This window comes from Pelodiscus sinensis, chromosome 25 (assembly GCF_049634645.1).
Source record: "Pelodiscus sinensis isolate JC-2024 chromosome 25, ASM4963464v1, whole genome shotgun sequence".
NCBI lineage: Eukaryota > Metazoa > Chordata > Testudines > Trionychidae > Pelodiscus > Pelodiscus sinensis.
Window position 1 is genome coordinate 18,314,235 of NC_134735.1, and position 64,107 is coordinate 18,378,341.

The window sequence follows — 64,107 nt, forward strand, 5'->3', positions numbered from 1 at the left end:
CATGCCTCCCCTGGGAAGCGTGGCCGCGCGAACTGAGCCCCAGTCGCAGCTCCTGAGGTTTCCTGTGCAGCCTTGGACTTGCATGGCTGCCATGGTTTCTCTTTGGAAGGGACTCGGTCCCGCTTGGACAGGCGACTCGCCCGTGTGACTCCAAACGCCATCTTGTGGCTGTCTTTTTCCCCCACAGCCAGAACACCAGGATTCGCCTCCCACGGCAGAAGATGCAAAAGGCCCTGGAAGGAAAGCCCTCCTGCTTTTTTACCTCGGGAGGATGTGGGCTACCAACCGAAGCTCTGAGCCAAGGACTGAAGGACCCGTCCAAGCCGTGGCCGTACTCCCGAGACTTGACCGAAGCCAGCTCTCTCTTCCATGACTGCTGCAAGCCTCAACCGAGAACGTGGCGAGTGCTCCCACAATTCCCTCTCCCCCTTTCCATTGAGGATTCTGAAGGACCGTCAGCTGGTGATTTTTGGCTCTGACTGTAAGGGATGAATTGAGCCGGGAACGTAGCTGGTCCTCTTGGGCTGGGCAGAAGCTTTTGATGGGATGAGATGGGTTTTGGTCACCCGGCGTGTGCCTATGTAAGCTATTTATGTGGTTGTATAACGTCTGTGTGTGTAGTTAGGAATCTGTTGTCTGTGTGGATCCTGAATATTTCTCTGCATGTGGTTGAGCATTGGGCAGAGCCCGGCCTGTGGACATGCTAATTAGCGAGGCCCTGTGGGACAATGGCACTGAATGGGCCAAGGACACACCTAAAGCATGAGGGCGGACACCTAAGAGCGGCCAGCAGAGAGAGGCTGAGGACCAGGTGATCTCCTGCAGCCAAGAAGAGGCCAGGAAGGAGGGATAAATAGGCCATGTGGTCGATGCCATCTTGGTTCTCAGCTCAGCACTTCATCCCAGAGGCAGCATTGCAGGGATCGAAGAGCCCGAGAGACCTGTGAACCCATCCTGACCCTAGGATGTGCAACAAGAACTCTTAAACCAGCAGCTGTAACATCTCTGCTAGAGGCTGCATCGAGAACTGGGAGATTCGGTGCATGTAACATACTATTCCTTTAACAACCTTACTCTCATGCTTTTCTTTATTGTAATAATAAACCTTTAGGTGTTAGATGCTAAAGGATTGGCTCAGCATGATTTGTGGGTAAGATCCAGAGGGTAAATTGACCAGGGATCTGTGGCTGGTTTCTTGGGACCAGACAGAACTTGTTCGGGGTAGGTGGGATTGGGTGCTAGGACCCCCACCGGTGTATGAGGCCCGGGGCCATCGGGGGCATGGATATTGCTGGGGTGCCGGAGGGGTTTTGCTCGTGAGGCTTCAGGCAGGCAGCTGAAGCGCTCTGTGGGACTGGTTTGTGGCCTGTGTGGAGAGGTCACCAGTCTGGGGGCTGTAAGGAGCCCCGAAGTTGAGCAATTCGCCCTGAGCAGACGCCCTCAGCTGTGCCCAGACACGGCCCGGTCCGTCACACTGCCCCTCAGCCTGCAGGCCTCTCCTCGCTCTCAGCCAGGCCAACGGCTGAGCCCTGCTGTGGCCTGCCCCAGCCAGCCAGCCAGCCCAGCTCCTCCTCCTGCACAAACAGTCCTGCCTGCTCCTTTAGCAAAGCAGAGCGGGCTGGTTGTGGAACTTCTGGGAGACTGAGGTTCAAGTCCCAGGTCTGCTGCAGAACCCTTGTCCCTGCCACTCCCCTGAGTGGGCCTCAGCTCCCGTCTGTGAAACGGGGACACTGATTCTAACTCATCTAAGGGGAGAATTTTCAAAGCCCTAAGGGAGTTGGGAGCACAAGTGTGTGACTGTGCTTTGTGCCCACTGCTTGGTGCTCCTAAATCCCCCAGGTGCTTAGCTTGGGAGCTTTTCCGGGCAGGGGCTGCGGCTAGGGTTGCCAGGTGTCCCGTTTGAACCGGACAGTCCAGTATTTGAGCTTTCTGTCCAGGAGATAAATTGAGAAAATATCTCAGTTTTCTAAATAAGATGTACTCTAGGTTGTGATGCAATGGCAAGTATGTCTGGTATTTTTATTGACCATCTGGCAACCCTGGCTGCGGCTGCCTCTCACTACTCTGGTGTGGACAAAGCACTGCAGTCATCCCGGGACAACGCCCCCAGAGACGCTCTCCCTCTGGGGCAGGGTCCTTTAATGCTTTTCACACTGACATAGGCTACGGGACAGCCCCTTGGACACGGGCATGAGTGTCCCCGCGGGGCGGTATCCCCCGGACGCTGCGCAATGCAGAGAAGAGGGGTGAGTCCTGGGGGATTGGTGGGACAAGAGACGTTCCGTTATTTTAACCCCACCCGCTATAAAGCAGCAAAACCCTGGGTCCAGGTACTCAAAAGTGCAGGGCTCTGCTTCTGCGGGATTAGCCGCCCCTTCTCGGCTGGGAACACGCAGGCGAAGCATCAAAGGGCTCCCACCCCACTGAGATGGTGACTGCATGTCTCGGGAAGGGAAGAATCCAGCCATGGGGGGGGGGGGGGAGGGATCCCCTCTGGCACTGACAGAGACATGCAGAAGGAAAGTTCGGGAGGGAGGGGGCAGAGATACCAGGTAGGGAGGAGGACGGAGGTGCAGCTAACTCTGGTACTCGTGACACCCAGACCCCATCTCTCCCCACCTCCTTGGACCCAGGCAGCACCTGCTCCTTTTTGTCTCCTCTCCCATTGACTGCCGCCCTCCTCACCACCAGGTCTCCCAAAGGTTCCTCTCCCCAAATGTTTCCCACTCCCCTCCCACTGTTCCTCGCTCCCAAATCCCTGGGGTCCTGTCAAACAAACGTCTCTTCCTCCCTCCTGTGGCTGGCACCTCCATGTCCTGTAGCCTGGCCCCCCTCCCTTTACTCCATCCTTCACCAACCCTTCCAGCTCCTTGAGTTCCATTTCTTCCAGCCTCCACCCCAACTCCCTCCATGTGCATCTCCACCCCAGCCCTGCCTCCCAGCCCCGCCTCTTAGCCCCCGGCCCCAAACCTTCCCTTCCCTGGTTCTTCCCTCCCCAAACTGCCTGTTCTGCTTATTTCTAGGCCAGGGGTGAAGCAGGAGCCATTCTGCTGGGCACTCTGCAAACACAGAACAAGGACAGTCCCAGCCCCACGCGTCTGGCCCTTGAAGAACAAACCCAGAGGCAGAGGGACCTGGACAGACGGGATGGTGAGGGGCAATTTCCCTCAGCAGCTTGGGCCGTCCTGGCAGAATGGTGTCTCAGTCTCCTAGGAGATCACGGTAGTGGGAACCAACTGTCCATGTTGTGCTAGACAAGGGCGATAGGAAGCCGCTCTGGGGTGCCCCACTAAGCCTGGCGGGCTGGGGGCGGGGCTTTGGGTGCTGTCAGCACGCTGGGCTGCACAGCCCCAGTGTACTCCAGGGATCTGGTGGCCAAGTAGTGTAGTGGCTGCACTCCCAGTCCCCTGCCCTGAGCCTCCAAACACCCCCCACCACCTACCCCTGACTCCTGCACCACAATCCCTGCACTGCGCCCCCCCTCACTCCTGGACTCCCTGCCCTGAGCTCCCCACACCCATACACTCCCCAGCCCCCTGTCCTGAGCTCCACCATACCCCTTCCCTGAGCTCCCCATCCTCCCACACTCCCCACCCCCTGCCCTGAGCTCCCCCACATCCTCACACTCCTCATCCCCCGCCCTGAGCTCCCCATACTCCCACATTCCCCATCCCACTGTTCACCAGGTCCTGATGAAATGCATCCCAGGATACTCAAGGAGCTGATAGAGGAGCTATCTGAGCCTTTAGCTATGATTTTTGAAAAATCATGGCAGACAGGGGAGATTCCAGAAGACTGGAAAAGGGCAAATATTGTGCCCATCTATAAAAAGGGGAATAAGAACAACCCAGGAAACTACAGACCGGTCAGTTTAACGTCTGTCCCAGGGAAGATAATGGAGCAGGTAATTAAGGAAATCATATGCAAACACTTGGAAGGTAATAAAGTGATAGGGAATAGCCAGCATGGGTTTGTGAAGAACAAGTCATGCCAAACTAATCTGATAGCTTTCTTTGATAGGATAACGAGCCTTGTGGATAAGGGAGAAGCGGTGGATGTCATATACCTAGACTTTAGTAAGGCATTTGATACGGTCTCGCATGATATTCTTATTGATAAACTAGGCAACTATAACTTAGATAGGGCCACGATAAGGTGGGTGCATAATTGGTTGGATAACCGTAGTCAGAGAGTTGTTGTTAACGGTCCTAAATCCTGCTGGAAAGGGATAACAAGTGGAGTTCCTCAAGGGTCTGTTTTGGGACCCGTACTGTTCAATATCTTCATCAATGATGTAGATATTGGGATAGAGAGTACGCTTATTAAGTTTGCAGATGATACCAAACTGGGTGGGGTTGCAACTTCTTTGGAGGAGAGGGACATAATTCAAAATGACCTTAGCAAGTTAGGGAAATGGTCAGAGGTAAACAGGATGAGGTTTAATAAAGAGAAATGCAAAGTGCTCCACTTAGGAAGGAACAATCAGTTCCATACATACAAGATGGGATGCGACTGTCTAGGAAGGAGCATGGTGGAAAGAGATCTAGGGGTCATAGTGGACCACAAGTTGAATATGAGTCAACAGTGTGATGCTGTTGCAAAAAAAGCAAATATGATTCTAGGTTGTATCAACAGGTGTGTTGTAAGCAAAACTCGTGAAGTCATTCTGTCGCTCTACTCTGCATTAGTTAGGCCTCAGCTGGAGTACTGTGTCCAGTTCTGGGCGCCACATTTCAAGAAAGAGGTGGAGAAATTGGAAAGGGTACAGAGAAGAGCGACAAGAATGATTAAAGGTTTAGAGAACATGACCTATGAAGCCAGGCTTCATGAACTGGGCTTGTTTAGTTTGGAAAAAAGAAGATTAAGGGGGGACATGAGAGCGGTTTTCAAATATCTAAAAGGGTGTCACAAGGAGGAAGGAGAAAATTTGTTCCTCTTGGTTTCTGAGGACAGGACAAGGAGTAATGGGCTTAAAGTGCAGCAGGGGAGGTTTAGATTGGACATTAGGAAAAAATTCCTAACCGTCAGGGTGGTCAAATATTGCAATAAATTGCCAAGGGAGGTGGTGGAATCTCCCTCTCTGGAGTTATTTAAGAACAGGTTAGATAGACATCTGTCAGGGATGGTGTAGATGGAGCTTGGTCCTGCCTTGAGGGCGGGAGGCTGGACTCGATGACCTCTTGAGGTCCCTTCCAGTCCTATTATTCTATGATTCTGTGATTCAAGCTCTTGCCTTGACCTCCACAAAGGGAGGTGTGGTACCACAGTACCTGTAAGAATTTTAAGTTGCTTTCACTCCTGACGCTAGACACAGAAAGTGAGGGGGGATTTTTAGGAAACAATGTGGGGGAGAGGAAAGCAACTTTTCCTCCCTGCCCCCAGTCATGTTACTGGATGTTGAGGGGAGCAGCCAGATCACTGCTGCACCCATGTGGGGGTGTTGGCCCCAAAAGTGGCACAAAGGGGGGCCACGTGAGGTGTCCAGTAGAAGCCTACTTTCTTCTGATTCCATATATGCTATTCATGTGATTGTATAATGTTGGTATGTGAAGTTATAAGCATGTATTTTGTGTGGATACCAAATGTTTCTCTGTATGTGGTTGAACTATGGGCAAAGCAGCTCAGCCTATGGATATGCTAACGAGTAAAGCTCTGGAACAATAGCCCTCTTTAGGCCAAGGACACACCTCAAGAGTGGTGACTCATACCTAGTGGCTACCAGCAGGGAACACAGGGATAAGCCATGGGCCAGGTGACCTGCTGTAGCCAAGAAGAGACCAGGAAGGAGGGATAAATAGGCCATGTGGTCGACTCCATCTTGGTACTCAGCTCAGCACTTCATCCCAGAGGCAGCAGTGCAGGGATCGAAGAGCCAGGAAGAACTGTGTGCCCATCCTGACCCTAGGATGCGCAACAAGGACTTGTAAGCCAGCAGCTGTAACATCTCTGCTAGAGGCTGCATCGAGAACCGGGAAATTTGATGCATGTAATGTACTATCCTTTAACAACCTTACTCTCATGCTTTTCTTTATTGTAGTAATAAACCTTTAGATGTTAGATGCTAAAGGATTGGCTCAGCATGATTTGTGGGTAAGGTCCAGAGGGTAAATTGACCAAGGATCTGTGGCTGGTTTCTTGGAACCGGACAGAACTTGTTCGGGGTAGGTGGGATTGGGTGCTAAGACCCCCCCACCGGTGTATGAGGCCCGGGGCCATCTGGGGCACGGATATTGCTGGGGTTTCGGAGGGGTTTTGCTCGTGAGGCTTCAGGCAGGCAGCTGAAGCACTCTGTGAGACTGGTTTGTGGCCTGTTTGGAGAGGTAACCAGTCTGGGGACTGTAAGGAGCCCCGAAGTTGAGCAATTCGCCCTGAGCGGAAGCCCTCAGCTGTGCCCAGACACAGTCCGGTCTGTCCCAGCCCCAGCCAAGCCGTTTGCTGCGCCCTGAGGAGAACCGCCCTGTGCTGGGCACCTGAGCAGTGAAGAGAAGTTCAGCGCCCAGACTGCCTGGGAGGGCAGCACAAGGAGTCATCGTCTCCAGGAGAGGCAGTGGTCTCATCACCCCATCAGCCCCAGGGTTCTCCTGGCTTTGCAGGCGTCATGGAGACGGGGAGTGCTACGGAGGGAAGGGATGATGAGGCAGCTCAATGGATGTTTTCGGGGAGTTCGTTCAGAGCAGCGAGGCAGAAAGCACAGAGCCCTGGAGGGGCAGGGCGTCAAGAAACCCCCTGAAATCTTCAAGTCTGAGCTGTGAGGGGAGCACGTCACCCTGGACCATTCCTCACAGGTGTCTGCCCAGCCTCTTTTTAAACGCCTCCAGCGACAGCGATTCCACAGCCTCCTTTGGGAGCCTCTTCCAGAGCTTAACTGCCCTTAGGGACAGAAAGTTCCCCTAAATCTCCCTCGGTGCAGGTAAAGTCCCTCACACATTGTCCAACTTCAGTGGACATGGAGACAAGTGATCATCAGCCCCTTTAGAAGAGCCCGTAACACACGTGAAGGCCTGTTATCGGCCCTCCCTACCTTTTCTTTTCTCAAGACTGTCTATGGCGTTCTCATGGGTCAGGTATTTTACACCTTTTATCATTTTTGTGACTCTCCCCTGGACTCGCTCCACCTGGCCCACATCTTCCCTACAGTGTGGCAGCCAGAACCCAACAGAGTCCGTCAGCTGAGACTGGTGGAGGAGGACAGGCACCGCCCAGATCTGACAAGCCAGAGCCCTGTTTAGACAAACCCTTTTTTGCAGCTGTATTCCCTTGTTGACTCATATGCCCATTTGTGATCTTGGATAACCCCCAGATCGTGTTCAGCAGCACTGTCCCCAGCCCATGGGCCATCCTCAGCTGGAGCAATTGCACAATCTGGCCTGGGACTTCCTGTCCATTACTGCCCCATGCCCTGCTCTTTCCCACCATCACCCCGCCCTCTCCCTGCGTGGCATCTTGTACCCTAGGATGCAGCTTTGGGGATCACTGGGGGGCTGGCACCACATGGAGGCAGCAGTCATGCCCCCTCTATTCTCTGTGTGGCAGGAGCCATGGCGGAGTCAGACAGCACTGGACAAATGCACTTGCTCTGTTGTGCTCTGCTTCCCCATGGCTCCTACTGATGTGGGGAGTGTGTGTGGGGCCCGACTGCTGCCTCTGCACAGCACCAGGCCCCCCAGTGACCTCCAAAGCCACGTCCTCCCTCTTCCCAAGCAGAGAGATCCGATCCCAGACAGGAGATGCCACAGCTGAGGATGGCACAACTATGAGGAGCTGCCGGTGTGGGATGCTGGCTCCTGGGAACTTCTTCAGAGGGGTATCCCAAGCTCTGCTACCACTAGCAAGCTTGAAGAAAACCCAATAATCTCTGATAGCTGACCTCTCAGTCTTAGTCATGCACTCACCCACCTCCTATTACTTTCCAGGACACAAGAATCAGATCCTAGTCTTTAAAAGGGTGTTCTTATTAACAAAAGAAAAAGATATTCTTGATAAAGGATACTTCATTGCTAGGTGTTATAGAGCAGCTGAGAAAAGAATAGATTAAAACACAGAGAATTGCTTCCCTGGGATTCAGTTTTAGTTACAGCGTAAGGGGGGGTTAACTAAACACCAAAACAAAGAAAATTGTGTAGAACTATAAACATTCCCTATCTACTCACATGTTTGTACTTCCAAAGTCTAGTCCATTTCTAGGCATGGGTATTCATCTCCCTTCCCCCCAGTTCTTGGTTTGAATGCCCAAAGGAAAAGCAGCAGGCAGATTCCCTTTCAAGCCAACTCTAACACGGTCTTCCCATTGGTCCTCCTGGCTACCTGCCAACACTTCCTGGTCACCCACTTTCCAGGGTGAACCCTTTAGTTACTGAATGCTGAACTGTTTCTTCAGACAACGAGGGTGAGAAAGGCCAATCTGTACCTCTCTCCTTCACTCTCTTACCAAAACATTGCTTCTCTTTTGAAGCTGTAATATTTTACTAGAAGACTTACTTGGCCTTGCTCGGGTCCTTCAGGGCAGGGGGCTGGCGGTGTGGGGAGTGCAGGAGTCAGAGCTAAGTGGGATGGGCCCTGCCAGCAAGGAGGAGACAGGAAGCCTGCACCTCGTACTCCTGCGAAAAGCCTGCCTGGGGGAAACTCAGCTCTGGAGGGAAGAAGGAAGCCACAGGCTGGCGCACACAGGGCTCTGTGGGCTTGTCGGAGGCTGTGGGTGTCAGGCTGTGAGCCCAGCAGCAGAGCATTTAAGGCACCCAGAGTTCCAGGGCAGACGATGACACAACACCTCACTCCCAGAACATGCACCTCAGTCTGTAGAGCGGTGCCGGTAAGGTTCAGGGAGGTGTCACAGGCCGAGGGAGCGAGCTGCAGTGGCTGGAGGCTGACCCTGGAGGTGCTCCCTGTGGCAATAAGAGGCCAGGCTGATTATGGAACCTGGTGGGAGGGAGGGCAAGGGCATGGCAGGTAGCACTGGCATGAAATGCCCAAGCCAGGCAACGCTCCTCAGCCTGGTCCATCCTGCCAGGCCGGAGCCATTCCCTCCCATAGGCTGTGTGAACCACGGCAGCCAGCCACTCCCAGCAACTCAGCCCTGGCTCCTCGTGGTCTCCTGGATGCTTTATTCCCACTGTTCAATCCCAGGGCGCATCCCAGGGGAACGCCCCCAGGAGGCCTCCCATGCGGTCCCGGTAGATCCCGTCGAAGGCCTTGCTCTGCGCCGCTGTGAAATGGTTCTTCCAGTCCCCACAGATGCCTGTGGAAGGCGAGTGGCGCTGCTCAGGATTCGCACCATGGCCATCGCGGGGACTGGGACTCGCCTCCCACCCTGCAGATCGCGGGGCGCTTGCTGCTGCAAGGGGGGTTGAGCCCACCCTGCTCCCAGTGCACAATCCTGGCTCTGCCCCCGGCTCATCCCCCACAAGGGCTCGATGGGATCTGTGAAGCTCCCCAATGATGGGGCTGCCTGACAGCAGCCTCCTCACTATAACTTTGGGCTGGGCCCTGACTGAGCTCCCAGGCAGCCTTCTTATAGTCCTAGTCCCGCCCTTTGACTTCCGGTCAGGTGAGGGGGCGGGGCTAGGCTGGGCCCAAAATGGCTCCCAGAGGGGTTCCTCCGCCTCCGGCTCAGTGGGTGGCCATTCCACCCCCTACACTCCTCCCCCCTTAAGTCCAGCTCCCAATCTCCGGGACCGGGATTCTGCTCTTCCTCCCTGCGGGACAGGGCATCGACATTGTCCCTCCCTGCTCGGTGTTTCACTGTGAATACATACGGTTGGAGGGACAGGTACCATCTCATGATGCGACTGTTGGTATCCCGCATCTGATGGAGCCATTGTAGGGGTGCATGGTCTGTAAAAAGAATAAAAGAGTCTCCAAGGAGGTAATACCGCAGCGCCTTGATGGCCCACTTTATCGCTAGGGCCTCCTTCTCAATTGCGGCGTAGCGGCTCTCTCGAGGAAATAGTTTTCGGCTGATATACAGCACTGGGTGTTCTTCTCCCTCAATTTCCTGGGACAGTACTGCCCCCAGTCCGCAGTCTGACGCGTCCGTCTGGACAATGAAGGGCCGGGAGAAATCGGGGCTGAACAGAACTGGCTCGCTGCACACAGCGGCTTTTAGGTCCTGAAAAGCTGTCTTGCATTCCGGCGACCACCTGATCCTTTGAGGACTGTCTTTCTTGAGGAGCGCCGTGAGAGGCGTGGCTCGAGTTGCAAAGTGTGGCACAAAACGGCAATAGTAGCCTGCCAACCCTAAAAACTGTCTTACTTTCTTCTTGGAGTTGGGTGCCGGGTAGTTTTGGACCGCCTCCACCTTCCCTACTAGAGGCCGGACTAGGCCCCACCCCAGCTGGTACCCGAGGTAGGTGGTTTCCTGCCAGCCAAGTTTACATTTCGTGGGATTGGTGGTCAGGCCGGCATCCCGCAATGTCCGCATTACGGCCGCTACCCGCTCCAGATGTTCCTCCCAATCTTGGCTGTAAATTACCACATCATCTAGGAACGCGGCGGCATATGCCGTATGCGTGGATAGCAAGCGGTCCATCATTCGCTGAAATGTTGCAGGGGCCCCATGGAGTCCGAATGGCATCCTTATAAAATGGAACAATCCCGGGGGAGTTGAAAAGGCAGTTTTTTCTCTCGATTCGGAGTCCAGGGGGATCTGCCAATATCCCTCTGTAAGATCTAGGGTGGTTATAAAGTCGGCTCTCCCCAAGCGTTCTAACAGTGCGTCTGTTCGCGGCATGGGGTAAGCGTCAAATTTTGAAATTTCATTTACTCGTCTGAAATCGATGCAGAAGCGGACACTGCCATCTGGCTTCGGCACCAAGACGATTGGGCTACGCCACTCGCTCTGGGAGCGCTCTATCACTCCCAGTTGCAGCATCGACTGGACTTCCTCCTCGACTACCTTCCGCATCTGGCGGGGGAGAGGCCGAGTACCTTCTCGTACCACTTGGCCTGGAGGGGTCCAAATGTTATGTGTTATTACCCCAGTATGGCCGGGTTGGGTTGTGAAGGTCTTTCGAAATGTCTCTCTGGGTATGTCTACACTACCCTCCTAGTTCGAACTAGGAGGGTAATGTAGGCATACCGCACTTGCAGATGAAGCCCGGGATTTGAATTTCCCGGGCTTCATTTGCATAAGCGGGGCGCCGCCATTTTTAAAAGCCCGCTGGTTCGAACCCCGTGCAGTGCGGCTACACGGGGCACGAACTAGGTAGTTCGAACTAGGCTTCCTAGTTCGAACTACCGTTACTCCTCATTCCACATACCCTATGAGACAATGTGCTTGTTTCACCTGGGTTGCAGAGAGGGTGTTTCCCAGCTGTGGCTCTCTTTCCTCCCCCAGATCAGGTATTTCCGGCCCTAGAGTGGGCTCCGCTGGCTAGGGGGTAATCATCAGGGCCTCCCGTTCTTGCCAGTGCTTCAGGAAATTTACATGAAATATTTGGGTTTTCTTCTTCCGATCCGGTTGATAGATCTCGTAGTTCACCGGCCCGACCTGACGAGTGACCTCACCGGTGTATGAGGCCCGGGGCCATCTGGGACACGGATATTGCTGGGGTGTCGGAGGGGTTTTGCTCGGGAGGCTTCAGGCAGGCTGCTGAAGCGCTCCGTGGGACTGGTTTGTGGCCTGTTTGGAAAGGTCACCAGTCTGGGGGCTGTAAGGAGCCCTGAATTTGAGCAATTCGCCCTGAGCGGATGCCCTCAGCTGTGCCCAGACACAGCCCGGTCCGGTCCGTAACACATGGCAATGGATGCCAAAGGAAATATGATGACACAACAGGGGGGGGCGGGCTTGTCCAATGAGATGCTTTGTCTCCATGCCCCTTTCCTGGGCTTCGCCCAGCATGACTGAGCCTGGAAATGTCTTTTCAGGGCAGGAAAGTGGCTCTTTCCGAGGGGGAATGCCAAACCCTTCTGCTGGGCGAGTTTCTTCTGGAATTCCCTGCCCCTGTCGTAACCCGGCAGCCAGTGAGTTATTGCCTCCTCTGCACTCACTGGGCGGGGGGTTGCTGTGGCAGGAGGCACCAGACGTACCATCCCACCTGGGCTTCTATTTGACATTTTCCTTTGTTTTGAGTTTTTTGCAAATGAAAGGAGACAGAACGGTCAGTTAGAAGCACAAATGGCTTGTGTGAGGTTTAGTTTCAAATAGACATTTTCCTGCCAGTTTGGATTTGGATGCCCAAATCCAAATTGTCACCGCAAAGCACAGGAAAAGATCGCCTTTCAATGCTAAATGATTGTGTGGAATGCCCAAGATCATTGCACGTGAAGTGTTTGAGGGCAAAGATTTAACTGAAATTAAACGATTTGTGCTTTAAAAATGTTGGTAAAATATTGTAGAAAAACTTCAATAAGCTTTTTTTTTCATACGCAACGTTTTCGGTGCAGTCTGTTGCCCTCTGTTGCATGGCATCAGAACTGCAAGAGTGTGTCATTAATGGGTATGTCTACACTACAGCACGAATTCGAACTAACTGAATTGGAATTAGTTAATTCGAACTAAGCTAATTTGAACTAGTGTATCTAGACCTAAAAGCTAATTTGAATTCAATCGGGGGACTGTCAGGATCCAGGAGGCCCTGCAGGAGAGCTTCCACCCAAGGAGCCTGCAGAGCCACCCTAGTCCTCCCCATCGGGGGCTCATGCCCCATTCCTCCCTCACCTTCTTCCACTTACCCCTCCCTAGCCCCCCTTCCTGATGTAAAAAAAAATAAAGGACACGTGTGTTCAAAAATACAAACTCTCTTTATTTAACAAAACTGGGGAGGGGAAATAAAACTGTGGGGAGACGGGGGAAAGGAGGCAGGAAAGGGCAGGAGAGAGTGTGGGAGAGGGGAGGGGGAAAACTGGGAGGAGGGAGCTGGAAGGGGAAAGCAAGGGGAAAGAGGGGGAGGGGAAACTCAGGGATCGGGGTGGGGGTGACGCCGGGCCAACCGCCTCCCAGCACGGCAAGGGAGGGGGCCTCGGCGTCCCCGGGGGGATGGGGTGGAGGGTGCAGAGGTTGAGGTGGGGGGTGTGGACATTGAGGAGGAGGAGGGTGTGGGGGTTGAGGAGGAAGAGGTGGGAGGGGGGCAGGAGTGGGAGGAGGGACAGTTGTTGGGGGGCAGCAGGCGCAGGATCAGCACAGGGCACCATGCTCTGCAGCAGGGCCTGCAGATTTGCATTTCTGGCTCGGTCCTCAGCCAGCTGCTCCTGGCGGAGCTGCAGGTCTTCCCACATCCAGGCCTTGACGGTGTGGTGCAGGGCTCGCAAGGACCCCAGGTGCTGGTCCCAGTACTCCTGCTCTGTGGTGGCGGACCGGAGCAGGCCATGGGTGCGGGAGCATGTCCCGGGTGGGGTGGTGCGCCCTGCACGAGCAGCTGGTACAGCTGTAGAGAAAGAGAGTGGTCACTTCTCCCTGGGGACACAGTAGATGATGCCCAGCCCCCTCCCCCCGCCCCGCAACGTGAGGGCGACCATGCCCTGCACCGTCAGAGCCGCTGTGCTTGTACAGAGGCCATGGTCAGGATGTCTGGCTCTCCCCGGGACGGGGAGCTGCCCCAAGACTGCACCCATGTCCCTGTGCCATGTATAGTGTGGCCGGGGCGGTGGGCGGGCGGGCGGGGGGGGGGGGGGGAGATGTCCCCTGCCTCCATGTAGAGGAGACGTGTGGAGGGAAAGCATCCTGCTGGGTCCCGCCCCAGGGTCAGGAGCATGTCAGGTCTCTTCAGACATGCATGTGCCTATTGGGCCACGGCCCCTGGGTGTCACGCAGCTGGAGCGTGGCATGGCATGTGCTTGCACGTGCACAGGTGTCTGTGTGATCCGTGGGAGGCATGGCCCACGTGCGCGGTCCCTGGTCTCCCTCCCGCCTCCTCCCCCGAACTACTTAATTGGAACTACTTCCCCGGTACGGTCTCCCTGGATGACCCTGCCGACTCCAGTGCTGGAACTCCTTGTGGTGGCCCCTCCGGTGTGCCCAGGTCAGGGCCCTCCAGTCCCGGCTCGCTGCCTCCCGGGCTGGCACGGACCGCCCCGCCCCCCAAGAGTCGGTCGAGGGCAGGGAAGTAGGGGCAGGTGGCAGCCCCTGCTGCGGCGCCGCCCCTGGTGGCCATGGCGTACGCCTGCCGCAGCTGTTTTACTTTCAGGTGCACCTGCTCCTGGGTGGCCTGTGTCCCTTTCGGGCCATGGCGGCCGCTATGCGCCCGTAGACGGCCACGTTCCTCCTCCTAGTACAGAGATCATGGACGCTGGGGCCCTGCCCCCAAACCTCAATGAGGTCCATGACCTCCACACTAGACCAGGAGGGTGCGCGCCATCTACGGCCCCTGGCTGGCCCCTGGGTGCTGGGGGACTGGGCGGGGGGACGGCTCGCTGGCACTGGCTGCCTGGCTCATCCTGCAGCCCCTGGTTCGGGGCAGAGACTGCTGGCAGGGCTGGCTCTGGCAAGTGCCGTCTGGCCAGAGTCTACCCCTTTAAGGGCCCCAGGGCTGGGGAGAGGAGAGGAGTTTTCCTGGTTTGGCCCAGAGCAGCCACCAGGGGAACCTGGGGAGGGCTGGCCTCCAGCTACTTCGAATTAAGTGGCTACACAGCCCTTAATTCCAACTACTGAATTCGAATTTGGCGTTACTCCTGGTAGAATGAGGTTTACCTAGTTCGAATTAAGTCCAAACTAGCGGTTTGTATGTGTAGCACCTATGAAAGTTACTTCCAACTAACGGCTGCTAGTTCGAATTAACTTTGTAGTGTAGACATACCCATAGTTCCTATACAACTAGCAGCTAATGGGTAGTCTCCAGTAGTTTAAATCTTGGGGCATTTGGAAAAGGAGGGGGAGCTACATGTGTGCGGGGTGTATTGTTGCCCTCTGCTGGATGGACTGTAAATGCTTTATGTATGTATCATATGCCCTATAGTGCTAACAGTTAATGGAGATTCTCCTCTAGCTCACACCTGGCATTTTCTAAAGTAATATATGTGTGTGTATGTGCGAGAAAGAGCAAGAGCCTGGGGGCTCCCTCATGTCTCCTCCCCATCCTGATCTGCTTGGCTTAAGTGCAGGAAAGAAGAAGTAGTGAGCTTTGTGTATTTGACATCAGGTGGAAGCAGAGGAATGGAGGACTGGTGGGAACAAGAGCACTTGGCTTCTTTTCCTGCAGACCGAGAGGGGTGGGGACTGGCTTGAGCTATATAAATCAGATGCCGCTCCATGCCTCAGTTTCCCCCTTCATACAATGCCGATGACACAGAGAATGTTTGTAAAGTGCCTTGTTGTTAGCCCATGGGGCAGAGGGGGAAACTCGGTCTCAGAAGCAGACTGGGGGGAGGTAAAAGCCTACCTAGGCAGCGCTGGTTCCACTACGTCACGCTGCCAGACCGGTCTGAGTGGGTCCCTCTCTTGGCTGCTCCTCCCCCCAGGAGGAGTGGGTTCCTCTCCATCGGCTGCAGGAACCAGCATTTCAAGGTCTTTGCCAATGGGCAGCCGTTCTGCAATTCAGCTCTGCCGCGGCTTCCAGCAGATCGATACACTGGAGATCGATGGTGCCGTGGTCGGGTCCTGTGCCCAGTTGTGAGCCCGACCGGTGCCGCTGCCCAGACGGAGATGAGTGGCACACACACGACACCCCCCTACGGCCGCCCTCGCAGACCCAATAAACCTCTCCCTTTCGCAGAACGACTCTGCTCCTGCGTGGTTCTGGGGCTACTTGTGTGTGTGTCCTAGACCCCCTTTCTGCTCAGCGCAGATAGAGACTCCTCTGCAGGTAGAGCTGAGTGCGACGCCTGCACTGGGATGGCGTATTGGGATAATGTACTGACAGCTCCTCTGCGCCACCCCTCCTCTTCCTGCCGCTGCAACATCAAATTAACCTTCCTGGTCTGCCCCCGTCCTCCCTCCGGTACCAGGAGACCCCACGCATGATGGGAGGGGCTGCAAACTGGGGAGCAGGCTACTGCAGGGCTGAGGGCAGCAAACCAGCCCCCAGAGCCCTGCAGGGCCTGGCCACGGGGAAGGGGAACTGATGTGAGCAGCATTTAGAGCTGGGGGGGGCTCTGGGGAGGAGGACAACGGAGCCACGAGCAGGACAGGGGGTGAGCCAGCACCAGTGAGTCTCAGGGGGTATGTCTACACTACCCCGCTGGTTCGAACTAGGGGGGTAATGTATGCATACCGAACTTGCTAATGAAGCCCGGGATTTGAATTTCCCGGGCTTCATTAGCATAAAGCCGGCGCCGCCATTTTTAAAAGCAGGCTAGTGCGAACCCCGTGCCGTGGAACGAGGAGTACAGATAGTTCGGAATGGCTACGTAGTTCGAACTATCTAGCCCGTGCCGCGTGTAGCCGCGCGGCACGGGGTTCGCACAAGCCGGCTTTTAAAAATGGCGGCGCCGGCTTTATGCTAATGATGCCCGGGAAATTCAAATCCCGGGCTTCATTAGCAAGTTCGGTATGCATACATTACCCCCCTAGTTCCAACTAGCGGGGTAGTGTAGAAATACATACCCAGGGGGACTAGAGCCTCCAGGCCTGGCCCCCGTTGAGAGAGAAGCTCAGAGATTGGAGCTGGGGCAGCCAGGAGCCCCCCACTGCTTTGTGGGGTGCAGAACAATGACTGCTCCCGAGGGGGGAAAGGAAGGTGCCTGCACTGCAGGGCCTCCCTGGAGAGACAGTATCGGTCCCTGGCAGACAAAGATGGAACCAGTTCCAGGGCCTGGCCAGGAAAGAGCCCAAGTCCTGGGAGAAATCAGGCTCCATGCTCAGCTGTGAGTCCGAGTCCCATAGACAAAAGCGGCCCAGGGCAGTGGTGGATTCTCCACATGTCAATGGGTCTAGTGCAGGCCAGAGGCCTTGCTGGGATGCGCTAGGGCAAAGCCCAGGGCTGGGGCCAGACGGGAGCCCGTGAGAGGCAGCGGGGCGAGTGGGAGGCTCTAACTCTTGCTCCTGGCCAGGAAGTCCAGTGCTGGGTGACACCAAGGCCACGTCTGCACTGCAGGCATTTTGCTCAAGAACAACTGTTCTTGTGCAAAAACTTGTGGCGCGTCTACACTGCACGTGAATTCTTGTGCAAGTAAATTTGCAGTAAAGCATCAGAAAAGAGGGCTTCTTGCACAGGAGTTATTCCTCTCCCCACGAGGAATAAGCCCCTTTTGTGCAAGAGCTGTTGTGCAAGAAGGCAGCGTGGACGGGCACCAGGGGCTTCTTGAGCAAGACACTTTTATGGCTAAAATGGTCATCAGAGCTTTCTTGCACGAGAAAGCGTTCACAATGCCATGGACACTCTTGTGCAAAAGCACATGGCAGGGTGGAGGTGCTCTTGCACGAGACCTTTTGCGCAAGAACTCCGGTGTGAAACAGTTCTTGTGCAAGAAGCCTGCAGTGTAGGGCAGGGAGCAGCCTATGGGGCTACTGGAGCTGCTGGCTGCAGGATGCCCAGTCAGGGAGTGGGGGGGACCCCTAGGAATGGCTCCAACTTCCCAGAGGGGTGGCCAGAGGCAGGACATTTGCCTGGCAGGGTGAGGTGGGGGGGCAGTGACCTCACAGGGGCTTTGGGCAGCCCTCAGCAGATCAGGCAAAGGGCAGGTGGGGAGGTGGTGACCTCACAGAGGAACCCACATCTCAGGCTGAGAAAAGGGGGGGGCGGGCCCAGGGGACTTTGGAGACCCCCGGTTGCTTTAGCTCTGGTGCGTCTCCTGCTCACAGTTGCTTTGTCCTCTGTGAGTTCCACATCCGGACAGCGTTTTGCAGAAGGTAAGAGCCCCCAGGGGTTTGGATCCCGCCCGGGGCCGGCTGGGTTCCAGGCAGGCCCAGCCCTCGGTCAAGGGCCAGAAGTGCCTGTGCAAGACCGAGCCGATAAGCAAGGGGCCATTTGGGGGCTGGGGGCAGTCGCTCTGGGGAGCTGGAACCCCTGGATTTCGCTCTGCAGGCTGCGCCCCAAGCTCCCCTTTGCTCCCCTCATTTGCAGCATGGCCAAACACATCAGGCTGTGGTTCCGGAAAGCCCTGAAGATGGCCCCAGGGCCGGTGGGAAGCAGCTCCTCCGTCCCCGCGGGCGGGGAAGCTGAATCCCACCAGCTCGGGGCGACTCGCCCACCGGCCAGGCCCCTCCGGACCTGGCTCCAGAGGCGGCTGGGAAGGCGGGACCCAGCCCAGCGGGGCAGCCGGGTAGGGTGGCTCTGGGGCCTCCTCTGTGGAGAGAAACACCTGCCCCAGGAGCCCAGCCCCCATTACCACCAGGGGGCATCGCCCTGCCCGGCCCCCGGGGACCTGCCAGTCTCCGGGAGCCCCCAGCCTCTCCGCACCAGCCCCTGCAGCTGTGGGTCCAGCTCAGTGAGCAGCAGCGCCTGGGCCTCCAGCTGCAGCCGGGCCACCTCCTGCAGCCGCTCAGACCCAGGTGAGGGGCCGTGAACATGCTGGGCCCAGGGGCTCACCCAGTACACGGGGGGCAGCCCCAGTGTCTGCCCCGCAGCCAGGGCAATGGATGGGGGCGGGAGCTGCTGCTTGGCTCTCTTGTTCCTGGTGGGGGCTCTGCTGAGGGCGTTGGCAGATGTGAGGGTGGAAGGGGGATGGGTCCCTGCGAGGGGCGTGTGGGGCCCAACCTGCCCTGGGTCCCTGACATGGGGGCGCGTGACCCCTGCTGGCCGCTGGAGTCACCCTGGTCCCTTCCCTCCCGCACAGAGCCCCCCTGCGCCTCGGCGGAGCTCTGCCAGGAGCGGATGGACTCCCGGGTGGAGGAAGGGGCCATCTATGATATTGAAGAGCAGCTCCACACCCGGGACACGGTAGGAACCTTCTCCACACGGGGGGGGGGGGACCCGAGATTGTCCGGCCCCTTCCCAGCACGTCCCCCCCTCCGGGAGGGGCTTGTCCCTGGGGATCCCCCTGGGGCCCCTTCTCCTGCATGACCTGGGCCCCCCAAGCTGAGGTCTCTTGTCATGCACCAGCTGGGCCCCCACAAGCCTGAGGAAGCAGTTGGGGGGGGAGTGTGGGTGCTTGGACAACCGGCAGCTCCCACCTCCACTCCTGGGAGGCCTGAGCCCTGCAGCTGTCCGTGGGGGGCAGGCAGGCCCCAGGCTCACAGACTCTCTCTGGGGTGCAGAGCCCAGCCGCCCTGCAGCGGTTCCTCCTGGCCGTCCCCCCCGCCTGCCTCGCCGCCCTCCAAAGGGGCGAGGACACCCTGGCGCCGCGCTGCTGCAAGGACACCATGATGGCCAGGATCGTGGTGAGCGAGTCGCGGCGGCCGGGAGGAGGGGAGGGGATATGTGGGGTGGACAGGGGTCTGCCTGGGCCATGGCGGCGGGTGGGGGTGCTGGAAATGGGATGGGTGGGGCCAGGAGTGCTGGAGGGGGAGGGGGAGGTGGACATGGGGAGGGTGGGTGGGGATGCTGGAGGAGGGAGGGACACAGAAATGGGGCAGGTCTGGGGTGCTGGACAGGGAGGGGGATTCGGAACAGGGAGGGGTCTCCCCGGGCCATGGGGGGGGGGGAGCTGGAAGGTTAGCAGAGCGGGCTGCTGAGGATGCGCCTGGGGAGCAGGGATGAGGAGGTTCAGAGGCTGGTCACCAGGGCAGTGAGGGGCAGGAGACGGCCTGGGGACAAGGATTGAGCTGGTCCCGGTTTGGGAGGGGGGTGCTGGGAGGGGCCCTGTGCCGGGCAGGGGGGCTACAGGCCAGCGGGAGGCAGTGGGGTTGGATCCTGCTGGGTGGGGGCGCTGGCCGTGTGAGCGTCTCTTGGGGGCCCCAGCCTCACACGCCCCTTTGTCTCCTTGGGTCTCACAGGAGATCATGGAGGACTCCCCCACCCCACTGGTCTTGGCCGACTGCCTCAACGCCGCCTGCAGCCTCAGGTACCGACCCCCCCCCCCCCCCCGCCGACTCCCCCCCAGAGCAGATCCCCTGACCAGGGAGTGGGAAAGTCTCTGTCTCCTGGGCTATGTCTAGACTGCAAGCCTCTTTCGAAAGAGAGCACCCAGTGAGTCTGGATGCTCTCTTTCGAAGAAGCCCTAGTTCCATTCAAGAACGCCTTCGTTCGAAAGAAGCACTTTCCAAAGAAGGCGTTCTTCCTCGTGAAATGAGGTTTACCGCCGTGGAAAGAAAAGCCGCGTTCTTTCGATTTAATTTCGAGAGAACGCGACTGCAGTCTAGACGCAGGTGATGTTTTTTCGGAAAAAGGCTACTTTTCCCGAAAAACCCCCTGAGTGTGGACACAGCCCTGCTGCTGAATGAACAGTCTCTGCCCCTCTCTCCTGCCAGCACCTTGCAGCCTCCCCTACAGGCCCAGCTCCTGAGCCCCCTGCTGAGGGCGGCCGTGGGACAGACTGTGTCTGGGGACTGGCAGCAGGAGCCCATCCACACACAGGTACGTCCCTCCGGGCCCTGCTCCCGGGCTGGGCTGGAGCTCCAGAGAGGAGTGGGGGTGGGGGCAGAGGGAGAGAAGAAGCTGCAGGTTTGGATCCTTCCCTCCAGGTTTCCCGTTGCTCTCCCTGGGGGCCCGTCCCTTCCATGCCCAGCCTGGGCTCCTCCCTGCTCTGCGAGGCGGCTCAGACCCTGCTCAAGGCTGCACCCCGGGGCCAGCGGGTGGCCTGGATTCCCCAACCCCCCTCTGACCCAGGGCTCCCCCTTGTCTTGCAGCAGTTCATCCGGGCCCTTCCCGTCGACCTCCAGGCCCTACTGGCAAGCCTCCTCGCCGAGTCCCCAGACACCGCCAGGCTGCAGCTGATCATGGAGGTGAGCCCCGTGGGGGGGACGGGGCCATTGGCCCTGCTTCCTCGGGGGGCCGAGAGAGGAGCTGTGTCAGTGGCTGGGGGTGGGGGGGGGGGCACAGTCTGAGAGGAGCCCCAGGCTCTGCCCAGAACCGGCGCCTCCCTACGGGTCCTGACCTGCCTCTTTCCCCCCCAGCACCTGAGCCCGTGGCTGGAGTCCCGCCTGCCCCAGGAGCGAGCCAGGGCCCTTGGCAGCACCACGGCCCTGCTGGGAGTCGCCACCACCCTCCCGGGGTTTGAGGTAAGTGACCTCGGAGCCGGGGGGTCTGGGGCTGCAGGGCGCGGGGCTGGGAGCGTCCCCGGGAGGCAGAGCTGGGAATGGGCCGGGAATGGGCCGCGTTCTCCTTTCCCCGGGGAGGGGCGACCCTGGGCCTTTCCGGGGGGCACCTGGGCCCCAGACTGGGGAGTGGCCGTCAGTGGATCCCCTTGTTCCACCCCCGGAGTGACCCTTCAGTCGGGGCCATTGCTCAGGGTTGTCTCCTCGCAAGGCCGGCCCCGCCCCGCCCCGCCCCGCCCCGGGAGGTGTCTCTGTCCGTCCCCGAGCTCAGAACCGCCTCGGCGGCCGTTAGCATGGGACGTGCAGCCCCAGGATGCTGAGGGACCCCCCCTCTTCTCTCCCCTCAGAACTCCGCCGACTGGCCGAGGATGGGTCACCACGTGGCCCAGCTGGGCCTTTTTATTTCGGACCCATCCGAAGACGTCAGCCGGCTGGCCCGGAAGGGGGTGCACAGCCTGTACCGACTCCTCCTGCACCACAGGGGTAAGGAACCCAGCCGGGACCTGGGCCCCAGGGACACCCTGAGGGTGCCGGCGGCGGGGGGAGGGGACCCAGCCCTTTTCCCCCAGACTGGCCCAAGGGGGGATGCGTCCCTCTGTGTTCCCCTTCTGCCCCCTGTGCCCCTCCATTTGCCCAGGGATGCCTGCAGGGACCCGTGGGAGGGGAAGGGCTCAGACCTGCCAGCAGAATCACCCTGGTTTGTCTCTTGCAGGCCTCAACATCCACCAGGCAGAGGACCTGTGGTGCAGGCACTACTATAAGGAGAGATGGGTCCTGGCGCACAGCAACACCGTGCGGGTGGGAGAGGTAAGGACGCGCTGCCAGGGCAGGGCAGGGCTCGGGGGTGGGGCTGGCTGGGGCCCTCGTGCGGGTAGGACGCGGGGTGGGAGCGGGGAGTCGCTGATCGAATGGTCGATGCATTTTCCCTCGACTATTCGAGCCGTGGACAGGGCGGCGCTGCCCCTTTGTGACGCTGTCCCGGCGTTTCAAAGGGGTGACGCTTCCTAGGGGCAGCGCCGCACCTTGCCCCGGATCTCCCGTAGGAGGGGAAGCAGGGCGGGACGGGGGGCAACACTTTTTGATGGAGGTCGCTCCAAGATGTTGGCCAGTGGCCTAGGGCTGCTCTGTTGTGCGGAGGGGGGTGAGGTCTGGGAGGGTCTTGGGGGCAGGAGGAAGGTGTGACCTGGGGCAGGGGTTGGGGTGCAGGGTGAGGAGAGCGTCTGGGTGCAGGGTCTGGAAGGGAGTTTGCAGAAGGAGGAAGCTGTTTTAGCCCCAGGAGTTGGGGCCGGGCTCTGGGCCGTCAGCTGAAACCTCCCGTGCTCTTGATTTCAGGTCTTTGGGCAGCTCTTCACGCCAGAGCAGGAGAACTGCTTTTTAGACAAGGCTCTGTTTGCTGCCCGCTCCCCCCTGAGGCGCCCCAGCCAGGCCGGGCTGGTCCTGGCCCACGCCCTGCATGGGCAGGCCCATCAGCTCCTGGGATACATGGTGAGCAGCCGGAGCAGATGCAGGAGAGCGGGGCAGGGCCAGGGTCTCCTTCCCATCCCCTCAGGGAGTCCCCCGCCCCTTTCCTCATGCTGCCCCCACCCCACGTCCCTGCTGGGTGGGTCAGAAGCTCACCCTGCGGGCCTGACGGGGGGTGACCAGAGAGCAGAACAAGTCTCAGCGCAGGGGGGAGGAGGGTGGAAATGCTGGGGGGGCCCAGTACCCCTGAGTCCCCAGGGATGAATGTGACGGATTCTGCTTCCCTTGCAGCAGGAAGACAGCCAGTGAGAGCACAAGGAGCTGAGGAGCCAGCAGCTGCGTCCCCCTCCCCCCAGCCCTCCCAATTGTATAGAATGTATTTAAATTCGGATTAAATAACGTTTCAAAAAACATTTGGATCAGGCTTTGTCAATAATTTTTAATGGGGGGGGGCATTTTGGCAAGTGGTCAAGGGCCACATTTCTACCGAGGAGTTTGGGGTCTGGGACGGGGCGGTTGGGTGCAGAAGAGAGCTGAGGGGAGGAGCCTGGGTGCGCACCGTCCATTGCATCATCACGCGGCGCCATTGTGCTAGTGCTGGAGCTTGGGTGACTGGTTTAATTTGAATGTTTACACAGATTAGGTGTTTTAACTTTAGGAAACTTCATTTTCAATAAGGTCAAATGTTAATTTCTGTCTACCACAAAGGGTTTCAAAGTTTTCTTTCTTAAAGGCAGGGATGAGGAACCTTTTTTGTCTCCAGGGCCACTGACCCCCAGAAAAACCAGTTGGGGACCACACACGAGAAAAGCAAAATACAAAAACCCTTCTTCCAAAACCCACAAGCCTCACTGAGGTGAGGGGAAGGGACAGGGAGGACTGAGGTTCGGGGATCCCTCATTTTTGGCCCCCCCTCAGATTGAGAGGGACCCGCAAATGCCACTCTCCCTGGAACCCAGGAGAGTTAATCTGTGCTGGGGCTGGAGTGCCAGGGGAGTGAGATGTCTCAGTCGGGGCCACATTCGTGAGGCTTGGGGGGGTTGGAGGCGCCAGGGACGCATTCAGATAGAGCAGGGGAGCCGGCAGGGACCCTGAGAGGAGAAGTGGGAGTGAGAGCCCAGCCGGGGAGACACAAGGAAACCAGAGTCAGTCTAGTATCTCTCAGGCAGCTGGGGTAGACACCCCCCACCCCAAACCCTAGCCTCCTGTTGGATCCTCCTCCCACAGTTAACTGCCTCTGAGTCTGCACCCAAACTCCCATCGCTGCCCTGAACCTGTCCCAGAGCCTGCAACCCGCAGCCTCTCCTGCGCCCCACTCCCCAGCCATCCTGCACCGTAACCCCAGCCTCAGGCCAGCGAACCTGAGTGAGGGTGGGGGAGCCCAAGCAGCAGAGGGAGGGGGGAGTGGAATGAGTGGGGGCGTGGCCTCAGAACAGGGGCAGGGGTAGGTGCGGGGAAGGGGGCGGGGCAATGGTAGTGGCCTCTAATGCCCACACCCCTCCCTTCGGCATCGCTTATGTCCCATGTCCGCCCCCTCCTGAGCCCACAGCCGGTGCCAAGGCCTCGTGCCCAGGGCGGGGTCGCCCCTGTGAGCTGCCAGCCATACTGGGGAGAGGCGAGAGGGTCTGGGCTGCTGTGTCCGTTGCTGGCTCCTGTCAGGCCTTTGCACCAAGTCCTGGTGCAGCCTGAGCAAACCTGGGTCCTTCCCTGCTCCTCCAACACCACCTGGGCAAAGGGAGGAGAGTCCCCAACAGCCTCTGTCACTTCGGCCTCCTGTCGGGGGAACATGCCCCCTGCAGCATGATCCCCTGTAGATCTAGCCCTCTGGGCACTCACCCAAGGTCTCTACACGGCAGCTGCTCTGTGCCTAGTGCTGGCACTGCAGAGCCATTTGCCACTTTGCACCCGACTGTCACCAGGTCCTTTCCATTTGCAGGGCCGGCCACATCTCCTGCCCGCTAGGCCATTGGCTGCACCCTCGTCTCGCTCCTCCTGGTGTCTGTATCCGTCATCACCTTGGTGCTGGAGAGATGGGGCCTGCCCCAGCCTGCCGGGCTGCAAGGGACTCCTGTTGGGAGCAGCTGCATGGGAAGCAGAGGCCCAAGAATGGGAGAACCCTATTGACCTGCTGTGAGCAGGAGACGGGGGTGGGGAGGGGGCTGGGGAGGTACCTGTACTCAGCTCTGAATGGGGGCTGGGGAGACACAGACACTGCTGATGATTGCTGCACTGTGGGCCCCTGGGTTACAGTCTATGCCCAGGCAGCTCCTCCAGTCACTGCCTGTCACATTACTGGATCTTGAGGGGAGCAGCCAGATCACTGCTGCACCCATAGGTGGGGGTGTTGGCCCCAGAAAATGGTAGAAAAGGGGGCCATGTGGGGTGCTGAATAGAAGCTTATTATCTGATAGTCCTATGTAAGCTATTTATGTGGTTGTATAACGTCTGTGTGTGTAGTTAGGAATCTGTAGTCTGTGTGGATCCTGAATATTTCTCTGCATGTGGTTGAGCATTGGGCAGAGCCCGGCCTGTGGACATGCTAATTAGCGAGGCCCTGTGGGACAATGGCACTGAATGGGCCAAGGACACACCTAAAGCATGAGGGCGGACACCTAAGAGCGGCCAGCAGAGAGAGGCTGAGGACCAGGTGATCTCCTGCAGCCAAGAAGAGGCCAGGAAGGAGGGATAAATAGGTCATGTGGTCGATGCCATCTTGGTTCTCAGCTCAGCACTTCATCCCAGAGGCAGCATTGCAGGGATCGAAGAGCCTGGAAGACCTGTGAACCCATCCTGACCCTAGGATGTGCAACAAGAACTCTTAAACCAGCAGCTGTAACATCTCTGCTAGAGGCTGCATTGAGAACTGGGACATTCGGTGCATGTAACATACTATTCCTTTAACAACCTTACTCTCATGCTTTTCTTTATTGTAATAATAAACCTTTAGGTGTTAGATGCTAAAGGATTGGCTCAGCATGATTTGTGGGTAAGATCCAGAGGGTAAATTGACCAGGGATCTGTGGCTGGTTTCTTGGGACCAGACAGAACTTGTTCGGGGTAGGTGGGATTGGGTGCTAGGACCCCCACCGGTGTATGAGGCCCGGGGCCATCGGGGGCATGGATATTGCTGGGGTGCCGGAGGGGTTTTGCTCGTGAGGCTTCAGGCAGGCAGCTGAAGCGCTCTGTGGGACTGGTTTGTGGCCTGTGTGGAGAGGTCACCAGTCTGGGGGCTGTAAGGAGCCCCGAAGTTGAGCAATTCGCCCTGAGCAGACGCCCTCAGCTGTGCCCAGACACGGCCCGGTCCGTCACACTGCCCCTCAGCCTGCAGGCCTCTCCTCGCTCTCAGCCAGGCCAAGGGCTGAGCCCTGCTGTGGCCTGCCCCAGCCAGCCAGCCAGCCCAGCTCCTCCTCCTGCACAAACAGTCCCGCCTGCTCCTTTAGCAAAGCAGAGCGGGCTGGTTGTGGAACTTCTGGGAGACTGAGGTTCAAGTCCCAGGTCTGCTGCAGAGCCCTTGGCCCTGCCACTCCCCTGAGTGGGCCTCAGCCCCCGTGTGTGAAACGGGGACACTGATTCTAACTCGTCTAAGGGGAGCATTTTCAAAGCCCTAAGGGAGTTGGGAGCACAAGTGTGTGACTGTGCTTTGTGCCCACTGCTTGGTGCTCCTAAATCCCCCAGGTGCTTAGCTTGGGAGCTTTTCCGGGCAGGGGCTGCGGCTAGGGTTGCCAGGTGTCCCGTTTGAACCGGACAGTCCAGTATTTGAGCTTTCTGTCCAGGAGATAAATTGAGAAAATATCTCAGTTTTCTAAATAAGATGTACTCTAGGTTGTGATGCAATGGCAAGTATGACTGGTATTTTTATTGACCATCTGGCAACCCTGGCTGCGGCCGCCTCTCACTACTCTGGTGTGGACAAAGCACTGCAGTCATCCCGGGACAACGCCCCCAGAGACGCTCTCCCTCTGGGGCAGGGTCCTTTAATGCTTTTCACACTGACATAGGCTACGGGACAGCCCCTTGGACACGGGCATGAGTGTCCCCGCGGGGCGGTATCCCCCGGACGCTGCGCAATGCAGAGAAGAGGGGTGAGTCCTGGGGGATTGGTGGGACAAGAGACGTTCCGTTATTTTAACCCCACCCGCTATAAAGCAGCAAAACCCTGGGTCCAGGTACTCAAAAGTGCAGGGCTCTGCTTCTGCGGGATTAGCCGCCCCTTCTCGGCTGGGAACACGCAGGCGAAGCATCAAAGGGCTCCCACCCCACTGAGATGGTGACTGCATGTCTCGGGAAGGGAAGAATCCAGCCATGGGGGGGGGGGGGAGGGATCCCCTCTGGCACTGACAGAGAGGCCCAGAGACATGCAGAAGGAAAGTTCGGGAGGGAGGGGGCAGAGATACCAGGTAGGGAGGAGGACGGAGGTGCAGCTAACTCTGGTACTCGTGACACCCAGACCCCATCTCTCCCCACCTCCTTGGACCCAGGCAGCACCTGCTCCTTTTTGTCTCCTCTCCCATTGACTGCCGCCCTCCTCACCACCAGGTCTCCCAAAGGTTCCTCTCCCCAAATGTTTCCCACTCCCCTCCCACTGTTCCTCGCTCCCAAATCCCTGGGGTCCTGTCAAACAAACGTCTCTTCCTCCCTCCTGTGGCTGGCACCTCCATGTCCTGTAGCCTGGCCCCCCTCCCTTTACTCCATCCTTCACCAACCCTTCCAGCTCCTTGAGTTCCATTTCTTCCAGCCTCCACCCCAACTCCCTCCATCTGCATCTCCACCCCAGCCCTGCCTCCCAGCCCCGCCTCTTAGCCCCCGGCCCCAAACCTTCCCTTCCCTGGTTCTTCCCTCCCCAAACTGCCTGTTCTGCTTATTTCTAGGCCAGGGGTGAAGCAGTAGCCATTCTGCTGGGCACTCTGCAAACACAGAACAAGGACAGTCCCAGCCCCACGCGTCTGGCCCTTGAAGAACAAACCCAGAGGCAGAGGGACCTGGACAGACGGGATGGTGGGGGGCAATTTCCCTCAGCAGCTTGGGCCGTCCTGGCAGAATGGTGTCTCAGTCTCCTAGGAGATCACGGTAGTGGGAACCAACTGTCCATGTTGTGCTAGACAAGGGCGATAGGAAGCCGCTCTGGGGTGCCCCACTAAGCCTGGCGGGCTGGGGGCGGGGCTTTGGGTGCTGTCAGCACTCTGGGCTGCACAGCCACAGTGTACTCCAGGGATCTGGTGGCCAAGTAGTGTAGTGGCTGCACTCCCAGTCCCCTGCCCTGAGCCTCCAAACACCCCCCACCACCTACCCCTGACTCCTGCACCACAATCCCTGCACTGCGCCCCCCCTCACTCCTGGACTCCCTGCCCTGAGCTCCCCACACCCATACACTCCCCAGCCCCCTGTCCTGAGCTCCACCATACCCCTTCCCTGAGCTCCCCATCCTCCCACACTCCCCACCCCCTGCCCTGAGCTCCCCCACATCCTCACACTCCTCATCCCCCGCCCTGAGCTCCCCATACTCCCACATTCCCCATCCCACTGTTCACCAGGTCCTGATGAAATGCATCCCAGGATACTCAAGGAGCTGATAGAGGAGCTATCTGAGCCTTTAGCTATGATTTTTGAAAAATCATGGCAGACAGGGGAGATTCCAGAAGACTGGAAAAGGGCAAATATTGTGCCCATCTATAAAAAGGGGAATAAGAACAACCCAGGAAACTACAGACCGGTCAGTTTAACGTCTGTCCCAGGGAAGATAATGGAGCAGGTAATTAAGGAAATCATATGCAAACACTTGGAAGGTAATAAAGTGATAGGGAATAGCCAGCATGGGTTTGTGAAGAACAAGTCATGCCAAACTAATCTGATAGCTTTCTTTGATAGGATAACGAGCCTTGTGGATAAGGGAGAAGCGGTGGATGTCATATACCTAGACTTTAGTAAGGCATTTGATACGGTCTCGCATGATATTCTTATTGATAAACTAGGCAACTATAACTTAGATAGGGCCACGATAAGGTGGGTGCATAATTGGTTGGATAACCGTAGTCAGAGAGTTGTTGTTAACGGTTCTAAATCCTGCTGGAAAGGGATAACAAGTGGAGTTCCTCAAGGGTCTGTTTTGGGACCCGTACTGTTCAATATCTTCATCAATGATGTAGATATTGGGATAGAGAGTACGCTTATTAAGTTTGCAGATGATACCAAACTGGGTGGGGTTGCAACTTCTTTGGAGGAGAGGGACATAATTCAAAATGACCTTAGCAAGTTAGGGAAATGGTCAGAGGTAAACAGGATGAGGTTTAATAAAGAGAAATACTCCACTTAGGAAGGAACAATCAGTTCCATACAAACAAGATGGGATGCGACTGTCTAGGAAGGAGCATGGTGGAAAGAGATCTAGGGGTCATAGTGGACCACAAGTTGAATATGAGTCAACAGTGTGATGCTGTTGCAAAAAAAGCAAATATGATTCTAGGTTGTATCAACAGGTGTGTTGTAAGCAAAACTCGTGAAGTCATTCTGTCGCTCTACTATGCATTAGTTAGGCCTCAGCTGGAGTACTGTGTCCAGTTCTGGGCGCCACATTTCAAGAAAGAGGTGGAGAAATTGGAAAGGGTACAGAGAAGAGCGACAAGAATGATTAAAGGTTTAGAGAACATGACCTATGAAGCCAGGCTTCATGAACTGGGCTTGTTTAGTTTGGAAAAAAGAAGATTAAGGGGGGACATGAGAGCGGTTTTCAAATATCTAAAAGGGTGTCACAAGGAGGAAGGAGAAAATTTGTTCCTCTTGGTTTCTGAGGACAGGACAAGGAGTAATGGGCTTAAAATGCAGCAGGGGAGGTTTAGATTGGACATTAGGAAAAAATTCCTAACCGTCAGGGTGGTCAAATATTGCAATAAATTGCCAAGGGAGGTGGTGGAATCTCCCTCTCTGGAGATATTTAAGAACAGGTTAGATAGACATCTGTCAGGGATGGTGTAGACTGAGCTTGGTCCTGCCTTGAGGGCGGGAGGCTGGACTCGATGACCTCTTGAGGTCCCTTCCAGTCCTATTATTCTATGATTCTGTGATTCAAGCTCTTGCCTTGACCTCCACAAAGGGAGGTGTGGTACCACAGTACCTGTAAGAATTTTAAGTTGCTTTCACTCCTGACGCTAGACACAGAAAGTGAGGGGGGATTTTTAGGAAACAATGTGGGGGAGAGGAAAGCAACTTTTCCTCCCTGCCCCCAGTCATGTTACTGGATGTTGAGGGGAGCAGCCAGATCACTGCTGCACCCATGTGGGGGTGTTGGCCCCAAAAGTGGCACAAAGGGGGGCCACGTGAGGTGTCCAGTAGAAGCCTACTTTCTTCTGATTCCATATATGCTATTCATGTGATTGTATAATGTTGGTATGTGAAGTTATAAGCATGTATTTTGTGTGGATACCAAATGTTTCTCTGTATGTGGTTGAACTATGGGCAAAGCAGCTCAGCCTATGGATATGCTAACGAGTAAAGCTCTGGAACAATAGCCCTCTTTAGGCCAAGGACACACCTCAAGAGTGGTGACTCATACCTAGTGGCTACCAGCAGGGAACACAGGGATAAGCCATGGGCCAGGTGACCTGCTGTAGCCAAGAAGAGACCAGGAAGGAGGGATAAATAGGCCATGTGGTCGACTCCATCTTGGTACTCAGCTCAGCACTTCATCCCAGAGGCAGCAGTGCAGGGATCGAAGAGCCAGGAAGAACTGTGTGCCCATCCTGACCCTAGGATGCGCAACAAGGACTTGTAAGCCAGCAGCTGTAACATCTCTGCTAGAGGCTGCATCGAGAACCGGGAAATTTGATGCATGTAATGTACTATCCTTTAACAACCTTACTCTCATGCTTTTCTTTATTGTAATAATAAACCTTTAGATGTTAGATGCTAAAGGATTGGCTCAGCATGATTTGTGGGTAAGGTCCAGAGGGTAAATTGACCAAGGATCTGTGGCTGGTTTCTTGGAACCGGACAGAACTTGTTCGGGGTAGGTGGGATTGGGTGCTAAGACCCCCCCACCGGTGTATGAGGCCCGGGGCCATCTGGGGCACGGATATTGCTGGGGTTTCGGAGGGGTTTTGCTCGTGAGGCTTCAGGCAGGCAGCTGAAGCACTCTGTGAGACTGGTTTGTGTCCTGTTTGGAGAGGTAACCAGTCTGGGGACTGTAAGGAGCCCCGAAGTTGAGCAATTCGCCCTGAGCGGAAGCCCTCAGCTGTGCCCAGACACAGTCCGGTCTGTCACAGCCCCAGCCAAGCCGTTTGCTGCGCCATGAGGAGAACCGCCCTGTGCTGGGCACCTGAGCAGTGAAGAGAAGTTCAGCGCCCAGACTGCCTGGGAGGGCAGCACAAGGAGTCATCGTCTCCAGGAGAGGCAGTGGTCTCATCACACCATCAGCCCCAGGGTTCTCCTGGCTTTGCAGGCGTCATGGAGACGGGGAGTGCTACGGAGGGAAGGGATGATGAGGCAGCTCAATGGATGTTTTCGGGGAGTTTGTTCAGAGCAGCGAGGCAGAAAGCACAGAGCCCTGGAGGGGCAGGGCGTCAAGAAACCCCCTGAAATCTTCAAGTCTGAGCTGTGAGGGGAGCACGTCACCCTGGACCATTCCTCACAGGTGTCTGCCCAGCCTCTTTTTAAACGCCTCCAGCGACAGCGATTCCACAGCCTCCTTTGGGAGCCTCTTCCAGAGCTTAACTGCCCTTAGGGACAGAAAGTTCCCCTAAATCTCCCTCGGTGCAGGTAAAGTCCCTCACACATTGTCCAACTTCAGTGGACATGGAGACAAGTGATCATCAGCCCCTTTAGAAGAGCCCGTAACACACGTGAAGGCCTGTTATCAGCCCTCCCTACCTTTTCTTTTCTCAAGACTGTCTATGGCGTTCTCATGGGTCAGGTATTTTACACCTTTTATCATTTTTGTGACTCTCCCCTGGACTCGCTCCACCTGGCCCACATCTTCCCTACAGTGTGGCAGCCAGAACCCAACAGAGTCCGTCAGCTGAGACTGGTGGAGGAGGACAGGCACCGCCCAGATCTGACAAGCCAGAGCCCTGTTTAGACAAACCCTTTTTTGCAGCTGTATTACCTTGTTGACTCATATGCCCATTTGTGATCTTGGATAACCCCCAGATCGTGTTCAGCAGCACTGTCCCCAGCCCATGGGCCATCCTCAGCTGGAGCAATTGCACAATCTGGCCTGGGACTTCCTGTCCATTACTGCCCCATGCCCTGCTCTTTCCCACCATCACCCCGCCCTCTCCCTGCGTGGCATCTTGTACCCTAGGATGCAGCTTTGGGGATCACTGGGGGGCTGGCACCACATGGAGGCAGCAGTCATGCCCCCTCTATTCTCTGTGTGGCAGGAGCCATGGCGGAGTCAGACAGCACTGGTTAAATGCACTTGCTCTGTTGTGCTCTGCTTCCCCATGGCTCCTACTGATGTGGGGAGTGTGTGTGGGGCCCGACTGCTGCCTCTGCACAGCACCAGGCCCCCCAGTGACCTCCAAAGCCACGTCCTCCCTCTTCCCAAGCAGAGAGATCCGATCCCAGACAGGAGATGCCACAGCTGAGGATGGCACAACTATGAGGAGCTGCCGGTGTGGGATGCTGGCTCCTGGGAACTTCTTCAGAGGGGTATCCCTAGCAAGCTTGAAGAAAACCCAATAATCTCTGATAGCTGACCTCTCAGTCTTAGTCATGCACTCACCCACCTCCTATTACTTTCCAGGACACAAGAATCAGATCCTAGTCTTTAAAAGGGTGTTCTTATTAACAAAACAAAAAGATATTCTTGATAAAGGATACTTCATTGCTAGGTGTTATAGAGCAGCTGAGAAAAGAATAGATTAAAACACAGAGAATTGCTTCCCTGGGATTCAGTTTTAGTTACAGCGTAAGGGGGGGGTTAACTAAACACCAAAACAAAGAAAATTGTGTAGAACTATAAACATTCCCTATCTACTCACATGTTTGTACTTCCAAAGTCTAGTCCATTTCTAGGCATGGGTATTCATCTCCCTTCCCCCCAGTTCTTGGTTTGAATGCCCAAAGGAAAAGCAGCAGGCAGATTCCCTTTCAAGCCAACTCTAACACGGTCTTCCCATTGGTTCTCCTGGCTACCTGCCAACACTTCCTGGTCACCCACTTTCCAGGGTGAACCCTTTAGTTACTGAATGCTGAACTGTTTCTTCAGACAACGAGGGTGAGAAAGGCCAATCTGTACCTCTCTCCTTCACTCTCTTACCAAAACATTGCTTCTCTTTTGAAGCTGTAATATTTTACTAGAAGACTTACTTGGCCTTGCTCGGGTCCTTCAGGGCAGGGGGCTGGCGGTGTGGGGAGTGCAGGAGTCAGAGCTAAGTGGGATGGGCCCTGCCAGCAAGGAGGAGACAGGAAGCCTGCACCTCGTACTCCTGCGAAAAGCCTGCCTGGGGGAAACTCAGCTCTGGAGGGAAGAAGGAAGCCACAGGCTGGCGCACACAGGGCTCTGTGAGCTTGTCGGAGGCTGTGGGTGTCAAGCTGTGAGCCCAGCAGCAGAGCATTTAAGACACCCAGAGTTCCAGGGCAGACGATGACACAACACCTCACTCCCAGAACATGCACCTCAGTCTGTAGAGCGGTGCCGGTAAGGTTCAGGGAGGTGTCACAGGCCGAGGGAGCGAGCTGCAGTGGCTGGAGGCTGACCCTGGAGGTGCTCCCTGTGGCAATAAGAGGCCAGGCTGATTATGGAACCTGGTGGGAGGGAGGGCAAGGGCATGGCAGGTAGCACTGGCATGAAATGCCCAAGCCAGGCAACGCTCCTCAGCCTGGTCCATCCTGCCAGGCCGGAGCCATTCCCTCCCATAGGCTGTGTGAACCACGGCAGCCAGCCACTCCCAGCAACTCAGCCCTGGCTCCTCGTGGTCTCCTGGATGCTTTATTCCCACTGTTCAATCCCAGGGCGCATCCCAGGGGAACGCCCCCAGGAGGCCTCCCATGCGGTCCCGGTAGATCCCGTCGAAGGCCTTGCTCTGCGCCGCTGTGAAATGGTTCTTCCAGTCCCCACAGATGCCTGTGGAAGGCGAGTGGCACTGCTCAGGATTCGCACCATGGCCATCGCGGGGACTGGGACTCGCCTCCCACCCTGCAGATCGCGGGGCGCTTGCTGCTGCAAGGGGGGTTGAGCCCACCCTGCTCCCAGTGCACAATCCTGGCTCTGCCCCCGGCTCATCCCCCACAAGGGCTCGATGGGATCTGTGAAGCTCCCCAATGATGGGGCTGCCTGACAGCAGCCTCCTCACTATAACTTTGGGCTGGGCCCTGACTGAGCTCCCAGGCAGCCTTCTTATAGTCCTAGTCCCGCCCTTTGACTTCCGGTCAGGTGAGGGGGCGGGGCTAGGCTGGGCCCAAAATGGCTCCCAGAGGGGTTCCTCCGCCTCCGGCTCAGTGGGTGGCCATTCCACCCCCCTACACTCCTCCCCCCTTAAGTCCAGCTCCCAATCTCCGGGACCGGGATTCTGCTCTTCCTTCCTGCGGGACAGGGCATCGACATTGTCCCTCCCTGCTCGGTGTTTCACTGTGAATACATACGGTTGGAGGGACAGGTACCATCTCATGATGCGACTGTTGGTATCCCGCATCTGATGGAGCCATTGTAGGGGTGCATGGTCTGTAAAAAGAATAAAAGAGTCTCCAAGGAGGTAATACCGCAGCGCCTCGATGGCCCACTTTATCGCTAGGGCCTCCTTCTCAATTGCGGCGTAGCGGCGCTCTCGAGGAAATAGTTTTCGGCTGATATACAGCACTGGGTGTTCTTCTCCCTCAATTTCCTGGGACAGTACTGCCCCCAGTCCGCAGTCTGACGCGTCCGTCTGGACAATGAAGGGCCGGGAGAAATCGGGGCTGAACAGAACTGGCTCGCTGCACACAGCGGCTTTTAGGTCCTGAAAAGCTGTCTTGCATTCCGGCGACCACCTGATCCTTTGAGGACTGTCTTTCTTGAGGAGCGCCGTGAGAGGCGCGGCTCGAGTTGCAAAGTGTGGCACAAAACGGCGATAGTAGCCTGCCAACCCTAAAAACTGTCTTACTTTCTTCTTGGAGTTGGGTGCCGGGTAGTTTTGGACCGCCTCCACCTTCCCTACTAGAGGTCGGACTAGGCCCCACCCCAGCTGGTACCCGAGGTAGGTGGTTTCCTGCCAGCCAAGTTTACATTTCGTGGGATTGGTGGTCAGGCCGGCATCCCGCAATGTCCGCATTACGGCCGCTACCCGCTCCAGATGTTCCTCCCAATCTTGGCTGTAAATTACCACATCATCTAGGAACGCGGCGGCATACGCCGTATGCGGGGATAGCAAGCGGTCCATCATTCGCTGAAATGTTGCAGGGGCCCCATGGAGTCCGAATGGCATCCTTATAAAATGGAACAATCCCGGGGGAGTTGAAAAGGCAGTTTTTTCTCTCGATTCGGAGTCCAGGGGGATCTGCCAATATCCCTCTGTAAGATCTAGGGTGGTTATAAAGTCGGCTCTCCCCAAGCGTTCTAACAGTGCGTCTGTTCGCGGCATGGGGTAGGCGTCAAATTTTGAAATTTCATTTACTCGTCTGAAATCGATGCAGAAGCGGACACTGCCATCTGGCTTCGGCACCAAGACGATTGGGCTACGCCACTCGCTCTGGGAGCGCTCTATCACTCCCAGTTGCAGCATCGACTGGACTTCCTCCTCGACTACCTTCCGCATCTGGCGGGGGAGAGGCCGAGTACCTTCTCGTACCACTTGGCCTGGAGGGGTCCAAATGTTATGTGTTATTACCCCAGTATGGCCGGGTTGGGTTGTGAAGGTCTTTCGAAATGTCTCTCTGGGTATGTCTACACTACCCTCCTAGTTCGAACTAGGAGGGTAATGTAGGCATACCGCACTTGCAGATGAAGCCCGGGATTTGAATTTCCCGGGCTTCATTTGCATAAGCGGGGCGCCGTCATTTTTAAAAGCCCGCTGGTTCGAACCCCGTGCAGCGCGGCTACACGGGGCACGAACTAGGTAGTTCGAACTAGGCTTCCTAGTTCGAACTACCGTTACTCCTCATTCCACATACCCTATGAGACAATGTGCTTGTTTCACCTGGGTTGCAGAGAGGGTGTTTCCCAGCTGTGGCTCTCTTTCCTCCCCCAGATCAGGTATTTCCGGCCCTAGAGTGGGCTCCGCTGGCTAGGGGGTAATCATCAGGGCCTCCCGTTCTCGCCAGTGCTTCAGGAAATTTACATGAAATATTTGGGTTTTCTTCTTCCGATCCGGTTGATAGATCTCGTAGTTCACCGGCCCGACCTGACGAGTGACCTCACCGGTGTATGAGGCCCGGGGCCATCTGGGGCACGGATATTGCTGGGGTGTCGGAGGGGTTTTGCTCGGGAGGCTTCAGGCAGGCTGCTGAAGCGCTCCGTGGGACTGGTTTGTGGCCTGTTTGGAAAGGTCACCAGTCTGGGGGCTGTAAGGAGCCCCGAATTTGAGCAATTCGCCCTGAGCGGATGCCCTCAGCTGTGCCCAGACACGGCCCGGTCCGGTCCGGTCCGTCACACATGGCAACGGATGCCAAAGGAAATATGATGACACAACAGGGGGGGGCGGGCTTGTCCAATGAGATGCTTTGTCTCCATGCCCCTTTCCTGGGCTTCGCCCAGCATGACTGAGCCTGGAAATGTCTTTTCAGGGCAGGAAAGTGGCTCTTTCCGAGGGGGAATGCCAAACCCTTCTGCTGGGCGAGTTTCTTCTGGAATTCCCTGCCCCTGTCGTAACCTGGCAGCCAGTGAGTTATTGCCTCCTCTGCACTCACTGGGCGGGGGGTTGCTGTGGCAGGAGGCACCAGACGTACCATCCCACCTGGGCTTCTATTTGACATTTTCCTTTGTTTTGAGTTTTTTGCAAATGAAAGGAGACAGAACGGTCAGTTAGAAGCACAAATGGCTTGTGTGAGGTTTAGTTTCAAATAGACATTTTCCTGCCAGTTTGGATTTGGATGCCCAAATCCAAATTGTCACCGCAAAGCACAGGAAAAGATCGCCTTTCAATGCTAAATGATTGTGTGGAATGCCCAAGATCATTGCACGTGAAGTGTTTGAGGGCAAAGATTTAACTGAAATTAAACGATTTGTGCTTTAAAAATGTTGGTAAAATATTGTAGAAAAACTTCAATCAGCTTTTTTTTCATACGCAACGTTTTCGGTGCAGTCTGTTGCCCTCTGTTGCATGGCATCAGAACTGCAAGAGTGTGTCATTAATGGGTATGTCTACACTACAGCACGAATTCGAACTAACTGAATTCGAATTAGTTAATTCGAACTAAGCTAATTTGAACTAGTGTATCTAGACCTAAAAGCTAATTTGAATTCAATCGGGGGACTGTCAGGATCCAGGAGGCCCTGCAGGAGAGCTTCCACCCAAGGAGCCTGCAGAGCCACCCTAGTCCTCCCCATCGGGGGCTCATGCCCCATTCCTCCCTCACCTTCTTCCACTTACCCCTCCCTAGCCCCCCTTCCTGATGTAAAAAAAAATAAAGGACACGTGTGTTCAAAAATACAAACTCTCTTTATTTAACAAAACTGGGGAGGGGAAATAAAACTGTGGGGAGACGGGGGAAAGGAGGCAGGAAAGGGCAGGAGAGAGTGTGGGAGAGGGGAGGGGGAAACCTGGGAGGAGGGAGCTGGAAGGGGAAAGCAAGGGGAAAGAGGGGGAGGGGAAACTCAGGGATCGGGGTGGGGGTGACGCCGGGCCAACCGCCTCCCAGCACGGCAAGGGAGGGGGCCTCGGCGTCCCCGGGGGGATGGGGTGGAGGGTGCAGAGGTTGAGGTGGGGGGTGTGGACATTGAGGAGGAGGAGGGTGTGGGGGTTGAGGAGGAAGAGGTAGGAGGGGGGCAGGAGTGGGAGGAGGGACAGTTGTTGGGGGGCAGCAGGCGCAGGATCAGCACAGGGCACCATGCTCTGCAGCAGGGCCTGCAGATTTGCATTTCTGGCTCGGTCCTCAGCCAGCTGCTCCTGGCGGAGCTGCAGGTCTTCCCACATCCAGGCCTTGACGGTGTGGTGCAGGGCTCGCAAGGACCCCAGGTGCTGGTCCCAGTACTCCTGCTCTGTGGTGGCGGACCGGAGCAGGCCATGGGTGCGGGAGCATGTCCCGGGTGGGGTGGTGCGCCCTGCACGAGCAGCTGGTACAGCTGTAGAGAAAGAGAGTGGTCACTTCTCCCTGGGGACACAGTAGATGATGCCCAGCCCCCTCCCCCCGCCCCACAACGTGAGGGCGACCATGCCCTGCACCGTCAGAGCCGCTGTGCTTGTACAGAGGCCATGGTCAGGATGTCTGGCTCTCCCCGGGACGGGGAGCTGCCCCAAGACTGCACCCATGTCCCTGTGCCATGTATAGTGTGGCCGGGGCGGTGGGCGGGCGGGGGGGGGGGGGAGATGTCCCCTGCCTCCATGTAGAGGAGACGTGTGGAGGGAAAGCATCCTGCTGGGTCCCGCCCCAGGGTCAGGAGCATGTCAGGTCTCTTCAGACATGCATGTGCCTATTGGGCCACGGCCCCTGGGTGTCACGCAGCTGGAGCGTGGCATGGCATGTGCTTGCACGTGCACAGGTGTCTGTGTGATCCGTGGGAGGCATGGCCCACGTGCGCGGTCCCTGGTCTCCCTCCCGCCTCCTCCCCCGAACTACTTAATTGGAACTACTTCCCCGGTACGGTCTCCCTGGATGACCCTGCCGACTCCAGTGCTGGAACTCCTTGTGGTGGCCCCTCCGGTGTGCCCAGGTCAGGGCCCTCCAGTCCCGGCTCGCTGCCTCCCGGGCTGGCACGGACCGCCCCGCCCCCCAAGAGTCGGTCGAGGGCAGGGAAGTAGGGGCAGGTGGCAGCCCCTGCTGCGGCGCTGCCCCTGGTGGCCATGGCGTACGCCTGCCGCAGCTGTTTTACTTTCAGGTGCTCCCACGGCAGAAGATGCAAAAGGCCCTGGAAGGAAAGCCCTCCTGCTTTTTTACCTCGGGAGGATGTGGGCTACCAACCGAAGCTCTGAGCCAAGGACTGAAGGACCCGTCCAAGCCGTGGCCGTACTCCCGAGACTTGACCGAAGCCAGCTCTCTCTTCCATGACTGCTGCAAGCCTCAACCGAGAACGTGGCGAGTGCTGCCCGTGCTCCCACAATTCCCTCTCCCCCTTTCCATTGAGGATTCTGAAGGACCGTCAGCTGGTGATTTTTGGCTCTGACTGTAAGGGATGAATTGAGCCGGGAACGTAGCTGGTCCTCTTGGGCTGGGCAGAAGCTTTTGATGGGATGAGATGGGTTTTGGTCAGCCGGCGTGTGCCTAAAGAGCGTGGGTGGTGGCGATGCGGGAGAAGCGGCGCGTCGGAGGGAATTGCTCGCGTGTCCTGTTGTTGAGCAGTATGGCGAAGGCAGAAGTTCTCTTTGTGAAGGGTTTGGCGTGCCTGGGAGTAGTAGAGCAAGGCCAGTGTTGATGCTGTGGCAGCTCTTTGTCTAGGCGTTTTGTCTAGGCCTGAATGAAGGCTCTGGGTAGCGTGGTCCAGAAGTGCTTTGTTCCACGAGCGTCTGGAGAGCCTCCCTGGCGCGCTCCCTGAGCGGGTCCCGGCGGCCCTTGTGGGTGGGAAAAGGGCAGGAGGAAGCCCTGTTGCCTGAGGACAGAAGAGGAGGCCTCCGTGCCTCCCACACAGGAAGCGGGGGGCTGCCGAGAGCTTCCCCGCAGGCGGCATCCTGGCCTGGCCTTTAGCTACTTGCAGCCTGGAGTGAAGGCGCGGAGTCAAAAGAGGCCGGCCCACACGTAGCAGAGGATGGTTTCGATCCATCGACCTCTGGGTTATGGGCCCAGCACGCTTCCGCTGCGCCACTCTGCTCCCTTTGGGCTAGACTGCCCGCAATCCACTCTAGCACCTGGGCTGCACTGGCACGGCCAGGCAGAGGAGCAGGCTGCTAGGCAGCGTTTCGGAAAGCCCTTAGAGGTCTCTGTGGCGCAATGGGTCAGCGCGTTCGGCTGTTAACCGAAAGGATGGTGGTTTGAGCCCACCCGGGGACGTGGCTACGCTCGGCCTCCTGGCGCTTGCTAGCGGGCTCCCTTTTGCCACCTCCAAGCCATCCCTCTCGGCCTCGGTGAGGTCACCTTGTGGCCGGCAAGGTTCAGGGGCCGTGCCGTGCCACAGGAGCCCGTCTCCCAGCAACCGCGCCGGGGCCTCGGCCTCAGGGCTTAAGCCCCGAGCCCAAGCGCGAAAGCTCCAGCCGGGCAGGTGTCGTTCCCCTCCCGCCTCTACGCCAGCTGAGAGGGAGAAACGCACGAGCCGCGCGGGTTCTTAGCCGCCTCCCTCCTGCGGGCCTGTTTGCTGCGCAGACCTCTGGGCCTGTCTCATGCCTCCCCTGGGAAGCGTGGCCGCGCGAACTGAGCCCCAGTCGCAGCTCCCGAGGTTTCCTGTGCAGCCTTGGACTTGCATGGCTGCCATGGTTTCTCTTTGGAAGGGACTCGGTCCCGCTTGGACAGGCGACTCGCCCGTGTGACTCCAAACGCCATCTTGTGGCTGTCTTTTTCCCCCACAGCCAGAACACCAGGATTCGCCTCCCACGGCAGAAGATGCAAAAGGCCCTGGAAGGAAAGCCCTCCTGCTTTTTTACCTCGGGAGGATGTGGGCTACCAACCGAAGCTCTGAGCCAAGGACTGAAGGACCCGTCCAAGCCGTGGCCGTATTCCCGAGACTTGACTGAAGCCAGCTCTCTCTTCCATGACTGCTGCAAGCCTCAACCGAGAACGTGGCGAGTGCTGCCCGTGCTCCCACAATTCCCTCTCCCCCTTTCCATTGAGGATTCTGAAGGACCGTCAGCTGGTGATTTTTGGCTCTGACTGTAAGGGATGAATTGAGCCGGGAACGTAGCTGGTCCTCTTGGGCTGGGCAGAAGCTTTTGATGGGATGAGATGGGTTTTGGTCAGCCGGCGTGTGCCTAAAGAGCGTGGGTGGTGGCGATGCGGGAGAAGCGGCGCGTCGGAGGGAATTGCTCGCGTGTCCTGTTGTTGAGCAGTATGGCGAAGGCAGAAGTTCTCTTTGTGAGGGGTTTGGCGTGCCTGGGAGTAGTAGAGCAAGGCCAGTGTTGATGCTGTGGCAGCTCTTTGTCTAGGCGTTTTGTCTAGGCCTGAATGAAGGCTCTGGGTAGCGTGGTCCAGAAGTGCTTTGTTCCACGAGCGTCTGGAGACCCTCCCTGGCGCGCTCCCTGAGCGGGTCCCGGCGGCCCTTGTGGGTGGGAAAAGGGCAGGAGGAAGCCCTGTTGCCTGAGGACAGAAGAGGAGGCCTCCGTGCCTCCCACACAGGAAGCGGGGGGCTGCCGAGAGCTTCCCCGCAGGCGGCATCCTGGCCTGGCCTTTAGCTACTTGCAGCCTGGAGTGAAGGCGCGGAGTCAAAAGAGGCCGGCCCACACATAGCACAGGATGGTTTCGATCCATCGACCTCTGGGTTATGGGCCCAGCACGCTTCCGCTGCGCCACTCTGCTCCCTTTGGGCTAGACTGCCCGCAATCCACTCTAGCACCTGGGCTGCACTGGCACGGCCAGGCAGAGGAGCAGGCTGCTAGGCAGCGTTTCGGAAAGCCCTTCGAGGTCTCTGTGGCGCAATGGGTCAGCGCGTTTGGCTGTTAACCGAAAGGATGGTGGTTCGAGCCCACCCGGGGACGTGGCTACGCTCGGCCTCCTGGCGCTTGCTAGCGGGCTCCCTTTTGCCACCTCCAAGCCATCCCTCTCGGCCTCGGTGAGGTCACCTTGTGGCCGGCAAGGTTCAGGGGCCGTGCCGTGCCACGGGAGCCCGTCTCCCAGCAACCGCGCCGGGGCCTCGGCCTCGGGGCTTAAGCCCCGAGCCCAAGCGCGAAAGCTCCAGCCGGGCAGGTGTCGTTCCCCTCCCGCCTCTACGCCAGCTGAGAGGGAGAAACGCACGAGCCGCGCGGGTTCTTAGCCGCCTCCCTCCTGCGGGCCTGTTTGCTGCGCAGACCTCTGGGCCTGTCTCATGCCTCCCCTGGGAAGCGTGGCCGCGCGAACTGAGCCCCAGTCGCAGCTCCTGAGGTTTCCTGTGCAGCCTTGGACTTGCATGGCTGCCATGGTTTCTCTTTGGAAGGGACTCGGTCCCGCTTGGACAGGCGACTCGCCCGTGTGATTCCAAACGCCATCTTGTGGCTGTCTTTTTCCCCCACAGCCAGAACACCAGGATTCGCCTCCCACGGCAGAAGATGCAAAAGGCCCTGGAAGGAAAGCCCTCCTGCTTTTTTACCTCGGGAGGATGTGGGCTACCAACCGAAGCTCTGAGCCAAGGACTGAAGGACCCGTCCAAGCCGTGGCCGTACTCCCGAGACTTGACCGAAGCCAGCTCTCTCTTCCATGACTGCTGCAAGCCTCAACCGAGACCGTGGCGAGTGCTCCCACAATTCCCTCTCCCCCTTTCCATTGAGGATTCTGAAGGACCGTCAGCTGGTGATTTTGGGCTCTGACTGTAAGGGATGAATTGAGCCGGGAACGTAGCTGGTCCTCTTGGGCTGGGCAGAAGCTTTTGATGGGATGAGATGGGTTTTGGTCAGCCGGCGTGTGCCTAAAGAGCGTGGGTGGTGGCGATGCGGGAGAAGCGGCGCGTCGGAGGGAATTGCTCGCGTGTCCTGTTGTTGAGCAGTATGGCGAAGGCAGAAGTTCTCTTTGTGAGGGGTTTGGCGTGCCTGGGAGTAGTAGAGCAAGGCCAGTGTTGATGCTGTGGCAGCTCTTTGTCTAGGCGTTTTGTCTAGGCCTGAATGAAGGCTCTGGGTAGCGTGGTCCAGAAGTGCTTTGTTCCACGAGCGTCTGGAGAGCCTCCCTGGCGCGCTCCCTGAGCGGGTCCCGGCGGCCCTTGTGGGTGGGAAAAGGGCAGGAGGAAGCCCTGTTGCCTGAGGACAGAAGAGGAGGCCTCCGTGCCTCCCACACAGGAAGCGGGGGGCTGCCGAGAGCTTCCCCGCAGGCGGCATCCTGGCCTGGCCTTTAGCTACTTGCAGCCTGGAGTGAAGGCGCGGAGTCAAAAGAGGCCGGCCCACACGTAGCAGAGGATGGTTTCGATCCATCGACCTCTGGGTTATGGGCCCAGCACGCTTCCGCTGCGCCACTCTGCTCCCTTCGGGCTAGACTGCCCGCAATCCACTCTAGCACCTGGGCTGCACTGGCACGGCCAGGCAGAGGAGCAGGCTGCTAGGCAGCGTTTCGGAAAGCCCTTCGAGGTCTCTGTGGCGCAATGGGTCAGCGCGTTTGGCTGTTAAGCGAAAGGATGGTGGTTCGAGCCCACCCGGGGACGTGGCTACGCTCGGCCTCCTGGCGCTTGCTAGTGGGCTCCCTTTTGCCACCTCCAAGCCATCCCTCTCGGCCTCGGTGAGGTCACCTTGTGGCCGGCAAGGTTCAGGGGCCGTGCCGTGCCACGGGAGCCCGTCTCCCAGCAACCGCGCCGGGGCCTCGGCCTCGGGGCTTAAGCCCCGAGCCCAAGCGCGAAAGCTCCAGCCGGGCAGGTGTCGTTCCCCTCCCGCCTCTACGCCAGCTGAGAGGGAGAAACGCACGAGCCGCGCGGGTTCTTAGCCGCCTCCCTCCTGCGGGCCTGTTTGCTGCGCAGACCTCTGGGCCTGTCTCATGCCTCCCCTGGGAAGCGTGGCCGCGCGAACTGAGCCCCAGTCGCAGCTCCTGAGGTTTCCTGTGCAGCCTTGGACTTGCATGGCTGCCATGGTTTCTCTTTGGAAGGGACTCGGTCCCGCTTGGACAGGCGACTCGCCCGTGTGATTCCAAACGCCATCTTGTGGCTGTCTTTTTCCCCCACAGCCAGAACACCAGGATTCGCCTCCCACGGCAGAAGATGCAAAAGGCCCTGGAAGGAAAGCCCTCCTGCTTTTTTACCTCGGGAGGATGTGGGCTACCAACCGAAGCTCTGAGCCAAGGACTGAAGGACCCGTCCAAGCCGTGGCCGTACTCCCGAGACTTGACCGAAGCCAGCTCTCTCTTCCATGACTGCTGCAAGCCTCAACCGAGACCGTGGCGAGTGCTCCCACAATTCCCTCTCCCCCTTTCCATTGAGGATTCTGAAGGACCGTCAGCTGGTGATTTTGGGCTCTGACTGTAAGGGATGAATTGAGCCGGGAACGTAGCTGGTCCTCTTGGGCTGGGCAGAAGCTTTTGATGGGATGAGATGGGTTTTGGTCAGCCGGCGTGTGCCTAAAGAGCGTGGGTGGTGGCGATGCGGGAGAAGCGGCGCGTCGGAGGGAATTGCTCGCGTGTCCTGTTGTTGAGCAGTATGGCGAAGGCAGAAGTTCTCTTTGTGAGGGGTTTGGCGTGCCTGGGAGTAGTAGAGCAAGGCCAGTGTTGATGCTGTGGCAGCTCTTTGTCTAGGCGTTTTGTCTAGGCCTGAATGAAGGCTCTGGGTAGCGTGGTCCAGAAGTGCTTTGTTCCACGAGCGTCTGGAGAGCCTCCCTGGCGCGCTCCCTGAGCGGGTCCCGGCGGCCCTTGTGGGTGGGAAAAGGGCAGGAGGAAGCCCTGTTGCCTGAGGACAGAAGAGGAGGCCTCCGTGCCTCCCACACAGGAAGCGGGGGGCTGCCGAGAGCTTCCCCGCAGGCGGCATCCTGGCCTGGCCTTTAGCTACTTGCAGCCTGGAGTGAAGGCGCGGAGTCAAAAGAGGCCGGCCCACACGTAGCAGAGGATGGTTTCGATCCATCAACCTCTGGGTTATGGGCCCAGCACGCTTCCGCTGCGCCACTCTGCTCCCTTGGGGCTAGATTGCCCGCAATCCACTCTAGCACCTGGGCTGCACTGGCACGGCCAGGCAGAGGAGCAGGCTGCTAGGCAGCGTTTCGGAAAGCCCTTCGAGGTCTCTGTGGTGCAATGGGTCAGCGCGTTCGGCTGTTAACCGAAAGGATGGTGATTCGAGCCCACCCGGGGACGTGGCTACGCTCGGCCTCCTGGCGCTTGCTAGCGGGCTCCCTTTTGCCACCTCCAAGCCATCCCTCTCGGCCTCGGTGAGGTCACCTTGTGGCCGGCAAGGTTCAGGGGCCGTGCCGTGCCACGGGAGCCCGTCTCCCAGCAACCGCGCCGGGGCCTCGGCCTCGGGGCTTAAGCCCCGAGCCCAAGCGCAAAAGCTCCAGCCGGGCAGGTGTCGTTCCCCTCCCGCCTCTACGCCAGCTGAGAGGGAGAAACGCACGAGCCGCGCGGGTTCTTAGCCGCCTCCCTCCTGCGGGCCTGTTTGCTGCGCAGACCTCTGGGCCTGTCTCATGCCTCCCCTGGGAAGCGTGGCCGCGCGAACTGAGCCCCAGTCGCAGCTCCTGAGGTTTCCTGTGCAGCCTTGGACTTGCATGGCTGCCATGGTTTCTCTTTGGAAGGGACTCGGTCCCGCTTGGACAGGCGACTCGCCCGTGTGACTCCAAACGCCATCTTGTGGCTGTCTTTTTCCCCCACAGCCAGAACACCAGGATTCGCCTCCCACGGCAGAAGATGCAAAAGGCCCTGGAAGGAAAGCCCTCCTGCTTTTTTACCTCGGGAGGATGTGGGCTACCAACCGAAGCTCTGAGCCAAGGACTGAAGGACCCGTCCAAGCCGTGGCCGTATTCCCGAGACTTGACCGAAGCCAGCTCTCTCTTCCATGACTGCTGCAAGCCTCAACCGAGAACGTGGCGAGTGCTCCCACAATTCCCTCTCCCCCTTTCCATTGAGGATTCTGAAGGACCGTCAGCTGGTGATTTTGGGCTCTGACTGTAAGGGATGAATTGAGCCGGGAACGTAGCTGGTCCTCTTGGGCTGGGCAGAAGCTTTTGATGGGATGAGATGGGTTTTGGTCAGCCGGCGTGTGCCTAAAGAGCGTGGGTGGTGGCGATGCGGGAGAAGCGGCGCGTCGGAGGGAATTGCTCGCGTGTCCTGTTGTTGAGCAGTATGGCGAAGGCAGAAGTTCTCTTTGTGAGGGGTTTGGCGTGCCTGGGAGTAGTAGAGCAAGGCCAGTGTTGATGCTGTGGCAGCTCTTTGTCTAGGCGTTTTGTCTAGGCCTGAATGAAGGCTCTGGGTAGCGTGGTCCAGAAGTGCTTTGTTCCACGAGCGTCTGGAGAGCCTCCCTGGCGCGCTCCCTGAGCGGGTCCCGGCGGCCCTTGTGGGTGGGAAAAGGGCAGGAGGAAGCCCTGTTGCCTGAGGACAGAAGAGGAGGCCTCCGTGCCTCCCACACAGGAAGCGGGGGGCTGCCGAGAGCTTCCCCGCAGGCGGCATCCTGGCCTGGCCTTTAGCTACTTGCAGCCTGGAGTGAAGGCGCGGAGTCAAAAGAGGCCGGCCCACACATAGCACAGGATGGTTTCGATCCATCGACCTCTGGGTTATGGGCCCAGCACGCTTCCGCTGCGCCACTCTGCTCCCTTGGGGCTAGACTGCCCGCAATCCACTCTAGCACCTGGGCTGCACTGGCACGGCCAGGCAGAGGAGCAGGCTGCTAGGCAGCGTTTCGGAAAGCCCTTCGAGGTCTCTGTGGCGCAATGGGTCAGCGCGTTTGGCTGTTAACCGAAAGGATGGTGGTTCGAGCCCACCCGGGGACGTGGCTACGCTCGGCCTCCTGGCGCTTGCTAGCGGGCTCCCTTTTGCCACCTCCAAGCCATCCCTCTCGGCCTCGGTGAGGTCACCTTGTGGCCGGCAAGGTTCAGGGGCCGTGCCGTGCCACGGGAGCCCGTCTCCCAGCAACCGCGCCGGGGCCTCGGCCTCGGGGCTTAAGCCCCGAGCCCAAGCGCGAAAGCTCCAGCCGGGCAGGTGTCGTTCCCCTCCCGCCTCTACGCCAGCTGAGAGGGAGAAACGCACGAGCCGCGCGGGTTCTTAGCCGCCTCCCTCCTGCGGGCCTGTTTGCTGCGCAGACCTCTGGGCCTGTCTCATGCCTCCCCTGGGAAGCGTGGCCGCGCGAACTGAGCCCCAGTCGCAGCTCCTGAGGTTTCCTGTGCAGCCTTGGACTTGCATGGCTGCCATGGTTTCTCTTTGGAAGGGACTCGGTCCCGCTTGGACAGGCGACTCGCCCGTGTGACTCCAAACGCCATCTTGTGGCTGTCTTTTTCCCCCACAGCCAGAACACCAGGATTCGCCTCCCACGGCAGAAGATGCAAAAGGCCCTGGAAGGAAAGCCCTCCTGCTTTTTTACCTCGTGAGGACGTGGGCTACCAACCGAAGCTCTGAGCCAAGGACTGAAGGACCCGTCCAAGCCGTGGCCGTACTCCCGAGACTTGACCGAAGCCAGCTCTCTCTTCCATGACTGCTGCAAGCCTCAACCGAGACCGTGGCGAGTGCTCCCACAATTCCCTCTCCCCCTTTCCATTGAGGATTCTGAAGGACCGTCAGCTGGTGATTTTGGGCTCTGACTGTAAGGGATGAATTGAGCCGGGAACGTAGCTGGTCCTCTTGGGCTGGGCAGAAGCTTTTGATGGGATGAGATGGGTTTTGGTCAGCCGGCGTGTGCCTAAAGAGCGTGGGTGGTGGCGATGCGGGAGAAGCGGCGCGTCGGAGGGAATTGCTCGCGTGTCCTGTTGTTGAGCAGTATGGCGAAGGCAGAAGTTCTCTTTGTGAGGGGTTTGGCGTGCCTGGGAGTAGTAGAGCAAGGCCAGTGTTGATGCTGTGGCAGCTCTTTGTCTAGGCGTTTTGTCTAGGCCTGAATGAAGGCTCTGGGTAGCGTGGTCCAGAAGTGCTTTGTTCCACGAGCGTCTGGAGAGCCTCCCTGGCGCGCTCCCTGAGCGGGTCCCGGCGGCCCTTGTGGGTGGGAAAAGGGCAGGAGGAAGCCCTGTTGCCTGAGGACAGAAGAGGAGGCCTCCGTGCCTCCCACACAGGAAGCGGGGGGCTGCCGAGAGCTTCCCCGCAGGCGGCATCCTGGCCTGGCCTTTAGCTACTTGCAGCCTGGAGTGAAGGCGCGGAGTCAAAAGAGGCCGGCCCACACGTAGCAGAGGATGGTTTCGATCCATCGACCTCTGGGTTATGGGCCCAGCACGCTTCCGCTGCGCCACTCTGCTCCCTTGGGGCTAGACTGCCCGCAATCCACTCTAGCACCTGGGCTGCACTGGCACAGCCAGGCAGAGGAGCAGGCTGCTAGGCAGCGTTTCGGAAAGCCCTTCGAGGTCTCTGTGGCGCAATGGGTCAGCGCGTTTGGCTGTTAAGCGAAAGGATGGTGGTTCGAGCCCACCCGGGGACGTGGCTACGCTCGGCCTCCTGGCGCTTGCTAGTGGGCTCCCTTTTGCCACCTCCAAGCCATCCCTCTCGGCCTCGGTGAGGTCACCTTGTGGCCGGCAAGGTTCAGGGGCCGTGCCGTGCCACGGGAGCCCGTCTCCCAGCAACCGCGCCGGGGCCTCGGCGCTTAAGCCCCGAGCCCAAGCGCAAAAGCTCCAGCCGGGCAGGTGTCGTTCCCCTCCCGCCTCTACGCCAGCTGAGAGGGAGAAACGCACGAGCCGCGTGGGTTCTTAGCCGCCTCCCTCCTGCGGGCCTGTTTGCTGCGCAGACCTCTGGGCCTGTCTCATGCCTCCCCTGGGAAGCGTGGCCGCGCGAACTGAGCCCCAGTCGCAGCTCCTGAGGTTTCCTGTGCAGCCTTGGACTTGCATGGCTGCCATGGTTTCTCTTTGGAAGGGACTCGGTCCCGCTTGGACAGGCGACTCGCCCGTGTGACTCCAAACGCCATCTTGTGGCTGTCTTTTTCCCCCACAGCCAGAACACCAGGATTCGCCTCCCACGGCAGAAGATGCAAAAGGCCCTGGAAGGAAAGCCCTCCTGCTTTTTTACCTCGGGAGGATGTGGGCTACCAACCGAAGCTCTGAGCCAAGGACTGAACGACCCGTCCAAGCCGTGGCCGTACTCCCGAGACTTGACCGAAGCCAGCTCTCTCTTCCATGACTGCTGCAAGCCTCAACCGAGACCGTGGCGAGTGCTCCCACAATTCCCTCTCCCCCTTTCCATTGAGGATTCTGAAGGACCGTCAGCTGGTGATTTTTGGCTCTGACTGTAAGGGATGAATTGAGCCGGGAACGTAGCTGGTCCTCTTGGGCTGGGCAGAAGCTTTTGATGGGATGAGATGGGTTTTGGTCAGCCGGCGTGTGCCTAAAGAGCGTGGGTGGTGGCGATGCGGGAGAAGCGGCGCGTCGGAGGGAATTGCTCGCGTGTCCTGTTGTTGAGCAGTATGGCGAAGGCAGAAGTTCTCTTTGTGAGGGGTTTGGCGTGCCTGGGAGTAGTAGAGCAAGGCCAGTGTTGATGCTGTGGCAGCTCTTTGTCTAGGCGTTTTGTCTAGGCCTGAATGAAGGCTCTGGGTAGCGTGGTCCAGAAGTGCTTTGTTCCACGAGCGTCTGGAGAGCCTCCCTGGCGCGCTCCCTGAGCGGGTCCCGGCGGCCCTTGTGGGTGGGAAAAGGGCAGGAGGAAGCCCTGTTGCCTGAGGACAGAAGAGGAGGCCTCCGTGCCTCCCACACAGGAAGCGGGGGGCTGCCGAGAGCTTCCCCGCAGGCGGCATCCTGGCCTGGCCTTTAGCTACTTGCAGCCTGGAGTGAAGGCGCGGAGTCAAAAGAGGCCGGCCCACACGTAGCAGAGGATGGTTTCGATCCATCGACCTCTGGGTTATGGGCCCAGCACGCTTCCGCTGCGCCACTCTGCTCCCTTGGGGCTAGACTGCCCGCAATCCACTCTAGCACCTGGGCTGCACTGGCACGGCCAGGCAGAGGAGCAGGCTGCTAGGCAGCGTTTCGGAAAGTCCTTCGAGGTCTCTGTGGCGCAATGGGTCAGCGCGTTTGGCTGTTAAGCGAAAGGATGGTGGTTCGAGCCCACCCGGGGACGTGGCTACGCTCGGCCTCCTGGCGCTTGCTAGTGGGCTCCCTTTTGCCACCTCCAAGCCATCCCTCTCGGCCTCGGTGAGGTCACCTTGTGGCCGGCAAGGTTCAGGGGCCGTGCCGTGCCACGGGAGCCCGTCTCCCAGCAACCGCGCCGGGGCCTCGGCCTCGGGGCTTAAGCCCCGAGCCCAAGCGCGAAAGCTCCAGCCGGGCAGGTGTCGTTCCCCTCCCGCCTCTACGCCAGCTGAGAGGGAGAAACGCACGAGCCGCGCGGGTTCTTAGCCGCCTCCCTCCTGCGGGCCTGTTTGCTGCGCAGACCTCTGGGCCTGTCTCATGCCTCCCCTGGGAAGCGTGGCCGCGCGAACTGAGCCCCAGTCGCAGCTCCTGAGGTTTCCTGTGCAGCCTTGGACTTGCATGGCTGCCATGGTTTCTCTTTGGAAGGGACTCGGTCCCGCTTGGACAGGCGACTCGCCCGTGTGACTCCAAACGCCATCTTGTGGCTGTCTTTTTCCCCCACAGCCAGAACACCAGGATTCGCCTCCCACGGCAGAAGATGCAAAAGGCCCTGGAAGGAAAGCCCTCCTGCTTTTTTACCTCGGGAGGATGTGGGCTACCAACCGAAGCTCTGAGCCAAGGACTGAAGGACCCGTCCAAGCCGTGGCCGTACTCCCGAGACTTGACCGAAGCCAGCTCTCTCTTCCATGACTGCTGCAAGCCTCAACCGAGACCGTGGCGAGTGCTCCCACAATTCCCTCTCCCCCTTTCCATTGAGGATTCTGAAGGACCGTCAGCTGGTGATTTTTGGCTCTGACTGTAAGGGATGAATTGAGCCGGGAACGTAGCTGGTCCTCTTGGGCTGGGCAGAAGCTTTTGATGGGATGAGATGGGTTTTGGTCAGCCGGCGTGTGCCTAAAGAGCGTGGGTGGTGGCGATGCGGGAGAAGCGGCGCGTCGGAGGGAATTGCTCGCGTGTCCTGTTGTTGAGCAGTATGGCGAAGGCAGAAGTTCTCTTTGTGAGGGGTTTGGCGTGCCTGGGAGTAGTAGAGCAAGGCCAGTGTTGATGCTGTGGCAGCTCTTTGTCTAGGCGTTTTGTCTAGGCCTGAATGAAGGCTCTGGGTAGCGTGGTCCAGAAGTGCTTTGTTCCACGAGCGTCTGGAGAGCCTCCCTGGCGCGCTCCCTGAGCGGGTCCCGGCGGCCCTTGTGGGTGGGAAAAGGGCAGGAGGAAGCCCTGTTGCCTGAGGACAGAAGAGGAGGCCTCCGTGCCTCCCACACAGGAAGCGGGGGGCTGCCGAGAGCTTCCCCGCAGGCGGCATCCTGGCCTGGCCTTTAGCTACTTGCAGCCTGGAGTGAAGGCGCGGAGTCAAAAGAGGCCGGCCCACATGTAGCAGAGGATGGTTTCAATCCATCGACCTCTGGGTTATGGGCCCAGCACGCTTCCGCTGCGCCACTCTGCTCCCTTGGGGCTAGACTGCCCGCAATCCACTCTAGCACCTGGGCTGCACTGGCACGGCCAGGCAGAGGAGCAGGCTGCTGGGCAGCGTTTCGGAAACCCCTGTGAGGTCTCTGTGGCGCAATGGGTCAGCGCATTCGGCTGTTAACCGAAAGGATGGTGGTTCGAGCCCACCCGGGGACGTGGCTACGCTCGGCCTCCTGGCGCTTGCTAGCGGGCTCCCTTTTGCCACCTCCAAGCCATCCCTCTCGGCCTCGGTGAGGTCACCTTGTGGCCGGCAAGGTTCAGGGGCCGTGCCGTGCCACGGGAGCCCGTCTCCCAGCAACCGCGCCGGGGCCTCGGCCTTGGGGCTTAAGCCCCGAGCCCAAGCGCGAAAGCTCCAGCCGGGCAGTTGTCGTTCCCCTCCCTCCTCTACGCCAGCTGAGAGGGAGAAACGCACGAGCCGCGCGGGTTCTTAGCCGCCTCCCTCCTGCGGGCCTGTTTGCTGCGCAGACCTCTGGGCCTGTCTCATGCCTCCCCTGGGAAGCGTGGCCGCGCGAACTGAGCCCCAGTCGCAGCTCCTGAGGTTTCCTGTGCAGCCTTGGACTTGCATGGCTGCCATGGTTTCTCTTTGGAAGGGACTCGGTCCCGCTTGGACAGGCGACTCGCCCGTGTGACTCCAAACGCCATCTTGTGGCTGTCTTTTTCCCCCACAGCCAGAACACCAGGATTCGCCTCCCACGGCAGAAGATGCAAAAGGCCCTGGAAGGAAAGCCCTCCTGCTTTTTTACCTCGGGAGGATGTGGGCTACCAACCGAAGCTCTGAGCCAAGGACTGAAGGACCCGTCCAAGCCGTGGCCGTATTCCCGAGACTTGACCGAAGCCAGCTCTCTCTTCCATGACTGCTGCAAGCCTCAACCGAGAACGTGGCGAGTGCTCCCACAATTCCCTCTCCCCCTTTCCATTGAGGATTCTGAAGGACCGTCAGCTGGTGATTTTGGGCTCTGACTGTAAGGGATGAATTGAGCCGGGAACGTAGCTGGTCCTCTTGGGCTGGGCAGAAGCTTTTGATGGGATGAGATGGGTTTTGGTCAGCCGGCGTGTGCCTAAAGAGCGTGGGTGGTGGCGATGCGGGAGAAGCGGCGCGTCGGAGGGAATTGCTCGCGTGTCCTGTTGTTGAGCAGTATGGCGAAGGCAGAAGTTCTCTTTGTGAGGGGTTTGGCGTGCCTGGGAGTAGTAGAGCAAGGCCAGTGTTGATGCTGTGGCAGCTCTTTGTCTAGGCGTTTTGTCTAGGCCTGAATGAAGGCTCTGGGTAGCGTGGTCCAGAAGTGCTTTGTTCCACGAGCGTCTGGAGAGCCTCCCTGGCGCGCTCCCTGAGCGGGTCCCGGCGGCCCTTGTGGGTGGGAAAAGGGCAGGAGGAAGCCCTGTTGCCTGAGGACAGAAGAGGAGGCCTCCGTGCCTCCCACACAGGAAGCGGGGGGCTGCCGAGAGCTTCCCCGCAGGCGGCATCCTGGCCTGGCCTTTAGCTACTTGCAGCCTGGAGTGAAGGCACGGAGTCAAAAGAGGCCGGCCCACACGTAGCAGAGGATGGTTTCGATCCATCGACCTCTGGGTTATGGGCCCAGCACGCTTCCGCTGCGCCACTCTGCTCCCTTTGGGCTAGACTGCCCGCAATCCACTCTAGCACCTGGGCTGCACTGGCACGGCCAGGCAGAGGAGCAGGCTGCTAGGCAGCGTTTCGGAAAGCCCTTCGAGGTCTCTGTGGCGCAATGGGTCAGCGCGTTCGGCTGTTAACCGAAAGGATGGTGGTTCGAGCCCACCCGGGGACGTGGCTACGCTCGGCCTCCTGGCGCTTGCTAGCGGGCTCCCTTTTGCCACCTCCAAGCCATCCCTCTCTGCCTCGGTGAGGTCACCTTGTGGCCGGCAAGGTTCAGGGGCCGTGCCGTGCCACGGGAGCCCGTCTCCCAGCAACCGCGCCGGGGCCTCGGCCTCGGGGCTTAAGCCCCGAGCCCAAGCGCGAAAGCTCCAGCCGGGCAGGTGTCGTTCCCCTCCCGCCTCTACGCCAGCTGAGAGGGAGAAACGCACAAGCCGCGTGGGTTCTTAGCCGCCTCCCTCCTGCGGGCCTGTTTGCTGCACAGACCTCTGGGCCTGTCTCATGCCTCCCCTGGGAAGCGTGGCCGCGCGAACTGAGCCCCAGTCGCAGCTCCTGAGGTTTCCTGTGCAGCCTTGGACTTGCATGGCTGCCATGGTTTCTCTTTGGAAGGGACTCGGTCCCGCTTGGACAGGCGACTCGCCCGTGTGACTCCAAACGCCATCTTGTGGCTGTCTTTTTCCCCCACAGCCAGAACACCAGGATTCGCCTGCTCCTGGGTGGCCTGTGTCCCTTTCGGGCCATGGCGGCCGCTATGCGCCCGTAGACGGCCACGTTCCTCCTCCTAGTACAGAGATCATGGACGCTGGGGCCCTGCCCCCAAACCTCAATGAGGTCCATGACCTCCACACTAGACCAGGAGGGTGCGCGCCATCTACGGCCCCTGGCTGGCCCCTGGGTGCTGGGGGACTGGGCGGGGGGACGGCTCGCTGGCACTGGCTGCCTGGCTCATCCTGCAGCCCCTGGTTCGGGGCAGAGACTGCTGGCAGGGCTGGCTCTGGCAAGTGCCGTCTGGCCAGAGTCTACCCCTTTAAGGGCCCCAGGGCTGGGGAGAGGAGAGGAGTTTTCCTGGTTTGGCCCAGAGCAGCCACCAGGGGAACCTGGGGAGGGCTGGCCTCCAGCTACTTCGAATTAAGTGGCTACACAGCCCTTAATTCCAACTACTGAATTCGAATTTGGCGTTACTCCTGGTAGAATGAGGTTTACCTAGTACGAATTAAGTCCAAACTAGCGGTTTGTATGTGTAGCACCTATGAAAGTTAATTCCAACTAACGGCTGTTAGTTCGAATTAACTTTGTAGTGTAGACATACCCATAGTTCCTATACAACTAGCAGCTAATGGGTAGTCTCCAGTAGTTTAAATCTTGGGGCATTTGGAAAAGGAGGGGGAGCTACATGTGTGCGGGGTGTATTGTTGCCCTCTGCTGGATGGACTGTAAATGCTTTATGTATGTATCATATGCCCTATAGTGCTAACAGTTAATGGAGATTCTCCTCTAGCTCACACCTGGCATTTTCTAAAGTAATATATGTGTGTGTATGTGCGAGAGAGAGCAAGAGCCTGGGGGCTCCCTCATGTCTCCTCCCCATCCTGATCTGCTTGGCTTAAGTGCAGGAAAGAAGAAGTAGTGAGCTTTGTGTATTTGACATCAGGTGGAAGCAGGGGAATGGAGGAGTAGTGGGAACAAGAGCACTTGGCTTCTTTTCCTGCAGACCGAGAGGGGTGGGGACTGGCTTGAGCTATATAAATCAGATGCCGCTCCATGCCTCAGTTTCCCCCTTCATACAATGCCGATGACACAGAGAATGTTTGTAAAGTGCCTTGTTGTTAGCCCATGGGGCAGAGGGGGAAACTCGGTCTCAGAAGCAGACTGGGGGGAGGTAAAACCCTACCTAGGCAGCGCTGGTTCCACTACGTCACGCTGCCAGACCGGTCTGAGTGGGTCCCTCTCTTGGCTGCTCCTCCCCCCAGGAGGAGTGGGTTCCTCTCCATCGGCTGCAGGAACCAGCATTTCAAGGTCTTTGCCAATGGGCAGCCGTTCTGCAATTCAGCTCTGCCGCGGCTTCCAGCAGATCGATACACTGGAGATCGATGGTGCCGTGGTCGGGTCCTGTGCCCAGTTGTGAGCCCGACCGGTGCCGCTGCCCAGACGGAGATGAGTGGCACACACACGACACCCCCCTACGGCCGCCCTCGCAGACCCAATAAACCTCTCCCTTTCGCAGAACGACTCTTCTCCTGCGTGGTTCTGGGGCTACTTGTGTGTGTGTCCTAGACCCCCTTTCTGCTCAGCGCAGATAGAGACTCCTCTGCAGGTAGAGCTGAGTGCGACGCCTGCACTGGGATGGCATATTGGGATAATGTACTGACAGCTCCTCTGCGCCACCCCTCCTCTTCCTGCCGCTGCAACATCAAATTAACCTTCCTGGTCTGCCCCCGTCCTCCCTCCGGTACCAGGAGACCCCACGCATGATGGGAGGGGCTGCAAACTGGGGAGCAGGCTACTGCAGGGCTGAGGGCAGCAAACCAGCCCCCAGAGCCCTGCAGGGCCTGGCCACGGGGAAGGGGAACTGATGTGAGCAGCATTTAGACCTGGGGGGGGGCTGTGGGGAGGAGGACAACGGAGCCACGAGCAGGACAGGGGGTGAGCCAGCACCAGTGAGTCTCAGGGGGTATGTCTACACTACCCCGCTAGTTCGAACTAAAATCGGGCTCCATGCTCAGCTGTGAGTCCGAGTCCCATAGACAAAAGCGCCCCAGGGCAGTGGTGGAGTCTCCACATGTCAATGGGTCTAGTGCAGGCCAGAGGCCTTGCTGGGATGCGCTAGGGCAAAGCCCAGGGCTGGGGCCGGACGGGAGCCCGTGAGAGGCAGCGGGGCGAGTGGGAGGCTCTAACTCTTGCTCCTGGCCAGGAAGTCCAGTGCTGGGTGACACCAAGGCCACGTCTGCACTGCAGGCATTTTGCTCAAGAACAGCTGTTCTTGTGCAAAAACTTGTGGCGCGTCTACACTGCACGTGAATTCTTGTGCAAGTAAATTTGCAGTAAAGCATCAGAAAAGAGGGCTTCTTGCACAGGAGTTATTCCTCTCCCCACGAGGAATAAGCCCCTTTTGTGCAAGAGCTGTTGTGCAAGAAGGCAGCGTGGACGGGCACCAGGGGCTTCTTGAGCAAGACACTTTTATGGCTAAAATGGTCATCAGAGCTTTCTTGCACGAGAAAGCGTTCACAATGCCATGGACACTCTTGTGCAAAAGCACATGGCAGGGTGGAGGTGCTCTTGCACGAGACCTTTTGCGCAAGAACTCCGGTGTGAAACAGTTCTTGTGCAAGAAGTCTGCAGTGTAGGGCAGGGAGCAGCCTATGGGGCTACTGGAGCTGCTGGCTGCAGGATGCCCAGTCAGGGAGTGGGGGGGACCCCTAGGAATGGCTCCAACTTCCCAGAGGGGTGGCCAGAGGCAGGACATTTGCCTGGCAGGGTGAGGTGGGGGGGGCAGTGACCTCACAGGGGCTTTGGGCAGCCCTCAGCAGATCAGGCAAAGGGCAGGTGGGGAGGTGGTGACCTCACAGAGGAACCCACATCTCAGGCTGAGAAAAGGGGGGGGCGGGCCCAGGGGACTTTGGAGACCCCCGGTTGCTTTAGCTCTGGTGCGTCTCCTGCTCACAGTTGCTTTGTCCTCTGTGAGTTCCACATCCGGACAGCGTTTTGCAGAAGGTAAGAGCCCCCAGGGGTTTGGATCCCGCCCGGGGCCGGCTGGGTTCCAGGCAGGCCCAGCCCTCGGTCAAGGGCCAGAAGGTGATTCCTCACCTGGGCTGTGTCCTTAGCGCCACTGGGGCTTTCTCCTGGTTGGTTTCCCTTTTCCTCCATCCCGCCCACATTTCTGCTCTGTTCTTGCCTCTTCTGTGACCTTCCCCTGCTGCCCCCCCAGCTTGTGACCCAACAGACTAGCTGAAGGAGGGGGGGTGGTTTGCAGGAGCCGTGGGGCGGGGGATGCAGCCCCCATTGTGGGGACTGGGGAGGTGGGGCTGGACCAGGTCTATGCCGGTGTCTTTGGGGAGAACGCTCCACCCCCCCCCCCCCCACACCTTAGACTCTCCCCTGATTGGCCGAGCAGGGGCTGTTGATGGGCAGGAGACTCAGGTCCTTGCAGTGCCTGTGCAAGACCGAGCCGATAAGCAAGGGGCCATTTGGGGGCTGGGGGCAGTCGCTCTGGGGAGCTGGAACCCCTGGATTTCGCTCTGCAGGCTGCGCCCCAAGCTCCCCTTTGCTCCCCTCATTTGCAGCATGGCCAAACACATCAGGCTGTGGTTCCGGAAAGCCCTGAAGATGGCCCCAGGGCCGGTGGGAAGCAGCTCCTCCGTCCCCGCGGGTGGGGAAGCTGAATCCCACCAGCTCGGGGCGACTCGCCCACCGGCCAGGCCCCTCCGGACCTGGCTCCAGAGGCGGCTGGGAAGGCGGGACCCAGCCCAGCGGGGCAGCCGGGTAGGGTGGCTCTGGGGCCTCCTCTGTGGAGAGAAACACCTGCCCCAGGAGCCCAGCCCCCATTACCACCAGGGGGCATCGCCCTGCCCGGCCCCCGGGGACCTGCCAGTCTCCGGGAGCCCCCAGCCTCTCCGCACCAGCCCCTGCAGCTGTGGGTCCAGCTCAGTGAGCAGCAGCGCCTGGGCCTCCAGCTGCAGCCGGGCCACCTCCTGCAGCCGCTCAGACCCAGGTGAGGGGCCGTGAACATGCTGGGCCCAGGGGCTCACCCAGTACACGGGGGGGCAGCCCCAGTGTCTGCCCCGCAGCCAGGGCAATGGATGGGGGCGGGAGCTGCTGCTTGGCTCTCTTGTTCCTGGCGGGGGCTCTGCTGAGGGCGTTGGCAGATGTGAGGGTGGAAGGGGGATGGGTCCCTGCGAGGGGCGTGTGGGGCCCAAGCTGCCCTGGGTCCCTGACATGGGGGCGCGTGACCCCTGCTGGCCGCTGGAGTCACCCTGGTCCCTTCCCTCCCGCACAGAGCCCCCCTGCGCCTCGGCGGAGCTCTGCCAGGAGCGGATGGACTCCCGGGTGGAGGAAGGGGCCATCTATGATATTGAAGAGCAGCTCCACACCCGGGACACGGTAGGAACCTTCTCCACACGGGGGGGACCCGAGATTGTCCGGCCCCTTCCCAGCACGTCCCCCCCTCCGGGAGGGGCTTGTCCCTGGGGATCCCCCTGGGGCCCCTTCTCCTGCATGACCTGGGCCCCCCAAGCTGAGGTCTCTTGTCATGCACCAGCTGGGCCCCCACAAGCCTGAGGAAGCAGTTGGGGGGGGAGTGTGGGTGCTTGGACAACCGGCAGCTCCCACCTCCACTCCTGGGAGGCCTGAGCCCTGCAGCTGTCCGTGGGGGGCAGGCAGGCCCCAGGCTCACAGACTCTCTCTGGGGTGCAGAGCCCAGCCGCCCTGCAGCGGTTCCTCCTGGCCGTCCCCCCCGCCTGCCTCGCCGCCCTCCAAAGGGGCGAGGACACCCTGGTGCCGCGCTGCTGCAAGGACACCATGATGGCCAGGATCGTGGTGAGCGAGTCGCGGCGGCCGGGAGGAGGGGAGGGGATATGTGGGGTGGACAGGGGTCTGCCTGGGCCATGGCGGCGGGTGGGGGTGCTGGAAATGGGTGGGCGGGGATGCTGGAGGAGGGAGGGACACAGAAATGGGGCAGGTCTGGGGTGCTGGACAGGGAGGGGGATTCGGAACAGGGAGGGGTCTCCCCGGGCCATGGGGGGGGGGAGCTGGAAGGTTAGCAGAGCGGGCTGCTGAGGATGCGCCTGGGGAGCAGGGAGGAGGAGGTTCAGAGGCTGGTCACCAGGGCAGTGAGGGGCAGGAGACGGCCTGGGGACAAGGATTGAGCTGGTCCCGGTTTGGGAGGGGGGTGCTGGGAGGGGCCCTGTGCCGGGCAGGGGGGCTACAGGCCAGCGGGAGGCAGTGGGGTTGGATCCTGCTGGGTGGGGGCGCTGGCCGTGTGAGCGTCTCTTGGGGGCCCCAGCCTCACACGCCCCTTTGTCTCCTTGGGTCTCACAGGAGATCATGGAGGACTCCCCCCCCCCACTGGTCTTGGCCGACTGCCTCAACGCCGCCTGCAGCCTCAGGTACCGACCCCCCCCCCCCCGCCGACTCCCCCCCAGAGCAGATCCCCTGACCAGGGAGTGGGAAAGTCTCTGTCTCCTGGGCTATGTCTAGACTGCAAGCCTCTTTCGAAAGAGAGCACCCAGTGAGTCTGGATGCTCTCTTTCGAAGAAGCCCTAGTTCCATTCAAGAACGCCTTCGTTCGAAAGAAGCACTTTCCAAAGAAGGCGTTCTTCCTCGTGAAATGAGGTTTACCGCCGTGGAAAGAAAAGCCGCGTGCTTTCGATTTAATTTCGAAAGAACGCGACTGCAGTCTAGACGCAGGTGATGTTTTTTCGGAAAAAGGCTACTTTTCCCGAAAAACCCCCTGAGTCTGGACACAGCCCTGCTGCTGAATTAACAGTCTCTGCCCCTCTCTCCTGCCAGCACCTTGCAGCCTCCCCTACAGGCCCAGCTCCTGAGCCCCCTGCTGAGGGCGGCCGTGGGACAGACTGTGTCTGGGGACTGGCAGCAGGAGCCCATCCACACAAAGGTACGTCCCTCCGGGCCCTGCTCCCGGGCTGGGCTGGAGCTCCAGAGAGGAGTGGGGGTGGGGGCAGAGGGAGAGAAGAAGCTGCAGGTTTGGATCCTTCCCTCCAGGTTTCCCGTTGCTCTCGCTGGGGGCCCGTCCCTTCCATGCCCAGCCTGGGCTCCTCCCTGCTCTGCGAGGCGGCTCAGACCCTGCTCAAGGCTGCACCCCGGGGCCAGCGGGTGGCCTGGATTCCCCAACCCCCCTCTGACCCAGGGCTCCCCCTTGTCTTGCAGCAGTTCATCCGGGCCCTTCCCGTCGACCTCCAGGCCCTACTGGCAAGCCTCCTCGCCGAGTCCCCAGACACCGCCAGGCTGCAGCTGATCATGGAGGTGAGCCCCGTGGGGGGGACGGGGCCATTGGCCCTGCTTCCTCGGGGGGCCGAGAGAGGAGCTGTGTCAGTGGCTGGGGGGGGGGGGGCACAGTCTGAGAGGAGCCCCAGGCTCTGCCCAGAACCGGCGCCTCCCTACGGGTCCTGACCTGCCTCTTTCCCCCCCAGCACCTGAGCCCGTGGCTGGAGTCCCGCCTGCCCCAGGAGCGAGCCAGGGCCCTTGGCAGCACCACGGCCCTGCTGGGAGTCGCCACCACCCTCCCGGGGTTTGAGGTAAGTGACCTCGGAGCCGGGGGGTCTGGGGCTGCAGGGCGCGGGGCTGGGAGCGTCCCCGGGAGGCAGAGCTGGGAATGGGCCGGGAATGGGCCGCGTTCTCCTTTCCCCGGGGAGGGGCGACCCTGGGCCTTTCCGGGGGGCACCTGGGCCCCAGACTGGGGAGTGGCCGTCAGTGGATCCCCTTGTTCCACCCCCGGAGTGACCCTTCAGTCGGGGCCATTGCTCAGGGTTGTCTCCTCGCAAGGCCGGCCCCGCCCCGCCCCGCCCCGCCCCGGGAGGTGTCTCTGTCCGTCCCCGAGCTCAGAACCGCCTCGGCGGCCGTTAGCATGGGACGTGCAGCCCCAGGATGCTGAGGGACCCCCCCTCTTCTCTCCCCTCAGAACTCCGCCGACTGGCCGAGGATGGGTCACCACGTGGCCCAGCTGGGCCTTTTTATTTCGGACCCATCCGAAGACGTCAGCCGGCTGGCCCGGAAGGGGGTGCACAGCCTGTACCGACTCCTCCTGCACCACAGGGGTAAGGAACCCAGCCGGGACCTGGGCCCCAGGGACACCCTGAGGGTGCCGGCGGCGGGGGGAGGGGACCCAGCCCTTTTCCCCCAGACTGGCCCAAGGGGGGATGCGTCCCTCTGTGTTCCCCTTCTGCCCCCTGTGCCCCTCCATTTGCCCAGGGATGCCTGCAGGGACCCGTGGGAGGGGAAGGGCTCAGACCTGCCAGCAGAATCACCCTGGTTTGTCTCTTGCAGGCCTCAACATCCACCAGGCAGAGGACCTGTGGTGCAGGCACTACTATAAGGAGAGATGGGTCCTGGCGCACAGCAACACCGTGCGGGTGGGAGAGGTAAGGACGCGCTGCCAGGGCAGGGCAGGGCTCGGGGGTGGGGCTGGCTGGGGCCCTCGTGCGGGTAGGACGCGGGGTGGGAAGCGGGGAGTCGCTGATCGAATGGTCGATGCATTTTCCCTCGACTATTCGAGCCGTGGACAGGGCGGCGCTGCCCCTTTGTGACGCTGTCCTGGCGTTTCAAAGGGGCGGCGCTTCCTAGGGGCAGCGCCGCACCTTGCCCCGGATCTCCCGTAGGAGGGGAAGCAGGGCGGGGGGGGGCAACACTTTTTGATGGAGGTCGCTCCAAGATGTTGGCCAGTGGCCTAGGGCTGCTCTGTTGTGCGGAGGGGGGTGAGGTCTGGGAGGGTCTTGGGGGCAGGAGGAAGGTGTGACCTGGGGCAGGGGTTAGGGTGCAGGGTGAGGAGAGCGTCTGGGTGCAGGGTCTGGAAGGGAGTTTGCAGAAGGAGGAAGCTGTTTTAGCCCCAGGAGTTGGGGCCGGGCTCTGGGCCGTCAGCTGAAACCTCCCGTGCTCTTGATTTCAGGTCTTTGGGCAGCTCTTCACGCCAGAGCAGGAGAACTGCTTTTTAGACAAGGCTCTGCTCGCTGCCCGCTCCCCCCTGAGGCGCCCCAGCCAGGCCGGGCTGGTCCTGGCCCACGCCCTGCATGGGCAGGCCCATCAGCTCCTGGGATACATGGTGAGCAGCCGGAGCAGATGCAGGAGAGCGGGGCAGGGCCAGGGTCTCCTTCCCATCCCCTCAGGGAGTCCCCCGCCCCTTTCCTCATGCTGCCCCCACCCCACGTCCCTGCTGGGTGGGTCAGAAGCTCACCCTGCGGGCCTGACGGGGGGTGACCAGAGAGCAGAACAAGTCTCAGCGCAGGGGGGAGGAGGGGGGAAATGCTGGGGGGGCCCAGTACCCCTGAGTCCCCAGGGATGAATGTGACGGATTCTGCTTCCCTTGCAGCAGGAAGACAGCCAGTGAGAGCACAAGGAGCTGAGGAGCCAGCAGCTGCGTCCCCCTCCCCCCAACCCTCCCAATTGTATAGAATGTATTTAAATTCGGATTAAATAACGTTTCAAAAACCATTTGGATCAGGCTTTGTCAATAATTTTTAATAGGGGGGGGGGCATTTTGGCAAGTGGTCAAGGGCCACATTTCTACCGAGGAGTTTGGGGTCTGGGACGGGGCGGTTGGGTGCAGAAGAGAGCTGAGGGGAGGAGCCTGGGTGCGCACCGTCCATTGCATCATCACGCGGCGCCATTGTGCTAGTGCTGGAGCTTGGGTGACTGGTTTAATTTGAATGTTTACACAGATTAGGTGTTTTAACTTTAGGAAACTTCATTTTCAATAAGGTAAAATGTTAATTTCTGTCTACCACAAAGGGTTTCAAAGTTTTCTTTCTTAAAGGCAGGGATGAGGAACCTTTTTTGTCTCCAGGGCCACTGACCCCCAGAAAAACCAGTTGGGGACCACACACGAGAAAAGCAAAATACAAAAACCCTTCTTCCAAAGCCCACAAGCCTCACTGAGGTGAGGGGAAGGGACAGGGAGGACTGAGGTTCGGGGATCCCTCATTTTTGGCCCCCCCTCAGATTGAGAGGGACCCGCAAATGCCACTCTCCCTGGAACCCAGGAGAGTTAATCTGTGCTGGGGCTGGAGTGCCAGGGGAGTGAGATGTCTCAGTCGGGGCCACATTCGTGAGGCTTGGGGGGGGTGGAGGCGCCAGGGACGCATTCAGATAGAGCAGGGGAGCCGGCAGGGACCCTGAGAGGAGAAGTGGGAGTGAGAGCCCAGCCGGGGAGACACAAGGAAACCAGAGTCAGTCTAGTATCTCTCAGGCAGCTGGGGTAGACACCCCCCACCCCAAACCCCAGCCTCCTGTTGGATCCTCCTCCCACAGTTAACTGCCTCTGAGTCTGCACCCAAACTCCCATCGCTGCCCTGAACCTGTCCCAGAGCCTGCAACCCGCAGCCTCTCCCGCGCCCCACTCCCCAGCCATCCTGCACCGTAACCCCAGCCTCAGGCCAGCGAACCTGAGTGAGGGTGGGGGAGCCCAAGCAGCAGAGGGAGGGGGGAGTGGAATGAGTGGGGGCGTGGCCTCAGAACAGGGGCAGGGGTAGGTGCGGGGAAGGGGGCGGGGCAATGGTAGTGGCCTCTAATGCCCACACCCCTCCCTTCGGCATCGCTTATGTCCCATGTCCGCCCCCTCCTGAGCCCACAGCCGGTGCCAAGGCCTCGTGCCCAGGGCGGGGTCGCCCCTGTGAGCTGCCAGCCATACTGGGGAGAGGCGAGAGGGTCTGGGCTGCTGTGTCCGTTGCTGGCTCCTGTCAGGCCTTTGCACCAAGTCCTGGTGCAGCCTGAGCAAACCTGGGTCCTTCCCTGCTCCTCCAACACCACCTGGGCAAAGGGAGGAGAGTCCCCAACAGCCTCTGTCACTTCGGCCTCCTGTCGGGGGAACATGCCCCCTGCAGCATGATCCCCTGTAGATCTAGCCCTCTGGGCACTCACCCAAGGTCTCTACACGGCAGCTGCTCTGTGCCTAGTGCTGGCACTGCAGAGCCATTTGCCACTTTGCACCCGACTGTCACCAGGTCCTTTCCATTTGCAGGGCCGGCCACATCTCCTGCCCGCTAGGCCATTGGCTGCACCCTCGTCTCGCTCCTCCTGGTGTCTGTATCCGTCATCACCTTGGTGCTGGAGAGATGGGGCCTGCCCCAGCCTGCCGGGCTGCAAGGGACTCCTGTTGGGAGCAGCTGCATGGGAACCAGAGGCCCAAGAATGGGAGAACCCTATTGACCTGCTGTGAGCAGGAGACGGGGGTGGGGAGGGGGCTGGGGAGGTACCTGTACTCAGCTCTGAATGGGGGCTGGGGAGACACAGACACTGCTGATGATTGCTGCACTGTGGGCCCCTGGGTTACAGTCTATGCCCAGGCAGCTCCTCCAGTCACTGCCTGTCACATTACTGGATCTTGAGGGGAGCAGCCAGATCACTGCTGCACCCATAGGTGGGGGTGTTGGCCCCAGAAAATGGTAGAAAAGGGGGCCATGTGGGGTGCTGAATAGAAGCTTATTATCTGATAGTCCTATGTAAGCTATTTATGTGGTTGTATAACGTCTGTGTGTGTAGTTAGGAATCTGTAGTCTGTGTGGATCCTGAATATTTCTCTGCATGTGGTTGAGCATTGGGCAGAGCCCGGCCTGTGGACATGCTAATTAGCGAGGCCCTGTGGGACAATGGCACTGAATGGGCCAAGGACACACCTAAAGCATGAGGGCGGACACCTAAGAGCGGCCAGCAGAGAGAGGCTGAGGACCAGGTGATCTCCTGCAGCCAAGAAGAGGCCAGGAAGGAGGGATAAATAGGCCATGTGGTCGATGCCATCTTGGTTCTCAGCTCAGCACTTCATCCCAGAGGCAGCATTGCAGGGATCGAAGAGCCCGAGAGACCTGTGAACCCATCCTGACCCTAGGATGTGCAACAAGAACTCTTAAACCAGCAGCTGTAACATCTCTGCTAGAGGCTGCATCGAGAACTGGGAGATTCGGTGCATGTAACATACTATTCCTTTAACAACCTTACTCTCATGCTTTTCTTTATTGTAATAATAAACCTTTAGGTGTTAGATGCTAAAGGATTGGCTCAGCATGATTTGTGGGTAAGATCCAGAGGGTAAATTGACCAGGGAT

At 58.9% G+C, this 64,107-nt stretch overlaps 7 non-coding genes across 7 annotated transcripts; 2 read left to right on the plus strand and 5 right to left on the minus strand.

The window, feature by feature from the left end:
• Nucleotides 1-39,263: 39,263 nt before the first annotated feature.
• On the minus strand, nucleotides 39,264-39,335 carry TRNAM-CAU (transfer RNA methionine (anticodon CAU)). Its single transcript has one exon. It is a non-coding gene; the product is annotated as a tRNA-Met (tRNA).
• A 3,187-nt stretch (nucleotides 39,336-42,522) lies between these two features.
• TRNAM-CAU (transfer RNA methionine (anticodon CAU)) lies at nucleotides 42,523-42,594 on the minus strand. Its single transcript has one exon. It is a non-coding gene; the product is annotated as a tRNA-Met (tRNA).
• Nucleotides 42,595-47,397: 4,803 nt separating this feature from the next.
• Nucleotides 47,398-47,469, minus strand: TRNAM-CAU (transfer RNA methionine (anticodon CAU)). Its single transcript has one exon. It is a non-coding gene; the product is annotated as a tRNA-Met (tRNA).
• Nucleotides 47,470-49,016: 1,547 nt separating this feature from the next.
• Nucleotides 49,017-49,088, minus strand: TRNAM-CAU (transfer RNA methionine (anticodon CAU)). The gene has a single exon. It is a non-coding gene; the product is annotated as a tRNA-Met (tRNA).
• A 1,730-nt stretch (nucleotides 49,089-50,818) lies between these two features.
• Nucleotides 50,819-50,892, plus strand: TRNAN-GUU (transfer RNA asparagine (anticodon GUU)). Its single transcript has one exon. It is a non-coding gene; the product is annotated as a tRNA-Asn (tRNA).
• A 1,374-nt stretch (nucleotides 50,893-52,266) lies between these two features.
• On the minus strand, nucleotides 52,267-52,338 carry TRNAM-CAU (transfer RNA methionine (anticodon CAU)). The gene has a single exon. It is a non-coding gene; the product is annotated as a tRNA-Met (tRNA).
• Nucleotides 52,339-52,443: 105 nt separating this feature from the next.
• TRNAN-GUU (transfer RNA asparagine (anticodon GUU)) lies at nucleotides 52,444-52,517 on the plus strand. The gene has a single exon. It is a non-coding gene; the product is annotated as a tRNA-Asn (tRNA).
• The last annotated feature ends 11,590 nt before the right edge of the window (nucleotides 52,518-64,107 follow it).